This window comes from Equus quagga, chromosome 16, assembly GCF_021613505.1.
Source record: "Equus quagga isolate Etosha38 chromosome 16, UCLA_HA_Equagga_1.0, whole genome shotgun sequence".
Lineage (NCBI taxonomy): Eukaryota > Metazoa > Chordata > Mammalia > Perissodactyla > Equidae > Equus > Equus quagga.
The window spans coordinates 31,317,560-31,389,648 of record NC_060282.1 but is presented as its reverse complement, the minus strand read 5'-3'; the positions used below and the strand labels follow the sequence as shown (position 1 = coordinate 31,389,648).

Sequence of the window (72,089 nt, the reverse complement as noted above, 5' to 3'; positions counted from 1 at the left end):
AAAACCATAATGTTTTCACCTTTCTCAGAGTATCTAATGCCTGAACTCCTTCTAATGCCATCATATATGCTTGCAACTCTCCTCGTCACAGTCATCTTTGCTGCAACTCCTGACATCTGGAACCATCTCCTGCAACTCCTGGACACTCCATCAATCTTCCAGTTTCATAATAATAATAATAGAAAAATCTTGCCTGCCAATGACTGCAGAGCCCCTCCCTTCATATCTACAATGTTCTCTTATCTTACTATCAAAAATGATGTGTAATACAAAACGTCTATTCTATTGTTCAGTGATTTAATTTGTCAACTATCAAGTACTTAGGTCTGAATCCAGGCATTTTTCGATGAATTGTGTTTGAGATTTTTTTGAGGGGTAGGTCCAGTATGGACCTCTTCTTGAATGACTCGTGCTAGCATAGCAGTGTAAACTGATACCTACATATCTTTGCTGTTATTAAAGAAGAGGAATGAATGCATTACGAGTTTGGCGTTGACTATACTTGACATGGAGAATAATGGAGCACCCCTAAAGAAATGGGGAATTTTAATGTGCAAGTGGTGTTCTGCTGAACATATAAAATATGAGATCAGAGATCAAGTGCTTTATGAACAACAGCAGGTCTCAAGAGACTGTTTCCCCTATAGGCGTACATTAGTGGTTTAATGATAGCCCTTTTGACGTTTTAAACCTTATAAATGACTTCACACGATTTACCTCCCCGGAAAAATACTTTCCGAGACTAAAGATTGGATAAAGACATCTACTTAGTAGGAAAAGAACAAAATGTTGCAGTCACTTGTGATTTTTTATTAAACCTATTGGAGTAAAATTTATTTTATTTTGGCAAGGTCACTGAAAATACTTCAGTGGAAAATAATTGGAAAGAAGTTGTTGGGTTCTTTCCTCTAAACATTTTTATCTAAGATATTCCCTCTACGGTGTGGGAAAATATCCAGATTGTGATGAAGGATCTTTTAAAGGATTTACAAAACCTTAAAAGTTGACTCTCAAAGCCGCGGACATAATTACGGTGACCTGGAAACTGGCTCTATCCTTCATCTTAGCAGGAGTTTGTTGTTGATTTTAAGTACTTTGCTCCTTATATCCAACAATTTAATTTCCTTCTAACTCTATCTCTTTACACAATTCTTTAAATTACTGGCTTAGGTACTCCTATGAGAAATGTAAGAATGTTCTATCACGGTTTCTGTCCAGAAGTTCAATTATTTTATGCTATCCTTGTTTTGTCTATCAAATAGCTTGCACAAAAGTAATCATTTTTTTCCTTTAAATCCATTTTTCTCCAATTTAATTAATTAAATTAGTTAACAAAATAAAAAATTTAAAATAATTGCCGAAATGATACCCCTAATCATCTTTTCATTTTAAGTAAACAGCATATATAACAATCTGAGCTTATAAACTATTATTTCCACAACTAGTTAGTTGTCTAGTTTCATTTTAATACTGTGTTTATTTCAAGACATCCAATATATCCCTATTGTTTTTGTAACATAAAGGAAAATGCAAATGTTTTAAGTGAAAATTTACCCATTATTTCCATTAAGCCACAATGTAATTCATAGTATTTGAAAATTTACACTGGAATTATTCTTGGCTAAATCTTAAAATCATTTCAGGCAAACAGTTATTAATGCTGTCACCAAATATTTCTATTTCCCTGCCTTCTGGTTTATGGTAAGATTGTACTTCCTTTTCGACTTGTTTTTGGGCCATGTAACTAGTTCTGGCCAGCGAGCCGTGAGTGGGGAAGTAACCTGTGTCACTTCCAGGCTGAGCATTTAACTGCTCATGAGCTATTCTCCTGAGCTCTTCTGTCTTGGCTAGCTGACCCATACAGTTTGAGATGCTGGCCTCTCTGTCACTCCAGGCCCCTGAGTAGTCATGATGTGTTGAGCTCCCTGCTGACTCAAGATGGACGTGTAATGTGAGCCAGAAATAACTTTTATTATTTTAAATCACAGAGTTCTGGAGATAGATTTTTTCCTTTTACCACAGCATAACCTGTCCTGACTTAAAACAGATTCTGTAGGGTCTTTGAATTTAAGCTATTTATTCAGCTTCTGCACACATTTACTTAATCATGACACTTATCTTGATACACTTTAAGAAAAGTTAGTAATGATATAAGAAAAAAACATAGAGATACAGAGAGATCAATCAACTAGAAGGTCAGAAAAAATATTTTTAAATATAACAATACAAGAAAGCACAGAAATAGTAGATTTCAAATTTTCTTTTCTCAGTTACTTCTCCACCAATTTTTTTACATATGAAAGAGGCACTGCTCATTAAAGACATAAAATTATATATAGAAATGTAGAAAGAAAATGAACCAGTCACTCCCCAGACATGATTACATAATCATCTTAACATTTTGATGTTTCCTGCCAATCTTTTCCTATGCATATTCAGTGTGTGCATGCATTTGCAAATTTAATAATGCACTGTGTAAATTAAACAATTACAGTAATAAAACATAAGAACTAGAAAGAAATGCAGTTAAATATTCAACTGAGTTTATGGAAATGAAGGCTTTCTTAGCATAAATATAAAGTGGAAACCACTGACAAAATTAATTACATTAAACTTTAAACTCATGAATATCAAAAACATCCTAAAAAGGATATGACAAAATGTACTTGTGTAGTCTAAAGTTGAAACTTGTGTTCATAAAAAACATAAAAAGTACCATGCAAGGAAAAAATGGGTATTTTCAAATTTTGAAACTCATTTAGTGTTTTATATTTTGTTACGCTCAGAATACACACTTGATAAAAGTGTATCATTGAGACTTCCTAATCTAGTTTTCAAAAGAAAATTAATTCACATGAAAAAATTCACAGAAAGAGTCTAAGAGATCAATTGCATAAGTAAGGGCTGAATTTTGTAATATAGACTGAAAATTTTTCTTTCTTTTTGCTGAGGAAGATTGGCCCTAAGCTAATGGCTGTGCCAATCTTCCTCTGTTTTGTATGTAGGATGCCACCACAGCATGCGGTGTGTAGGTCTGTGCCCAGGATCCAACCTGCAAACCCCAGGCCACCGAAGTAGAGCATGTGAATTTAACCATTATGCCACTGGGCTGGCCCCTAGACTGAAAATACTTTGAGAGTTCAAAGAAAGGAAATATATATGAAGGAATAATCAAAGAATACCTCTTAGAAAAATAGGAACTGAGCTTAGCATTGATTTTTCATAATAAACTGAAAAGAATCTCTTATCTTTGTGTGGATCAAACGTGAGCTCAGTCTTGAAGTTTGTTGTAACAGAGCACACTATCAGAGCAAGAGCAGTAAGTGCACAGGGCAAAGCAGCTACAAAGGGCCTAGCTGGCTGTGGGGTTAGCCCTGAGGGGTGGGCTCAAGGTCTAAACCACAATGTCTAAATGGGCTGGCAAAGCTGGGTTCAACTCAGGCTGGTACTCAGACACAGGACATCTGCTCTTATGAGTAGCTAAGTGAAGTGGCTTAGTTAGTTTGAGCTGCTATAACAGAATACTGTAGACTGGGTGGCTTAAACAACATTTGTTTCTCACAGTTTTGGAGGCTAGAAGTCCTAGATCAGAGAGCCAGGATGGTCAGGTTCGTGGTGAAGACCCTCTTTCTGGTTTTGGATGGCCGTCTTCTTTTGTCGTAATCCTCACATGGTGGAGGAAAAAGAGAGCTAGTTCTCTTCCTCCAGTTTATAGCAGAGTCCAGCACTTGGTGAACATCCAATGATAGGATCCGACCCCCTGGTAGAGGGGCCGGCAAGCACTGAGTAGGGTGCCAGGAAATGCCCTAAAGCAAGTAGATTATTGTTTGGAGCAGGGTCAGATTTCTAACAATGACTTTGAATACAAAACAGGAAATAAGGCTGAAGCCAAGTAACAAAGAATGGGCCATCATTGCAAGGAACCCTAAGAAGAGATGCAGGTGCCCAAGGGGTTTTCCCTAAGCTCATTAGATAGAGAGCTGCAGTCAGCAAAGCTAACTCCAGATTCTGTCTACTGGTGTAGGCAGGGTTTCTAAAATGAGGGCTCCAGATTTAAGAGAGTGGAGCTGAGCGTGTAGATTAAAGTTCTTTTTTTTTTCTGTTTTTTTTTTTTTTTTTTTTTTTAAAGATTGGCACCTGAGCTAAGATCTGTTGCCAATCGTCTTCTTCTTTTCCTTTTTTCTTCTTCTCCTCGAAGCCCCCCAGTACATAGTTGTATATTCTAGTCGTAGGTCTTTCTGGCTCTGCTATGCTGGATGCCACCTCAGCATGGCTTGATGAGCGGTGCCATGTCCACGCCCAGGATCCAAACTGGCAAAACCCTGGGCCACCGAAGCAGAGCACACAAACTTAACCACTTGGCCATGGGCCCAGCCCCTGAAGATCTTTGATACCTACAACTGAGCAGAATTTGGAAAGTCAGAAGTTGACTTTCCCAATTTTGCAAATGTTTCCATAAGCATCATCTTATTTGATCCTCCCAAAGCCTATAGACCTTTAAAGTAGGAAAAACAGGCATCATTTTCCTCACTTTGGAAGGGGGACATGACATGCCCAGGTCCTGAGGTCAGTAAAAGAAACCTTCTGTCTCCCACTCAGTGTCCTTCCCTTTGAAGTTTAGGGAAACATAGGGCTTACTATAATGAGATAATGACTCAGAGAAAAGAGAAATTGTGATCACAATGAAAGTGATGGTTTTGATTTAGCCAGATGACTAAAACTCAAGTTATCTTTAGAGAAATAAGGCTGTAAAACCATGGGAGCTTCTACATTATGGATGTTATATTAGTTTACTAGGGCTGCTCTAACAAAATACCACAGACTAAGTAGCTTAAACAACAGAAATTTATTTTCTCACAGTTCTAGAGACTACAAGTCTGAGCTCAAGGTGTTGGCAGGATTGGTTTCTTCTGAGGCCTCTCTCCTTGCCTTGTAGATGGCTGTCTCCTCCCTTTGTCTTTACATGGTCTTCCCTCTGTGCATGTGTGTGTCCAAATTTCCTCTTCTTATAGGGACACAAGTCTTACTGGTTATGGCCCAACTGAATGACCTCATTTTAACTTAATTACCTCTTCAAAGACCCTGTCTCCAAATACAGTCACACTCTGAGGTACTGGGGATTAGGACATCACTATGAAATCTTGGCGGACACAATTCAGCCCATAACAGATGGTTTTATTTTATTTATTTATTTATTTTTTGAAAGATTTTATTTTTTCCTTTTTCTCCCCAAACCCCCCCAATACATAGTTGTGCATTTCTAGTTGTGGGTCCTTCTAGTTGTGGCATGTGGGGTGCCACCTCAGCATGGCCCGACCAGCGGTGCTATGTCCGCGCCCAGGATATGAAGCGGAGAAACGCTGGGTCACTGAAGCAGAGCACACAAACTTAACCACTCGGCCACGGGGCCGGCCCCAACAGACGTTGTTTTAAAATCACAGTTTTGGAGATAGGCATGACATAATAGGAAATAGGAAGCCATTGAAAGCTTGTGAAGTGAATGGCATTGTGAAAGCCATGTTTAAGAAACATTAGTTTGGCAGTAAAATGGATCTTAGAAAAAATTAAAAACAAGGAAACTGACTAGAATGCTGTTGAAATAGTCTAGAATGGGTATCATGAGAGTATAGTGACATTTCCAAATACATGCAATTTTCAAAGGATGGTGGAACTCTGTCCCATGTTTTTTAACTTTGAGTAGAAGTATGTCATGCAACACCTTTCTGTAAATGGTGCCACAAGCTTTCTGGTTAATGCTGTAATAGAGGGAAATAAGCACATTAAAGGACTTAAAAAACACTAACAAAGATGTGCTCTAGATGCTGCACGAATGTTATATAATATGATAATTGGTATGTAATATGCTACTATTATAGTAATTTTTCCCCATTCATTATGTGCATTTATTTCGCAAGCCTGTATTGGGCAGTGACTATGTGCTCTGTACAGAAAGTCAAAGATATAATCCTCCCCTAGAGGAGCCTGCTATTCTTTATGTTCCCTAAAAGTGGGTGTATTAAATTTTTTCAAACAATTTAAATTTTTCATCATCTTTGCCAAAAAATCTCCTCCTCTAGGGCTTAAGCTCCATGAGCAATCACAAATTTACCCATCCATAAACCACTGAGAAGCCATCAAGCTCCTTTGCCATTGAGAATCATGGCATTTTATTCATAAGGAGAGAGTCCTACTATAAACATGCCAGAGAACACACTCTCATTCCTGCAGCCTCCCCTAACTGCCTTCAATCACCCTAATTCCCATCAACTTCAAAGGGAGCTCAGAAAAGATATGGAGAAACGAGAAACGGGAAGTTGGCAGGAGTTGTACCAACACATCCTCAAACCACGGTGTGTTAAAAACATGAAGCTTTCATGAAGCTAAGTGCCAACAAATGATACTTAGCATTTTCAAAGAGCTTCCCAATGGCCTAATTAAATGTTATGAGGTCAATCAGTATTATTAGCCTCCTTGCGTAGATAAGAAATTGGAAACACAAAAAGGTTAAGTGATGTGCCCAGGCATTCACAATTCAACAGTGTTTACGTTAGTGTTTGAACTCAGAGATCCTGACAACCCAGGAATGCTTCAACTCATCTTCCGCTCCCTCTCCAAACTATTCCACCTCACTATAATTTATCAATTTCCATTTATGAACATTCTTAATAGTTATTAGAGGTTCGATTTAACTTCCAAAAGTGAGAGTACTAAATCCACATCAAAAATAACCAAAATTTCTCATCAAATAGCTCCAAATTCAAAGAAGTGTAGTAGAGACAGATAAATTTCTGTTGAATATGGAATTCTCTTGATAGAGAATTCTGTAAAATTGTCAGTAATTTATATATGCTCATATTTTTTTTCCTGTATATCTTAATGATAAATGTGAGGTGATAAATTTCACATTGTGATCAACTCAGTGAAAGTCTTTGAAGTTCTTATAAACTGTCATAAATTTTGTAGTACCCTATCACTGCAAAAGGCCATTAAGAATGCTTTTAAATCAGTCTGACACATTAAATGATGCAATCAAAGTTGTAGTCTTAGAATAAATTGTTAACTCCCATTACATTGAATGTTAAGTATTGGCTTAAATAGCATCCTCTTGATAGAGACGTGGATATAATAAGGTACAATTTATGCTATTCCCTTACCTACTACTAGTAACTTTATTGCAGGTTCATACAAGAACCTCCATTAATGTATTCAACTTGTGAATATACATGCTAAACTTTAAATCTCTGGCATATGCCTTTTCAAGTAGGTTTTTAGATTAACAGTTAATGTATTTTGCTTTTTCTAAAAAAACATCTAATTACTTTCTTTCATCCCTACTTAAGTCAGAATCCATGTTTATGTTTTCTCCCTCTCCAGTGTTGCATAACAAATTGTTTCATGTTTCTAATAATTTGAATAAGGCAATGTGTTGCTTAATGTGTTTTTAACAAATGTGAATAAAATTAGTCTTTCTCTCATTACTGACCTTATGTTTCAGTAATAATAGTAACAGCAAAATTAAGTATTTAATATACCCATATTCTGGGTTTTTTTGGGGGGAAATTTGATCTTGAAATGTGAAGTGATATTAAAATTAGAGGTTTGCACCCTACTCCCATTCAATGTGTCACAGGCACTCCTTTGATGTTGGCTTCAAAGAGATGCGCAATATAAGTTAATATGATAGATATATCTCCATTAGCCCAGAATCAGCTTTTCTTTTCTAAGGCAAATTATTCCTATCACTGTTTCTTCCTAGATCTTGGGGCATTTCTCTTTGACAGTTTCTCCAAGTTATCATTAAAGTAGACATGGAAGTGGTATAGAGCAGTGGATAAATTCTGGAGTTCATTCAGCTTAGGTTTAAATCCTGACTTAGCCACTATCCAAATGTGAAATCTTGGGCAATCCGCTCAACCTCTCTAAGCCTCAGTTTCCTCATACGTAAAACTGGAGTAATAGAACTATATACTTCATAGGCTTGTAGTATGAATTCAAGGAAATAGAACAGATAAAGCACTAAGTGTAGTGCCTAGAATCAAACAAGTTCTCAATAAAGGTCAGATATTATTGTTAGAATGAAAACAATAGAACTTTCAGATTGGTCAGTTTACTCTTACTGATTTATTTTCAAATATCCACTCACCAAGCTCTTTTGAGTGTCTACTCTGCATACAGACTAGGTATTCCACATAAAATTCTAGTTAGCGTACTGGATGAGAAAAAGAAAAGAAAAGGAAGATTTATTCCTATTTGAGGCATTGAAAGTCTAGTGGACAACACAAAAGCCTGCATGCAGATGTTTATAACAATTTTAGTCCTGGTTGCCAAAACTTAGAAGCAATTAAAATGTCCTTCAGCAGGTGAATGGATAAATCAACTGTGGTACAATCCAGACATGGAATATTATTCAGCACTAAAAAGAAATGAACTCTCGAGCCATGAAAAGACATGAAGAACTTTAAATGCTATCATTAAGTAAAAGAGGCCAATATGAGGAGGCCGTATACTATATGATTCCAACTATATGACATTCTTGAAAAGGCAAAACTTTGGAGACAATAAACAGATCAATGGTTGCCATGGGATGGGGTAGGAGAAACCGAATGAATAAGTGGAGCACAGAGGATTTTTAGGGTAGTGAAAATTCTCTGTATGGTACTCTAACAATATATACATGTTATTACACAGTTGTCCAAACCCATAGAATGTACACACCATTGAACTCTAATGGAAACTATGGACTTAGTGCTAAGTGAGCAGCATCCTCAGGGGAGTATATTGTGATGGGCAATTGTCATTTTAGTGAACAATCAGCATATTTTGAAGATCTGTCTTATAAAAGAGAAGACTGAATTAATTTTCCCATACTCCCTTGCACATTGAGAAGGTCATATGGCCTTGGTTCCACCCATTAGTTACCCATACAACAGTTCTGCTTAGGACCCACTTTCTGGCAAGGGTGTAGCAGAAGCACTTGTTTTGGGAAGGAAACAGTGATGGAGATGCTGGTCTCCAGAACCCACCATCAGCTGGGGCAGCTGTGGGTTTGCCTCCCATCCCTGTAGAGGTGATGGTGCAGTTCTCCATTTGAGCAGTCTCAAATGTCTGTGGTTTGTGCACTGTTCCTGTATTCAGAGCTTCCAAACTTGGCCCTGGTCTTCCCAGATCATCTGTGAGCTACCTAATGTTAACTAATAAAATGTTTGACCATTTAAACCATGTAGACTTTGCTTTGTTGTCTGAATCTCAAACTTTACAATGTCCTATACGACTTATCTCAAGACAAAAGTTTAAGAGGCAAGAAAAGCTTAAGGTACTGTGGCAGATATCACTACCATTCACTGATATTCTTTTTCCCTCTACAACAGGGACACAATAGTAAGACTGTGAACTTGCCTGCCCCCTTGAACTTAGGCACAGCTTGTGACGTGCTTTGGCCAATGAGTAAGCAGAAGTGATGTATGTCCTTTCCAGGTGAAGCCATTTAATTTCAAGTTCTCTACTCTCTGCCTCTCTCTTCCCTAGCTGAGGCTGTCATGGAAGTCTGTGCTATTGTGGAGGGAACAATATTGGGCTACCAAAGGGAGTACAGCTGCCCTGTAGAGTGACCAAGATCTTCAGAGGATTTTCGTGGTAAAGCAGTAAACTGTTGTTTAAGCCACTGAAATTTGGGGCTGTTCGTTACTGCAACATAACTTACGCTATCCTGACTAGAACAGGCACATTAGAGTTTGTAGAAGTGTTATATACACACATTATTTTGTAAATAAATGGAAATGACGACTTAAGCCAACAATTAGAGCTTTCATACAATCTGAACTGATTCTATAACAATATATTTGGAAATATTTAGATACCATGAGGTTTCTCTTTTCTTTCTAATGGTTATTATTTTACTGTTCTTATTATATTTTTAATTTATATACTATGGTTTATTTATATACTATGGTTTGGGGGTTATTGTGGACTTTTTGAGCTCCTCAATTGCATGATCTAACCCCTAGTAGGTAAAATTAACCCCAAGTAGGTTTTGTGGCAATAGAGAACTGTTTTATTGACAACCTACACATCTCTTACCTATTTTGCAGTTATTAAGGACATTTTCTGATAATAAAGTTGAAATGCTTGAAAAATGAAGTTGGCAAAAGGCAGAAAATCTAAATCCCTTATCAAAAATTACTAGTCAGTAAGTACATTGGTCTCTACGTTAGAATCTGAGTATACTTATACCTGAGATGATAAAGTAAATTTCATCTAGTATGCCCACTAGGATTGATCAGTAGTAACTGCTTGAAGGCTGTGTAGAGTAAGGAGTCTGAAGCCACATTCAGATTCACTCAGAAAGAGAGCCATAGTTGACTTATATATCTGTAGTGGGCACGGAAGTGACTGTAAACAGACATGTCACATATCCCTGCTGTATATGCTCTATGCTGTAATGCCTGCTTATATGTGTGATGTAAATTTGCCCTGGGTTTGAAATACTAAACACTTCCATTTGATCTTAAAGCAAACAGAAAAGAGGGCCCTAAATGGAAATGTGCTATTTTAGACAGTCTGTTGCACAATACCCCTGATCTTGCCAAAAAAAACTCTATAATAAGACTAAAATTTCTGGTTACTCCTGCTTCAACTAAGATGTTTGATGAGATTACTACTGGGTCATGTCTCAAACACATTTCACTAACATTACTTATGAAATTATATCGTAATTAGATTGGAGACCCTTCTCACCTGCCTTCCTCTACAAGATTGAGAAGTGTCTGAAAGTAAGGTGCACGGTTGATTCCCCTTTATATCGCCAGGAGCAGGTCAGACCTTGATGTATGATATGTCTTTAACAAATGATTGTTAAATGCAATCCCTGCAAGTGGAATCAACAGCATGACAAAGGCCTTGTTATTTATATGGCAAAGCTATGGGATCTTTCTCAATGCAGGAATTTTATATGTGTATGAGCTGGACATAGAGTTGACTGTATTCCTCGAGCACATGGTAAAGGTCTCCAATGGTATCTCTAAATCAAATCGGGAATTTTTAATAAACCTAGGATTGTAAAAATGCCTGGCAATCCAAGAGTAAAATTAGATAATTAAATGAGCTGTTATAATCAGTGGAACCAAACCACAGGGATAAGGCTTAGGCCATCAATAATGGCTGTGTGTCATCAGCTTATGTCTCAGATTTACCCCTAGACATTTTCATTCTTGTTACTTCTTTTATCCTGGCCCACTGCTGACTCTACCCATGTTTTTCCCAGAGGGCACCAGGCTGCTGGTTGAGATGCTGTGTTAGTCAATGGGAGATGGGAGGTATATGTGATGGAGGATCCGTCAAGGACTTGCTCTGGTCCATTGGTGCTCCTGCTGCTTCATATGCCACAGTGTCTCAGGGTGGGGCTGGCTCAGAGTAGCTTTTGAAGCAAGAAAGGATTATTTCATTGAAGATTAGCTTGTCTCCTGCCTATTTTGCTGCTACCCAACTCCATAATTTAGTGGAAAGGAATGCCACATACCAGCAGTTTTCTCACATAAAATACACTTGGATCGGAGGTCTTGTATACCAGCATCTCTGGAAATGTGAGGGAAAATATATTGCTCTAGCTAAAGTGGACTGTTCATTCTTCACAAAGGCTTAGCAGATTTTCTCTTTAGAAAATCTCTAAGCAGATTTTCATTGCAGTCTCCAATATATTTAGGAAAACAAAGTTGCCAGAAAACACCCTCTATTCTTTTAAACAGGCTCAAAGCCAGAGAAAATCTTATCACAAAACAATAACTCAGTTATATTTATAATCTTAAACACCATCCAGAAGAGCATTTCAAAAATTATATGCTAGGAAAGATAAGACTCTACCCCATAATTTCAGGAACAACTGTATGTCAGGCTGCCAGATAAATATTTACCACACATTCAAATTTAGCTGAACTTATATGACTTCAATCAGTGAAACCATTTCCAGACCCCAAGGTCACAAAAGCTGTTATCAGGTTTCTCGAGCCTGCTGCCACATTCGTGTCGGAAACCAAACGCCACACACTCTAGGCTTCCTCAAGTCCTGAAAAGCTGATATGACGATAGTCTACTCACTGCTTTTCCTGTACACGGAAAACACCTTTTCACTCCTTCTTTCCCCAGTAATCAAATCTTCATTCTGAACAGGTGAAAGGGCTGCCCACCCCTCTTAAGCAACCGTGTCTTTCTGCCCTGGAATGTAATTTGCGAAATGTTTAGGCTGGAATTTCAAGGGTGTGAACTGAGGTGACTATTGAGGACGGATGTAAAGACATCCCATAGTAGCAGGCTCCCAGCCAAATTTACGGTGTCAAGTTATCTGCCTAAAAAATGTTACAAGGGCCACGGAGGTGCCCAGAGTAGGAGCCTGCCAATTAGAAGGAGTGTGAATGAGACTTATGGGGCTGGCCAGGGTGACAGGGCCACAGTCATCATTTGGCAGGAGGCAGTTTAAAGATAGGTGGCTGACAGCATAGCCGGGGTTCTCGGGAGCATATGCACAGTTCTTGGAACTGCATTCTCTGTTATAAATTATTGTACTCAGACTAAAAGTGCCTGCTGCTCACTCCAGTTGCTGAATTGTAACTTTCCTTAAGTAACCAGCACTTGCAAAGCATAGTCAATGGTTTGGAGAGGTGTGGGATAGAGAAGCAAAGGGGAAAAAAAGCACCATACTTCCAGGCTTTTACCTACTTAACAGGAGGAAAAACTGATAATAGTTCAGAGAAAATCACAAAATAGGAACCAAAATCAACACTGTATTTAACTAATGGTAACATTATTGACATCATGAATTATATTTTATTAACTTAAGGATTTGCACAGTAATATAGAATCTTTCCAAACTATTTTAACAGGGTTAGGTTTCCCAGAAAGGATGGTGAGATTGGTAGAATAGGGTGAGAAACATATTACAAATGAAAAGAAGAGAAATTAGACTCTATCTAAAGCAGTTTTCTTTGCGTGTAATTATGAAATGGACACAAATGTTGAATTAGTCACCCCCAAGTGATGAATTTGCAAGGTGTGTTTCGACCACATATGCCTAAGTTGCAAACTGACAAAGGTTGGAGATAAAACTGTATAAAATATGCTATTTTCAGGGCCCTGGGCATATGTATCCTTCAAGGGAACATTGGCAATAGTTGGCATTAGGAGAGCTACAGGAAAATGTACAGACCACAGATCATCAACAAGGTAAAGGGGTAAAATAAAACAAATTCTGCGATCAGCTTTGATAGTATTAACTTCAATTTTTGCCTTTCTCAGCTATAAAATAACACGTTTAGTTAAAATTAAGAACTATCAGTTCAGTGCTTACTGTGTGCCGTTTTCAATATGTTCTAAGTGCTCTCTATGGGTTAACTCATTTACTCCTCAAAACCAACCCTGTGAGGTGGGTACTGTTATTATCCTCATTTTACAGATGAAGAAATCCAGGCAACAAAAGTTAGATAATTTGCCTAACCTTATATATCTAGTTTAAGTGCCTGAAGCCCGACGCAAATCAAATAGCCTGGCTCCAAAGCTGTGCCAAAGACGTTTCCGGGTATCACGGTCCAGAGACCAGCATTGTGATTGGTCGTACACACATGCAAAAGTTTGGATTTTCTCTGCTTGAGATGAGTCTGAGGCTTAGAAGAGGAAAGTTAGAAGGAATATGGGCAAACCCTTGAGCACCTTCTCTTCCATACTCCGTGCAGGAACAGAATTCAGAAACCAACTCCAATCAGGCTGTAGGTATGTCAAAAATGTTCTCCAACATTGGAAGAGAAATAAATGTGTTGTAATTATTTACTATTCGAAATTTTAATCATTTAGATTTTAATCTTTGTTTACTATTGCAAGACAGCTGCTGCAGTAGCACCTTCATGTTCCTTTTTTTCTTGTCGGTTCCCAGAAAGATAGCTGATAAAACAGGTCTGTTTTTATCACAGTCCCCCACAGACAAGAAGCGATTGGAAGGTCTTACTTCTGGGTGGCCCCAGCAATCCTGAGTGGTGTTAACAAAATGATAGCAGCTTCTTTAATACAACAGAAAGATAATCATTGTTCCTGGATCATTAGATGTATTTTTAACACACCGGTGGAGTATCTTGAAGCTCCTCCTTAGCATCTAGGCAACTGATTAGCTTACTAAGACATTTGCTTCTCGGATATCTTTCCAGCTTAGTTACTTGAGAGAATTTCCAAAAGCAAAGGTTCTGTTGCTCTTTGCATCCTTTTCCCTTTCTCCCACACGGATATTTGGTAATGTATAGACACAGCTGCAACTCTATTAATTCTCAATGATGTCTGGTGCTTTGATTAGAACCCTTGGCCCTAGTTATACAAGCTTAAAATTCTAGTTCAATTCAGAAATTCAGCAGAAGCTCACTGGGAGGAAGACAGCTTGCTGGGAATAAGAACTGGAAAATATAGGTACTCTCCTATATGTGCATACTTTAGGCATTACATTTCTTTAGATCAACCAAAATTTCACCCAATTCTCTATGTCTCCATTGAAAAAATTTGGAAGTTAACCGTTCTTCCCTTTTTCCTGACAAAAGAAATTAAAGAAACTCTTTAATTGCAGGATGGTCTCAATATATGTATGCCTGCCTTTCCTCCAAACCTGTGGAAGACCACCCTAGGCCTCTCCATTTGGTGCCTCAGATGGACTAATGCCAGCAAGCTGCTCCGAACTGCAAAAGGAGATTGAAACCAAAACATAAATCATTAAAGAAGGAGAATCTACTGCTGCCTTATCCCTCTGGATCCTAGGCTATTCCAAATGTCAGGAAACATCAGAAATGTAAAGTTCAAGGATGATGTATTAGTTCTGACTCTGTACTTAGGAAAACTGGCAGCTCTGAAGCAGGGAGAGCTGCACACAATCTGCTCTGGCAGCAGTTTCTCTCTCTCTCCACTTGGGAGGGGGAAGGTTGGGACGGCTCTGGGAATTTGGCTTTCTCCCTTGCTGTAGAGAAAAAGAGAAGTAAATAGCCAATGATGACTAGCTTTGGCTACGAATGTCCAGCAATTATTAACTGCACTCAGGCTTTCAGTAAATTAAGAGAGTTGGTGACCCACAGGGCTATGCAAACCATTTATGGTGCTGAAATACTTGAGAGTGAAGCTTGATTTTTCTACTAAGGTTTATGCCTTATGATTGAGAGCATGTGTAAGAATCGAGATAGGGATTCAGAACACGTATTTACTGGAGACCATGTCTCTGACTTATGGAAATTCCAGTCTTTATATAATGCTGATTAAATATTACACTCGATAAGGAGCAAGATTAACAGATTCCCCTCTGAAGGTAGCAAGCAGAACTATTGAGTCTTGCCTGCTCCAGGTGTTTCCTAGCACATCAGTCCCTGGGCTCAGAAATCCCGCAGCCTGAGCAGCCACTGAGTTCATTAAAGCACATGGCGTCTCCAAAGGGCCCAGTTAAGGTGCATCTGATGCTACCATTCGGAGGTTTCTGCACCTGAGAGAAACCTCGTTTAGGAAGCTATACTGACGTGAAAATGGTTCTGATTTGGATTCAATCTGATAGACTACACTTGGCTAGCTAGGGCAAAACAAAAACTCCCAAGTAAAACTATTACCCTCCATATATTACAAAATAGTAGGTTTTTCAACATGTATGCCCAAGTATCCAGAGCAGGTCATTGGCACCAGTTATTTATTTGTTTGGTCTCCAGTATTTGGTTCATTCCTTGTCTTTATTTACTTTCTTCCAACTAAGATGGGAGACCTGTCAGTTGGAATCCTCAAAAACCTGAATAACTTATTTTTAGCAAGTCAGGATTTGCTGGTAAGAGAGGACAGAGGCTGCTAGCCACTTCTCTGCCCAGTGGACTTTGGAAATGACTCTTTCAGAACCTTGCGTGGGCCCTTCTTAGTGATACATATGTAAGGTGAATAGTTCTATTTTGCTCTCTGAGGGCCCTTTAGGGAGATTTCCCAAAACCCTGGAGACAGGTGGGAAAATTTCTCTAAGGACCCAGGAGCACTAAGGTGATTTGAAAACAAAAACGAAGTATGTGAGGGCACTTGCAGCCCGTGCAGACATACAAACCAGCAAGTGCTGCAGGACAGCAAAGGACGAGAACAGGAATGGAGGCAACTCTTGTTATTTCAACTGCTGGAGTTTGTAGACCTTTTCTCTAGGATTCTGCCTCTGACATGATTCAGTATCCACTTTCCGGTCTCTGTCTTGCTTAATTGAATCCTTGAGAGAGAAAATTGTTTTGGTGCAACCAGGGCAGGTGTCCACATCTATGCCATTCAGCTATGGTCAGGAAGCTAAGCTAGCTTCCAGAAGGCTATGAGGATTAAGGCAGGGTGTACTCTATAGAAGCTGGAGAAACACCTCAATATGGGTCCACTATCCCAGCCAGCACTTCTCAACTTTACTGTGTATGCAAATACCCAGGGATCTTGTTAAAACGCAGATTGTGATCCAGAAGGTCTGGGGTGGAACCAGAGATTGTGTGTCTCTACCAAGCTGCTAGGTGATGTCAATACTGCTGGTCCATGGACCACACATTCATTAAGTAGCAAGGCACTTCACCACTGTATGCTACAAGTTTGTGGCTTAATGATAATAATAATAATAGCCTTTATAGAACATTTACCATGCACTAGGCATTACTTGAAGTGCATTACAAGTTTACTTCATTTAAGCCTTGTAATAATCATAAAAGTGGATGCTCTGATCCCCATTTTACTGATGAAGAAACTGAGACACAGAAATGTTAAGTAACCTGTCCAAGATTTGAGCTTTTTACGCAAATTCCATGAAGATATTTCTTGCTACTCTGACCAAATGATTGGATCAGCCTTTGTTGTTTCTCTCTGAACTCCAAGGACCTGTTCAGTGTTTGGATATGGCCCACTACATAAGAGCTATGTTTGGCAAAATAGCATCAAAACTTTTCCAGATGGAATCAGCTTGGTAACTGTACTTCAGAATTCTCAGAATCACACTATTTAAATATGTCAAGCTCAACAATACATAGGAGAATGCAAATGGTAAAATAGCAAGTTCACTTCTCTGGATAGTCTGCTCTGCTGCATCTAAGTATCATTCTTTCTTTTTCAACCAGATACTATCTCTCACCATAAAAATGAATACGTAGCAATTTGTTTTCAACAGTTGGTCTAAATCCAGATTATTTTATCTTGTCAGCACCTTACAGATGTTACAGTGAGCAAAGGTATAAAATACTCATGAAATGTTCCTCCTGTGTCAAAAGCTATGAGGTAGCAGTTCCAGCTAGTTAGGACCTAACTCTATTAAATGAATTCCTCCTTTGCTCTTAAAACTGTCTGTCTCCAGAGGACACAAATGTCTGATGGAGAAAACTCCAGATACAACTTTTGCATACTCAATCCTGTCAAATAGAGTAATTTTGTACAATCGCCATCTATTATTCGCTTGGATTTCTTCATTATTAAGGGTTTCTGTTATTTATTCTTCCTAAGAGTTTGTTAGGTTAAATTGTGGAAAACCTCTTAAATTAGAATACAAATCAGCAGTACAAATTTTGTACTATAATCATATAGTAAGTAACTTTTTATTATCTTGTTTTTTGGATGGTTCCATATGATTCAATGAGTTTTTTTCCTTCTATATCATAATTAGTGGCTAATGCAAATTGATTGTACCTACATAAGAAACTGCCATACTCTTTTACAGAATGGCTTTACTGTTTTATATTCTCATAACAATGCATGAGGATCTAGTTTCTCCACATCCTCACCAGCGTTTGGTGTTATCACTTTTTTTAATTTTAGCCATTCTGATGGGTGTGTTTTGATGTCCCATTTTAGTTTCAATTTGCATTTTCCTCGTGGCTAATGATGCTAAAAATCTTTTCATGTGTTATTATATTTATATAGACAAACTCCTCAAAATGCCCCTTTAAGAGGAATTTAAATCCTAGCCAGTGCTTTTCAAGTTGAAACTTAACTCTTGTTGTCTTAAAGACATGATCAATGAATTCTGTCCTGCTACATTATTGGTAAAATAGGGTTTGGGGTGCTTATCAATGTGTGTAACATGGGTCTATGGAAAATTTGATTTCCAAACAACCATCTCGTAAGTGAATACTTGGGAAAATCCCTAACTTTATTTACTAATTCATTCCGTTTTTTATTTTCTATCCCCTAATCATTCCTCAAAGAATTTCAGGTAGTTCAGTTTGTTTAGGAATTGCCTATAGGATATGTATATGTATATGTATTAGGAATTGCCTATAGGATATGTAATTTTTTGCTCATTTCCTAGGAGTTTTATTTATTTGTTTATTCAGTCATTCAATGAATATATGGTGAGTACCTGCTAATGTGCTGAGCACAAAGCTAGGACCTTGGGGATAAAAAGCCAAGGAAGGCAAACAAAATTTCCGCCCTCAAAGAGTTTACAGTTAGCAAAGGTTTTAAAATACACAAAGGTAATCATTTCATACTCTCTTCCTTAGGTGGTAGTTGCCTGCTCAGTTTCAAGTTTAATTTTAGGTTATTATTCACATTAAGTTTGTGACTAGCTGCAAAAATCAAATCGAGTGCTCACAGATTTCACGACACCTTTCCAGTTTTCCTTCTTCCTTTTCCCTCCTGCAGTGGACCACGGAGAAGAGGAGGTAAGGCCACAGAGTTCATCTCTTCTGCCTTCAGATTCGCCTTCCCCTCCTACTTCTGGCCAGCTACCACAGTACAATAAACAGGACAGGGCTCTTTCTCATCTATCCCCTTCAAAACATTCACGTAGGACTTTATCAAAGACTAAACCTCCTAAAACCTTCGCAATTAACAGGAGATGCTACTTCTAAAATAGAAATTTCTTAAAAAATAGAAATAGCCAGTTCATTTTATACATTGAGCTGCTAGGAAAAGCACTTTTCATCATAAAGTAATATTGCTTGCAATACAGTGCAATGTGAAGCGAGCTATAGAAAGGATTTAGTTCTCTTTTAATCGATTTAATGAACTTTTGTCCTATGTGCGTGCTCTTACTATGTTATGCATACTGTTCAAGGTGCTGGAGATATAAGGTCAATCATACACTATCCCTTTCCTCCACGAGCTCACCTTCTAGTGGAAAACAGAAATGTAGATGAAGAATGAGAGTCAAATGTCCTAGATGCTTCTGAGTTGTGATGGGGACAGAGAAAGAAGAAAATAACTGTAGCTGGTGACAGAGTGAGAGACTGATGAGGAGAAACTTCTATTATGCCAATTCCAAGCTATAAATATTTAGAATATGGATCAACCTGAAAGTATATTTATTTTTCTGATGCTCCCTTCCAAAGGTATTTTTGGGTGATTTTTTTTGTTTTGTTTTATTCTTTTAGGAAATTCTCTGCAATTTACCTCCATTTGTCTTGAATTCCAGTTTCTACTCTTACATACTAGGTTATTTTTCAAAAGGTTACATATCAGTTATTACAGCCCATGAGAGACACTTGAGGCACACGTTTACATACAGGCACTCCCCACTGTCTTTAACTGTTATCTGTGTCTTTTAGTCAGTTCTACATTTAAAGCAAATATTGCCTTAAATCCAATGGCAACCTGCTTTTGTTTTATTTTTACCAAGCTTTGGTGTGGAACCTTGTCAAAAGTCTTATAAAAGTCTAAGTAAATTAGGTACACTGATTTCTGTAGTCCAAATGCGTATTTACCTCCTCAAAGATCTTTGATTGGGAACTATTGGCAAGAGTCATGTTTCATTGCCTAGTATAGTCCATCGTTGGCCTGTCTCCTTTCAATTCTTAGATTGGAGGGGGAAAAAAGTCCCAAAGCTTTTCTTGGTCTATTTGTATCTTTCTTAATGGTGCATTATTTTAATGAGATAAAATCAAAAGCGTAAGTAATTTTAGCATCTCAATTTCTTACAGTGAAGCATGTAATAGAATTTTGATAATGGTCTGAAGTTACTATCTTCCTTCCAAAATATGTTAATCCACATATACAAAAACCTCAAATCTGAGAGCACAATTAAGTATGTGTGTGCAGGCTTTTACATTTGCAGATTAACGCATAGATGATCTGAAGGCATGCTGAGGTATTTAATTTAATACAATGTTAAGTCCTAGCTTTTAATCCAAAGTCATGAACATAGATAAGACATTTAAGATATATAATTTTAAATTTTAAAATACAATTAATTCAGATATGAAGTTATTTTATCATTCAAGTGTCAATGATGTTTCTTTTCATATTAAGATTGCCTGAGAATACATATATAAACAAGTTCCATTGTTGCTTATTTTAAAAAAAAATCACATTTGTGTGTATGGGTGATGATTTTTGTTGTACTATTTTTAATGCTGCATTTTTGTTATGGTAGGAAAAGGGCATGCCTTGTTTTTTTTGTGTGTGTGTGCAATGTCTTTGCTATTACTCATGAAGAGTTTTATGTCTTGCTCTTTGGCTACATTCTGCTTTCTGAGCATAAGTAAATTTATGAAAATATTACATGTTCAACCCCTTTTGTATTTCCTTTAACTAAACATTCTTTCCTATCTATGTTCCTCAGTGTTTATCTCAAGTCACATCCCATTATGTAAAAGAGGGAACTATTTGGCTTATTTTCACAGAATTGTTTGACACTTAAAGGATTAGAGAAAATTTGATTTATGATCTGTAACATGAACCAAAGTACAGAAATGAACAATTTTCTGAGATCTAAATTCAACTACTGATACCAGAATTCAGCTGGTTTCCTTTGGTGATTTGAAATTCCTCCTCATCAAAAACAATCTGAAATTATTCTTATTTGTGTGATTTATAGATTATGATGTCAATATTTAAAAAGTAAATAGTATGTGATATCTTCTGACAAATATGTACCTAATGCCTATTTTGTCCCTTTCCGTGATGTTTTAATTATTAGCTTAATGTTCTGATTATGAAAACAAAAGAGTAGTATTTCCAACATAAAGAAATTAATAACAAGTCAAAGACTTTAAACATACATTATTTGAAGAAAAAAAAGGATGGATGAAGTAGATTGAATATTTTCTTTAAAATAAATATAGAAATGTCTGATGCCAAAAAAGCTGATAGCAAAGATTATGTATCTTCTTAATGGATATGTTTATGATGATGGTATAATGATATTTGGGAACAATTCCAAGAGTAAATTATAAAATACTAGTTGATAGGAAACACTTAAATGATGGTATTATTAGGCTTTTCCCTAGGAATATGCTTTCTGATCCTCACTAAATCATGTTTGAACATGCAATGGAGCTTACAGTTTGCTCATTTGCCCTAGACAATATATTACTATGATTCTGTTAAAAAGAGGGCTAAGGGACAGTCAATGTAAAATTAAGATGACAAGATGGTGAATATTAAGCATCCATAGTCCCAACACGCAACCTCAGACATCCTTCCCATCTTTCTGTAATTGTCAAGAAAGAACTAATGAGTTTCTATTTTGTTACCTTTGGGTGATAGATAACTTACACCATCCAGAAAAAAAGTATAGCACATTTCTTTCTCCTAAAAATGTATTCATTTCTTCTTTAGTTGATAAAAAAAAATTAGTATAAATAAATAACTAGTACTTATTGTTTACTTTGTGGTAAATTTAAAGAAGTGAACTAACATCTCAAGATGTAATCTCGGGCTAAAATGAAACCCAAGCTGTCAGACTCCAGGGATAATATTCCAAATCTCATTATATTCGCTAGAAAGACAAAGATTAACAGATTAACAAGAAACTGTTTCTTCCTTGAGGGGTTCTCAGGGGATTAAGGGAGATAGACAGAAAAGTAAATAATTGCAGCAGCCTTGTAAATGGTAGAATAGAAGTGGTATAAGGCTCTAGACGAGTCAGGAAAAAGCATCTGGTGCCTGGAAAGATAACATCTGAACAAAGTCGGACGGATGGGAGTCCACCAAAGTCAGCACGATTTGGAGAGGAAGAACTATGGGAAAGAAGGTCATTCTAGGAAGAGATAAAAGCATAGCTAGAGCTAAAAACAAGGAAACATGAGTGACATATTCAGGGAACATGTTCTAGCTGGAGTAGATGTTACATTTGGGGTGAGTGCAGAGAGGGGTTTGGAGGGGCAGACGGGGGCCCTGTGAACCTTCTTAATAGGGCTGAACTTTGGAAATTGGAGCCACTGAAGAAGTTAAAGCAAAGAATGAAATGGCCAGACTTACATTTTAGGGGAAATTTTCTGACAGCCACTTATAGAGGATGGTTAGATGGATTGGAAATCACACTGAGGTTATTGTAGCAACAGAAGCAAAATAAAATAAAAGGCCTAACCAAAGCAAGGAAATGATAATAGGCAAGAGGAGAGATTTGAAAGAGATTATAGCGGCTGAGTCACCAAATTTATCACAGGAAGGGAGATGATGAAGGAAAAAGAATCAATAGGATAAGTTCCAGGCTTGAGTGAATAGATGGATGGTGGCATCAATTATAAAGACAGAAAACACAAGAGGAGGTACAAGTTTTGGGGAGTCATTAATGACTCAAAGTGAGGACATGTTGAGTTAAAAGTCTCTGTGAATATCCTAGTGTCAGTGAGAAAATGGATATTTAGGAAAGTGGCTTTAAGGAAATCAGCCCAGTTTATCCTAAGAAAATGTATGTGGAAAGTCAATTTATAAAGAAAAGGTTATTTGTAAGCATGAAATCAAGTAGATCTATTTACATGTATACATTGTTATGGGCTGGATTGTGCCCCCTACTAATTTATATGTTGAAGTCCTAACCCCCAGGACCTCAGAATATGACTGCATTTGGAGACAGGGCCTCTTAGAGGTGATTAAGTTAAAATGAGGCCATTGTGGTGGGCCCTAATCCAATCTGAATTTGTTCTTATAAGAAGAGGAGATTTAGACATACAGAGAGACACCAAGGATGCACATGCACAGAGGAAAGTCCATGTGAGGTCACGGTAAGAAGGTAGCCATCTTCAAGCCGAGGAGAGAGGCCTCAGCAGAAACCAAACCTACGGATACTTTGATCTTGGACTTCCAGCCTCCAGAAGTATGAGAAATAAATTTACGTTGTTTAAGCCCCTCAGTGTGTGATATTTTGCTATGGCAGCCTTAGCAAATGAGTACAGACGTTATTCTAGCCTTATGCACTGCTTCCATGACGTGGACATGTTTGCCAGCAAGACCAGCCCTTTTCCCTGGAGTATGCTGAAAACACGTCAACATCTTATTCTTTGAGTTTCATTTTTCTTAGCTCCATTCTGTCTACCCTATAATTTCTACAGAGAACCTCAATGAAAAATCAGCTTTCTTAGGCCCATTTACATTCTATACTTCTTCCTGAGGACTGCACACGAGATACTTTTACCTAACTTGAGGGTTCATAAAATGGCTGAGACTCTTGTTTTCTCTGAGGATGTATTATTCCTACACCGGACTAATCCCATGGCTATTTTGTAACTTCCTTGTCAAAAGGTAACCTTATCTTCACAGAATTCCATAATGCTGCCACCTCGCCACCAATGTTTACATCCGTATCCCTACAAGGAGCTGGAGCACTGATTTCCACTCAGAAAAAGCACATCATTGTTCAAGTCATTGGTGAGAAGAATTTCAGAGGCATAGTTTAAAGGACTGAAATAAATCTATCCAAAATTAATCACTCTTTAATTTCTGTAGACTTAAATTTCATAGCAGGTGATGTCATTTAAACATGAATATATGAATAAGCTTCAATAAAACTTTCTCCAAGGACCATATTTGTAATAGCCTATTGGCCACTTTGAATAAGATTCTATCCTTGTTTTGTGATTTATTATCACATATTACTAGATAAATCATTAACTTAGTCATTCAATAAATAAATATTTATTACTTACCTACTCTGTGTCTGGCACTGTGCTAGGTACTGGGGTTACAGACATAGACTCCATTCCTTGGGCCCTTACAGGCTAGCTGGAATGAAAGTAAAGGGAATTATTGAAAGGTTTTAAGGAGATACTCAGCCTTATTTACCTTAGTTCCATTTATTACCTTGGCAAAAATTATGTCTAATTGCAGTATCTTTAATCTACCTTCAAACACACCCAAGGCAGAAAAAGCAGCTGTTGGAAGGCAAAAGTGCTCTTGTAGCTTATAATGCTAGGAGCATGCTGGTGATTTAATTTGAAAAAGCTATTTTATATTGTAGCTTTTATAACTAGAGATTCAAAATGTCAGTATTGGGAAATAAACATCTCTGGTGTTATGGGCTGAACTGTGTCCCCCCAGTAGTCATAGTTTGAAACCTTAACCCCCAGTGTCCCAGAATGTGACTGTATCTAAAGATAAGGCTTTAAAGATGCAAGTAAATTAAAATGAGGCCATTACGGTGGGTGTCCTCATGAGAAGGACTGACTGGTGTCCTTATAAGTAGAGAAAGTTTGGACACACAGAGACACCATGCATTCACAGAGAGACAGCCATATGAACGGATGGCAAGAAGGCAGCCACCTACAGCCAAGGAGAGAGGCCTCAGAGGAAATCAATTCTGCCAGCACCTTGATCTTGGACTTCCAGCCTCCAGAACTGTGAGAAAATAAATTCTGTTGTTTAAGCCACCCAGTCTGTGTATTTTGTTATGGCAGCCAGAGCTGACTAAGTCAACACCTATCTAAAGGCGAGGCAAGATCCATGAAATGAAAATCAATTTGATATTCCAGCCATTATGTCATTAATTTGAGCATTGCCATATGTAAGATGTGCAGATAATTCAAACCAATGCTTGGATTTTTTTTCACACTGTTAAATACAAATGAGTACAGCACACTTTCTTATAATTATGTCCGGCTGTTTAAACAATAATAACTTGTAAAGAGTGTAAAAATATTTTCAGTAGATGCTCTTATCAGCGCAAAATCTGTAACACCGAATGTATCAGGTCTTGTCACTGTGGCCCTTCATTTCAATACTTAATAAAGGTTTATTCAGCAGTCTTCCCTTCGCTCTTCTCAATGAACCACAATCATCTCTGGCACATATGCACAACAGAGCAAACTTTCTTGAATTAATAAAATTAAGTCTGTCAGATTTAGGCCAGTTGGGTATTAAATTCAAACTAGACCAAATACTAGCTGAACATGGTTGCAGCTTGTATAGATCAGATTTGGCATAAAATTCAGTTTGTGAGGTAATGTAAATTATCAAAGTGATACTGCTTCATATTTCATATGGTTTATTTTAAAAGTGATATATATCACACAGAAAAATAAAGCTTAACTTGATGTGAAAACAACTACTTTGGAGAACAATAGACTGGGAATGTAAGAGGAGCATTCGTTAAGAACTGGCATATGGTTCTGCATAATAATCCAGGACTTCATTGTCTCCATTTGGATTGAACAGAAAAAAGAGAAAAGACCCAGTCAAATGCTACCTTCATTTTACTTTTATGTGAAAATTAAAAAAAAATTTTTCTTTTCACTTTAGGAATAGGTACCTTTTACTCTCGCAGGTAAGTGTAAAATTCCCATTGCATTATTTCTAACAGGGAAAAAAAAAACCTGGCATGCCTGTCACAAGAGTGACTATGTCAAAATAAGCACAATTAGTTTAACATTGTTAAAATGTATATGCCTTTCTGTGACAAATTCAATATTAGAGGTTTAAACATCAAATCCATGTCATAGCCACCATTTCAATGAATTAAGATTCTTCTCAAGCTACCCTTTTGCCAAAACCAAAAGCAAAATTCCAAATGTACTATAGGATGATTTAAAGATACATACTGTAAAGGGACAACTGAAAGGGTAAAGTATTTTTGGTCCTAAACCTCTAAACTAGAAAGTGTATAGAAAACACGAACTAAAAATTCAACACAAATAGCTGTTTTTCTAATTGCATCAGAAAGCTAGCTATTCACATTTTTACCACTTTTAATTAAAATGCAATTTCCAAGTACATTTATTTTCATAAAATTTCTTTAAGCATGACATCAGACAATAAAAATCACTAATTTTGAGAGTTAAAGTGATAAAAATGTTTATGTAGTCAAATATATTCAACTCCTTAAAATTACCATACTATTCGTTCATTCATTCATTCATTCAGTCAACAAATGATTTCAGCATGACTATTACCTGCCGGTTACAGTAGTTCACAAACAGGCATAGTCACTACCCACATAGAGCTTATAGTATAAAGAGAAAGATAAAGAATCCATAATTAAACACATATATAAAATAGATAAAAACTTGATGTGCCAGAGCAACATGCAAAGTATTTAAATATATTCTCTGTTCAATCTTCATAACACCCATGAGGTCTTTACTATTTTGGCCACATTTTACTCATGAAGAAATGGAGGCACAAAAAAGTGAAGTAACAGCACGAAGTCATACAGCCTATAAGTGGTAGAGCTGGACTTTGAACCCACATACTCTGGCTCCGGAGATTGTATTCCTAACTACTGTAATGCCACTTTTCAAATATAACATTGTAAGTTGTGACGAATGACAGTAAGGAAAATAGCATCTACAATGTACGTAGAAAATGTATCCACAAAGCCAAATTTAACCTGAGGCTGTCAAGGGAAGCCTCTCAAGAGCATTGAGTTTGAAGCTGAGACTTGAAGGACGGCTTAAGATGCGGGGAAGAGAGTGTGTGTGTTGGAGGGGAGAGGGGCACGGTTTAGCAGAATAAATAGCATGTCCCAAGGCCCTGGTAGTAAAAAAAAAAAAAAAAGGAGGTTACTTGATTGAACATTTTTCCCCAATCTTTGTGTTATGAGAGCCAAGATGCATTTATTTTCTACTTTATATTTCATTCAAAAAAATGGGTTCAAAATTTTTAAGCTGAGAAAAAAAAAGCTGAAAAAATTTTAAAAAGAACAATCAAAAATGCTTAAAAACACAGTAAGTTGCAAAATTGCTTTGCAGGATACTAAGATTTCTGATACATGAAAAACCAGTGGCAAAAATGATCACTTTCAAATGCATTTCCACCAAAAAGGCATCTTGAACCAAATTCTATCCCACCAAATTGTATGTTTTCAATTCTGTCTTTGCAATCAGGAAATGTTGCCAGGCATAAGGATCAGGGCAGGCAAAAAATAAAGGAGTAAACAGCTTAGCTTGTTCTCACAGCTACAAAGAACTCAGATTTGGCTGAGGTGTGTAGAGAGGTGTGGGGAAGAGATACTCTCAGGGAGGAAGACAAGGTTGGACAAGGAAGTAAGAACCAGACTGCAGAGGAAATTATAAGTCATACTAACAGCTTTATCCTTTAGGTAATGGAAAACTATCAAAGAGTTTCAAGTGGAGATTTGCATTTTAGGAAGCTCTTTGTAAGAAAACTGGAAGCAGAGAGAAACATGAAAACCAGAAAAAGTAAAACCAGACAGTCACACATGCTAGCATTTAAAATTCTCTGTTAATTGATAAAACATAAATTCATAATGTTACTAAGGGCAAAATGAAGCATGAGGAGACAAAGATGAAAACATGTGTATTGCAGTCTTGATATCAAGTATATTTTATTTATTACTATTTTTTAAAGGTAATCAACACAGACTCTAGACAGTCACATCAAGGAACCTGATGAGCTAACATATGTAAAAAGACCCAGCACACGCCTGAAAGATAATAGATGCTCAACAAATGTTGTATCATTTCATTTAAGTTCCATTACCAACCATGTTTCACACTGTAGTATTATTTACACTCTCTGTTTAGAAACACCCACCATTACAAGAGGTCAAAGCAATAAATTCCAGCGGAAAACATTTTAATTTATATCGTAATTTGAAATTCACAAGCATTCATGGCACTGATTAATTATGTGTTTAGTGACAAATAGGGCAAGAGTCACCATTTAAAGCCATCTCTTAACCATTTTTTCTCTTCACTTATCACCAATTCATCCATATTCTGTTCTAGATCTCAAAACAATTGCTCAATGTCATTTTTGGGAAAAGATTCCAAAATGACATTCTCTGAACTGAACTCCTGTGTCTAAAAAGTTAACTGCAAGATCCAAGTAAAGGAAGTTGGAGTGGGAGGTAAAGAAAACACATGTTATGTGTCAAGCACTCTAACACCTATTAATGTCCCTCACCTCACTCCAGCAACGTCCCTGTAAGTTATCCCTGTTTATGTCGATGGAGAAACTAACACTCAAAGAGATTGTGTGATGCACTTCCCTCTGGAAGCGGGTGGAGTGAAAGGGCTTAGACTTTGGGATCAGATGGGTTTCATCTAGCCATTGCTGCTTCTATCTATACCATGTTTCTAGGGAGAAGACCTTATCTTAATCATCCGTTTATCTCTAACAGCTAGCAGATGAAATGATTCAGAAAAAGTTAATCAATATTGAAGAAAAGAAAGAGGGAAGAAAATTCCATAACGTAGCAACACTGAGCTCCTTTTTAGAAAAGAGTTCAGTACATAATCACTTATGAATTCCACACATAATTAGAAATTCATTTATAGATGTCTCCTGGAGATAGCTTTAAGGAGGAATGATTGTTGAATAAAATGATCCAGGAAAAAATGAAATAAATCAAATGAACAATGAAAATTGACCTTATACTTCCAAAGTTATCAAAAAATAAAAAGAGTGAAATAATTTTTTACAAAGATATTGTGACAGCAACTGCTAGTTTCCCCCCCCAATATCTGTTTTCCTACTCCTCTATTATAATACAAGTTTCAAATTTTAGCTCACCATATGGCTACCTGGAATAGCAATCACAATTCCCTGTTTTCCTCTTATCTAGGTATAGCCGCACAATTAAGTTCAGGCCAAGAATTCGAGGGAAAGTGATGAGTGCAACTTCTAGGATATGTCCTTAAAGGGAAGGAGTACTGCCTTTATCTCACTCTCTCCGTCCTGCTTCCTGGAATGTAGATATGATGGAGCACCATTTTGGACCGTGAAGATGAGAGCAACCTATGCAACAGACAATAGAGCAACAAGACAGAAGGAGCCTTAGTCTGGTTCTGGAGCTAAGCAGCCATGCCAGTTCTATACCTTCATGCCATCAGGTGAGAGAAACATAAGCTTCTCTCTTGCATAAGCTACTATTATTCAGGGTCCCTGTTACGTGCCGCTGAACCCAAAAGCTCATTAACATTGATGGAACCCAGGATGGCAGGATTCTTGTGGACTAGCTCATTCTCTCTTCCAATCTCAGGATTTCCTTCCTCCTGATAAGATGGACGTCAGGAAGGCATTCACTGGGATCAGAAATCAGCTTATGTCTTTCAATGGGCAAGATGACTGTTAGAAGTAATTATAAGTTCACTGAAACATTTCTCTTCAAAAACTTGAATGTAATTTTAGCCAAATGGTTTTTTATCTTCTCAGTGTGACAAAAAGAAAATATGCCATCACATCAGGCTCTCCTTATTTTGAAAAGAATGAGATCAAAGGGCATATCAACATCTATAAGCCTTTCTTTGTATCTTTCTCTTATTTTAAATCTATGGAAGACTCATGACTTTGTGAACTATTTGGCTATGTCAAAACAAAGTTTAAGCCAGGAAAAACGTTTTAAACAGGACCCTTTCAAATCAGTAGGGAATAGGACACCCAATGTCCCAGATCATGTAGGATTCTCTTTACATATTCTTTGAATTCTCCTCTAGCTTCTGCTCAAGGCCTTGTGTATATTAAACTTTTTAGGACGAAAAAAACTCAGTTGTATACTGAAATTTCTAATTTTTGAGCATTTTGCTTGCTATTTCAAAGGGCACGGATTTTGAAAATTTCAATAAAATAACTCCCAGTCATGTCTCTTTATTGCAATATTGGGGCAGCCTATGCACTGCAATCTACAAGCTGTGTGACCTTGAGCAATTCACTTAACCTCACTAAACCTTGTTTTTTTTTTCCACCTATAGAGTGGGGATAGTTACTGTATGAGACTCAGATTGTGACACGAGACACTGACCAAGCACTTAGCAGAGTGCCTAGCACATTAGAGAAGCTAGGTAAATATCAGCTGTTATTCAAATTATCCTTGCGATTATTATTTGCCACAGACATTTACAGTTTCTGTGCTATAAAAGTTGATCTCCTTCCTATAGGAAGATGGCATTCCTTGATCATTATCTGGACACTATCTGCTCTAGTTATTTAGTACAAATGAGTTTATGCTGAGCGATCTATATATTTGCAAAATGGCTGAACAGGGTGGAGAACTAGCCTGCATCCATGAAATAGAATGAACTAATGGTACAAAGTAAACTCTTCAATTAGCTCTTTAATTTTATCTACTTGAAATTCACACCAAATCCATTTGGGTCTTTTTGTCTAATAATAGTCAAGTCAATACTCGCTTGATTACTTATCAGTTTTGTTCATTAATAAAGTACTTTTATTAATAAAATATATTTACTACTCTTTTTACTTTGCATGATTCTAAAAGACCATACAGGGAATATTTTGCATAATGGCAATATTTACTGGAACTGTATTTTTTAAAGGCATGTGTCAAAAGAGAATGAGAAAATTGTGTAAGGCAGAAATACACATTTGTGAAACAGACGTTGGTACATAAAACATTTAATAGTTGTACACTCTTAAATCAACTCTAGTGTCAAAGAAGATCCCAAGTGTAAATTTAAGGGTTAGACATTGTTTCCAACTAGATGATAATGATCCCTTCATCTTCATCTTGTGTTTATAAAAAGTTGTATAGTATTTACTCTGCAGAGTATCCACATCCATTTAATACTCTCCAATTCCTCTGCCCCAATGCTTACACCTCTCTCCACCCCCATCCAAGGCAAACAAAGAAAAAAATAAATTCCCTTAATTGAAAAAATTAAAATAAAACAATCATATGTCCTGATTGTTTCTTTTAGAGTACTGAACTACAGCTATTTTGCTTAATTTCTTTTCAAATCATTTGTACTCCTGTGGCTAACACATGATACCTACAATAGAAAAAGACGTAAAATACCAGATTTTAATAATCCTTAGGTGGCTCTATGTAAAGCAGATGTTCTATTATACTTTCCAGATGCTAGCTATAAGCACAATTAATTAAAGGCAGTGCTTACATATCATTTTAGTACATTTCAGTGCATAGTTAAAACTATGTTAGAGAAAAGGGAGAAGGAGCAAAAGCCAGCACAACTTAACTGCAAAGAGAACGGCCAAGAAAGATTAAGCTCACGTATGTTATGCCAACAACAGGCAGAATTAAAGAGCAACTGTCACCAAACTTAGAAGCGCTTGCTTGGTGCACTGTGACAACACTAAGATTTATAAAATGCCAACTTTGTTCACAGCTTTGCACCCCACATGCCTTTGATGAGGTTTCACCCCAGTTACTACTCATTCCAGAAATCTTCAGACAACCTAAGATGCCAACCTACACTTTTGGAATACAACAACCTGATAAAACTCAGATTGAATAGTTTTTCTCCAATGCTAGAGAAGACAATTTTTACATTTCAAACAATACTAATTTTTTTCTACGTTCACTTTACTTTTTCAGAGTGTTGTATGCTCATCAGTCTCTTCGAGTGCTGCCTTGTCTTTTGTGTGCTCTACAAATTATTGCTAATATTTAGTTCAACTCATTGCACACTGAGTACCCAATATGTTCAAAGGCCTGTACTGGGGGAGTCAAGGACAAACTAGTCCGGGTTCTCTACTCAGAGGGCGAGTCTTCATTCAAAGACTCTCAAAGCGTCATCATCAAATTTAGCTCCCAACTTGCCAACAACCCTGGTTACATGACCTAAGCAAACTGTAGGTTGAATCCATTGTGCTAGGTTTACCTTAGTTGTCACAACTCTTATCACACTCGGTACCCAGTAGCATTTTCCCAAAGCAAAGAACACAGATAGTAGTTAATGCATAAATAAAAAAGAATGCCTCCTTCAGATCAGCCAAGGGATATATATGAATCACTCGCTGTTTGTAAAGCATAGTACTAACTTCCTGCATACAAAACTGAGCTATAAGAAATGGAAAATCAAATATGTGAAATGACTCACTAACCACCTATTCTCTGGATTTCACCCTTGGAATTCCCTAGGAACATGGTATACTTACTTTCTAACTGCACTAGAGGGAGAAACCTATTCATTTTTACTCTAAACACAACTTAGAGAGATTTCAATTTATTTTTTCTGTACTTGGTCTATTTCAAATGTGTCTGTCTACATAAAAACTGAATAAAATTGCAAACTTACCTTGGATTGTCTGATTAATGTTGAATTTTATAAAATTGTTAGTATCGAACAGCTTTTGACCTACAAAATGACAATTTCGTGTAGTTCAACCTATAAAACTCTGCTTTGTAACTTCAGCATACTGTTTCATAAAATCAGTAACGTAAAAACTTTTACATTTAATTCAGTGGGATTTGAATATTCATGTAATTGAATCAATGGCTTTAAAATGACATTTCATTAAAAAAATAGCAAGGGACGGAAAGATGGAAAATAACACCTAACAAGTAAGGAGGTATCCTCTCCTCTAAGTGAAAGTAAGCCTATGTGATGCATTCAAGAAAGCATCCTCTTTCTAAGATATAAGCTGATATTACTAAAGACTTGTTTTTGCTTTTGTGTGTGTGAGGAGGATTTCCCCTGAGCTAACATCTGTGCCAATCTTCCTCTATTTTGTATGTGGGATGCTGCCACAGCATGGCTTGATGAGCAGTGTGTAGGTCCACACCTGGGATCCCAACCCGGGAACCCCGGGCCACTGAAGCAGAGCCCATGAACTTAACCATTATGCCACTGGGGCAGCCCCAAGATTTATTTTGTTTTTTATTTTCTTCTTCTCCCCAAAGCCTACCAGTACACAGTTGTATGTTGTAGTTGTAGGTCCTTCTGGTTCTGCTATGTGGGACGCCACCTCAGCATGGTTTGATGAGCCATGCTGGGTCCGTGCCCAGGATCCAAACCAGTGAAATCCTGCGCCAATGTAGCGGAGCACACAAACTTAACTACTTGGCCACAGAGCCGGCCCCAAGATTTGTTTTTCAGTAGCTGACTTTCAGAAGAGTTTCCTTTTGTCCCTGGTGCAAGGGGTGGGGGGAGGGGGATACAACAGATTATAAAGTGTTGTGTGCTGACCTCTCATCTCTTAGGGACCAAATTTTCATTGAGTCCACAGATACATTCCCTCTTGACTCACAGAAAAATCACTACACAAAAACACATAACAAAACAGTCACTTGAAGTTATGGAAGCCTCAGAAATACTTGGGCACAAAAATGAATGCACCCTTGGAGTTTACAAGACATCGCCCCCCACCCCCCACCCCGGGGTCCCAAAGTGCATCTGTTGAAAAGTCTCACATTACGCCCGCCTGGCTGTACCTGCGGTTTGAAGATAAACCAATAAACAGATGATTAATCAGTGAGAAGAACCATAAAAATTTTCTCCAGAAAAGATGAGGGGGAATAATGAGCATATTTTTCCCGGCAAGAACATGGAGATGGTTCTTATTGATCAGGCTTCCTCACCTGACTCGGTTTTGTTTGGAGGTGGTAGCGACTGCTCCCAGGACCTGTTGAAGGAGAGAGCTGCAGAGTTCAGCATCTAAGTCTATTAATAACTTAACAGAATCAAGTCATTCTATTAGCGCACACACCTTGAGGGGCTTTCTGCCCTGAAAGCACGTTGTGAAAATTGATTGTTATTGTTATATAGTTCTCTCATTATAAAGAACTTACTCTATTTAAGATTCTCTACAGCAATACAGCTGACATTTTTGCAGCAAAATCGATAGTTTACAAGTGTCGGAGATGTCTTCTAGGATCAGCAAAATGAGCCCCGAGGATTGGTTTCATCCCATTCTAAACCAAATCCTTTCAGCTAACCCATTAGCACTCATCTCTACCAGGCTTTCTCCTGTTCATTTGTTTATTTTACTTGTTTATTGTCTTTCTCTCTCCTCTTCTCCTAAAAGGTAAACTCCGTGATGGCCCTGGTCTGTCCCATTCATGGCTGGCTCTATCTCTAGTGCCTAAGTAATATCAGACACTTAGGAGAGCCTATAGTAAATATGGCTGAATTAATTAAGTAATGGAAATTATAGTACTAACACTAGTAATACCATCTATCTACATGAAAACACTAAAATAAAAATTTCTTCTTTATACTTATTATTGTTCCTTCTCAATACCTTTTCCACAAACTACAAATTTTGCAGATATTTGTCCCAACTTCATAACTGCTGGGTTATGAGTTAAAAGAAAACATTTATAAAGAATTTTGAATTTCTGCCATAAAGCATTATATGTAAATAAAGGAGGACCTGTTTGATTGGAAAAATACGCACTTTGTATTCATTCATTTATAAATCAAACATTTACTGGGTCCCCATGGGGTAATGCACACTTTCACACACATTGTTATTATTAATCCTCATTAGATCTGTAGTGGACAGCATGCTTCTAGGGTTACAGGTTAGGGACAATGCTCACATTGGTTGAACCTGTGAAGTGGCTAGAATTTGAACCTACTCTAATCTAGCATTTGTTATAATCATGTTTTCTTGTTATTTTTTCCATTCTAGCAGACACTTCAGTGTTGTGTTATTTTCCTGTCTGCACAAGGAATGAGACTTGGCAATGGGAAGGCTCCTTCATATAGAGATCTACTCAGTGAAGACAGCAAAGTACAAAGGTTAAGCACCCAGGCTCTGGATATAGACTATTCCCAGCTGGGTTTGTCACTTACAGGCAGAGTGACCTTGGGCTTAAAGTCTCCATTCCTCAGTTTCCTCACCTGTAAAACAAGGATAATGAACGACAAGTGTTAACCATTTTTAACACAGAGTAGACCCTTGTGGTTGCTAGTAATGCACTATGCAAATTCTCCAGTTCTTTCTTTTCTTTTATTGTTCTGCAAAAATCTTTGTTTCCATCTGGTGCACTGCTTGGGAGAGGGCTCCAGAGTGGTTAAAAAGCTGTCTAGTGGCTTCAGGGAGAGGCTCAGGCAGAAGCCCTTACACCTCGGGGATGACAGAGGGGCCCCTCCAAGGCTGCTGGGCTCCGGAAGCTCCCAGTGGTGCTTGAGGGTGAGCCTTTTGAAGAGACACTTGCCCAGCCCGACCTGAGGGCCGGCCCGCCAGGGAGGTTAGTCAGGTGATCACCCATCTTCTTGATGAGTTTCACCTCCTCATCTGGAAAGTGGCTCTCCTAGAAGTCACAAAGATGGAGTATGTGCTGGCAGAACCCAGGGCATGAAGATCTCAAAGGGCCTGATTCAGGTTCTTCTCCAGCCCAATGGCAGCTTCCATGGAGTTCTGGGTTTTACCACACTCATCTTGGGAGAGTTTCTGTACATACTGGAAGAGGTCACGGCCCCAGCGCTGGTTTTGCATCTGCAAGAGACACTCAGTGCCCTCGTGCTTCTCCTTGGCCAACTGGTGGAAGAGGTGGCCCACACCCTCCAGAGCCACATCTTTGAGGTGGAGATGAGATGAGCCCAGAGAGAGGGCGGTGGAGGAGGCTCACAGATGCAGATTGACCAGGCAGTTGACCACGGCCTCCACCTCGGTGGAATAATTGTGTAGTAATCTAGGAGCTCACGGTTGCTCAGCAATAAGAAGCTAACAACAAAAAACAGTGTTGGCTGGTCCCGGAGGCAGGCGAGGCCAAGATGACCCCAGAGAATGCCGCTGGAAAGGAGGTTGGAGGGTGATGGGAGGCTGGAAGAAGGGGAGTTCCGGGTCTGTTCCATCCAAACTCTGTTGAATCAAGAGTCAAATGTGCCGGACAGCTGGGGGCGCTGCCTCCACTTCTTTAGCAGGTTTTAAAACATGTCACCAAGCCTCCCATCTAAAGCGATAAATCAATTTTTGAAGAACTCCCTTTCCTGGATGTGAAAATAGTTTGGAACTTAGAAATAAAATCTTCCCAGAAATTGAGCAAGATTTAGCACACTTCATATACATCTGGAAAAAGGGAAATCAAGGAGAAAAAGATTATGAGTTTTTCATAAAGATTTTCATGACTTCAAGCTTCCCTTTATATTCTATGTTATAGGTCATGGAGACAAATCTACTGGTACCTGAGTCAAAATACTGAAATTTCTTGCATCTATATCATTCTAGTCTTTATCATATGAGATTGTTTTTAATAACAGCTTTGTTGAGATATATTTCACACACCCTATAACTCACTCATGTAAAGTGTACAATTCAGTCATTTTTAGTAGATTCACACAATTGTGCAACTACCACCACAATCAATTTTAGAACATTTTCATCACCCCCAAAAGAAACTTGTATCATCAGCCATCACTCTCCATTTTACCAACTCCCCCAGCCCTCGGCTATCACCAATTTACTTTGTTTCCATGAGACTTCCTTAAAATGACAGATTCTAAAGTTAAATCAATGAATCAATTAAAAGTACACAACTAAATTATATAAAAGTTTTATAAGTAAAATTTGAGTCATTTCTTGAATACTCAGAAATAAAGTGTTAAAGATGCATAAGAAATGAACGTTATATTCAACATACATGTATGTATCTTCTACTACAGTGCTGAGAATATGAAGGAGAGTAATATGCTGCCTATTCATAATAAATCTGAGAAAACAGGACATGGCTAACGAAGGAGCACAGGACGGGGGAAGTGTCAGGCAAGAAGACCAGGCCGTGAGTTCTACGGGCTTCAGAGAAGGAAAGGGTCCCTGGTGAGTAAGACAGGCAAGGAAAAGAAATTCACACCAGGCGGTAAGGAATGGGCAGGACTGAGACTAGCAAAGAGAAGCGGGGCAGGAATTTTAATTTTCAACCACAGGTAAAGCCTGTCCTTCTTATAATGCAAAGATTACAAAAGAAGTCACCCAAAACACTCTGAGTCATCAATTTCCAATATATTTAAACGAGCGTTAAATGGATCCATCCTTCAAGTTTTCTTAAAATATTCCACAAGATACACTTTTTAAAGTAAGAAGTTGTGTGAGCAGCTTGTTTTTTCTCATTATAAAATGTCTAATTTTGCTATAAGGATCAGGTTGCTATTTCTGAGACCAAAAAAAGTTAATATGGGGGCTGGCCGGTGGTGCACTGCTTAAGTTCTCAGGTTACGCTTTGGTGGCCTGGGGTTCAGAGGCCCGGATCCCGGGTGCAGACATGGCACTGCTTGGCAAGCCATGCTGTGGCAGGCGTCTCACATATAAAGTAGAGGAAGATGGGCACAGATGTTAGCTCAGGGCCAGTCTTCCTCAGCAAAAAGTGGAGGATTGGTAGCAGATGTTAGCTCAGGGCTAATCTTCCTCAAAAATAAAAGTTAATAATGGAAAAAATGCTGAAAGAAACAAAAAAAGACAACTTTTTATATTGCAAAGAGATGAGTTCTTTAGAGATAGTAATTATATTAAGACTGTGAGATTTACACTGTTTTAAACTTAAACTTCGTTTAAATCTATCTCCTCAGCTAGATCACCTACTTCATTAGGGTCTTCAAGGGGGTCCGCTAAACGTAATCCCTCTTCCCTGCCGGGAATCTGAAAAGGCAGGGAATAGGGTTGATAAAATCCCTAACATCAGCTTTATAAGTAAGAGGCTAGCTTAGGAAGGTGCGGCATGTATCTGCAGGCAGAAGCAATACGAATTCTAGAATCAAAATCCCCAGGTGGGCAGGGAGAGCCCGTGTCAGAGAAGGAGATGAGAAGTCCTGCTCCCTGCCTGCAGCTCACTCGCAGGAGGAAGGGAGCAGCTGAGTGAAGCACGCCCCATTCTTTCTTCCAATGTTTCAGGTAGATTAATCTACCTGTGCCGGGGCAGTGATTGAGTGTGAAACTTGATCGCCCAGCAGAATCAGCTGGAGAACTTGTTAAAACAGTTCGCTGGGCTCCACGTACAGCATCATTGATTTGCACTTCTGACAAGTGCCCAGATGATGCTGATGCTGCTAGCTTGAGGGGAGGGGGAGCATGCCACACTTTGAGAACCACTGGCGTAGAAAGTGATCAAGAGCACCCCATCCCATCAGGGTGCATCCCCTGCAAGAAGTGTCCCCCACAACGACTTCCACAATGGTGGTTGCTTATTCTGGTCATATTCTGTTCCCTTCTTCCATCAGTGATGGGCACAGGGGCTGGCACACAGTGGCTATAAGTTGTTTGCTGGATTGAATTGAATCTGTGTTGCGTGATTTCTGTTGCAACTAGCATATGAAAACAATTTTTTTTTAAAAAAATTAAAATGTCAGTCTTGAATGTTCACCCATTTTTAAAACTAAAGTTCATGTCATCTTCATTGGAAGTTCTTGATTCTGATACTTAACTGATTCACAATTCCCAGGGGCAGACTGGATGTGACTTACGAGTGAGTGACTCAAGTGCCGCAAACATGCCTATTTCTGTACAATTTTCTTCTGAAAGTACTAGAAATTCTCCCCAGAGGGCATTTCCATCCCACTGTTTCTCAGGGGGATTTGGTAGTTTGAGTAACTAGGAAATTAAAACCAAGAGTTTGACTTTTCTGATTTGACTCTAAATATTAGAAGTTTTACTTATCTTTCCTTATCTGCCAACTCCACCTATTTATGCTCGCTCACACTAGATAAATCCTTCATTCAACATTTCTGAATTATATTCAGATTTTTCACAGATACAGAGAAAATTTTCATTCTCTGTTTTGTAGTGAGTTTTTTAAAAAACGTTTAGGTCACATTAAATTAAAGATGGTCTAGTTAACAATACTTCACAAATTTGAGATCCTGAATAATTTAAAGGAAATCAACACTTTGTAAGGAGAAAATTGTTATAACTGTAACATGAATCCAGAACCCAGAAATGATACAATAAATGCATAGGACTTTCTAGAGTTACAGAAGCTTACTAGAAGGAATTCTTCAAGAACTGTGGAAAGAGCCTGCGTGAGTTGAATTCTATGAGCCACTCTTTGACTGCCCCCTACTGGCTAAATTTCAGAGTGCTGATCTAACTATAGTCCTTGTCTTAAGGTTTTACCAAAAACGTTTGCCATGGGATTTTTATAGGTTTTCAGATTTTATATAAGGTTTGTGTGGTCCTTATTTTCTATATCTCTATACAACCAAAAGTGATTTCCTTCATTTAACTTTAATCCTTGCTGATACGTATCTTGATTTTTCATTTGTACTAGTTACCTGGTCTAACGGGTTTTCAATAATGATAATAAAAGGACCATACTCAGAGATGACCACAAACAAGGAATTCAGCGGGTTGCATCTTCAGTGACAGTCTTCTCTTCTTATGATTTAGTGAAATGCGTGGTTTGCTGAATGCAGGGGCTGTCACAAGGGCTGTAGAGTGGAGTTTTGTAATTAATGCTTTGTATATCATTTTATCATTTTATGCTTCAGCTTCTCTACACTTACTGATAGCAACCAAATACAGAATTATGGAAATTTTTTATTGGAAACTGATGAGTTGCTTTTTTAAGATTTCAAGGGATATCACTGAGATGACGAGTCTTAAAAATTTGGGGGAGGGGGAATTGTGTGAGTTAAGTTTAGATAGTTAATATAGGTTTAAATTTTAAAGCTCTTGGGTGGAAAACTGTAATCCTTATATCCTGAGTTTCTTGGCCCGTCAACTGAGATTGTGGGTGAGGACAGGTTAGGTATAAACAATATCTTGTAAGCCAGGAAAATTTGTCTCCCCTGTTCACTAGTGACAAGAATTAAAATAGAAGGACTAATGGCCCCAAGGGCACTCAATGGCTGGTAGGGCTACCTATTATGTAGTGGCCGCTCCAGGGAAGCGAGCTCATGTTGTATGAAGGGGGGAATGAAAAATATCTCTATTTTTCCTCGAAAGAGGAAGTTGCTAGGACAAAGTGCACCCTACCCATTATGGGACAAAGTGTTTCTGTAGAATAAAAGTCCAAGATTGTGCAAAGGATAGAACTACAAACTTGAGGGTATAAAATAATGTCACTTAACTTTATTTTCTCTGAATCTAGATAAATCTGAGCCTGAGCCCACATCACACTGAGTTATCAAGACATTCAGTTTCAGTCATTATCATTCTGAGGCTTCCCCTATGCTAGGTTCGGGTGAAGATCTCAGCAAACTTGTGCAGAACAAAATATTGGAAATGGCATCTCCAGTTACCCATCCTCCTTAATTGCCTTGACACCTGTCCAACACCCAAGTCCACATGTTCTGCCTTCACCCAGCCACACTATGGGGAGGAGACTGCAGGTCCCTACCACTCCCAGAACCTGCAGCCCTCCTCCCACCCAGTCCTGGGGAATCACCACTCTCTAACCTTCTAATCACCTTTCTCCTACCCCTTCTGGGTCACCCACCATAATAACATTAATGAGTTTGGGCTTTCATTACCACCAGGATGGATTGTCTTAAAACAACTTCTGCTGGAAGGCTTGCCAAGGGACCTCCTAGAGGCAGAGAAACACCAAGGCAGGAAAAACAATGCAAAGAATAAATAAAACTTGGTTTCCATCCTTTCTGATTTTTCCTCAGCGGTCAAATTAAAACTCGTATTGCTACATCAATAAATTATTTTGTCATATTTGCAAAATCAGGGAGAACGGAGTGCAAAGAGAAAAATATGAGTTTGGGAAACTAGCAGAAGATTTAGATAAAGGGCATCATTTCTCTGGATCGTCCCAAGTTGATGTTTAACTTCTTTATTTCTGCTGCCACCTGCTGGTGGGAAGGGATTCATAGTGTGCTGAGCTGGAGGGACAAAACTCATGCTTTAACTCATTGCAGCCTGTACAGATCTGTAGGGTTCAAGGATAAGCCCTTTCAGGAATCACAAAAACGTAATAATAGAATACTGACAATGCTTTAAACGCAAATCAAATTTTACTATACTGGGGGAGAGGTCTATAGAAAAAGAAAAGAGGTGATGAAGTAGATATTATACAATACCAGAAGTCAATAGGTTGTAGCTAGAATGCTGCTAACTGCAGGGAGATTTTATAATATTGTGATGCAGCGCTTCAATGTTTGTAATAGAGTCTTCTGGGCTTCCGTAGTTATTCATGCAGTGACAGAAGATAAAGTAATCCCAGAGTATATTTCAACTGCTAAATACTGAATACTGAAGGCTTGCTCATCTCTTGCCCGTTTTACTGTTTATCTAAAACAGTATCATCCAGAGTTAATGTAATCTGTTTTTTTTTTTTTTAAGTTGGACAACAGTAAGCAGTGTAAAGCCATTCTTAAATGCCACCAGGGAACAAATTAATACATTCTACAGTCTGAAAATTCAGGAGACTCCTTGCTGCACGTAATCACCTTAATGCTCAAGGATTGACTTGATATCAATCAGTTCATAGTCTGGAATTAATATGCTAGGAGGTTTTCATTTAAATAAAAACAAAGAAACAAAGGATCCTGCCCAGAAGCATGTTGTATATTTTCTTGACCATTTATGGAGTCAAAATCTTGGCTGTAAAAAGATTTCTCGTGATACTAGATTCAGTGAAGGCTAAAATATTTACTGACAGGATGGCATTCTAGAAGACCAATTGACCATGAGCACCAGCAGTCATTCTTGAGAGACTTCAATTCTGCAGGAGGAATCAGCTGCTCCTGAAGACTCTCATGCTTGTGTTGCAAGTTTAGGCAACTGTCTCAACATCACAAATTGAGAAATATCTAAAATCATGATGGAGGCATGGATGTAGTCTTCATGATAAACTCATTCCACATTGCTACTTGAGTGAACTAAATGTGGTATTTAGAGAATATAGCCAATGGACTAAGGATTAGTCAACACTTTTATTCACAAATGACTCCCAACTTGAACTAGCATAGACAAAATGGGAATTTGATGGTTAACGGAATTCAAATGAAGTGCATATAGCCAAATCACAGAAAGAGCAGGGATCTGGCTGGGCCTTAAAAATAGCTAAAATAAAGGTTTGGGGTGCATCCAGTGTTCTTCAGCTGTGCTTCTCATTCATAACAGCCTCATCTCTAGTGTAGATAGTCTTCCTTCACAAGAAAGCATTATGCCCCCTCACAGCTTCCTTGTTTCCCATCCCCACCACTCCTTCCATTTAAAATTCTTAGGGAAGATTATTGATTGGCTTGAGTCAGGGGGCCTCACCTGGACCAACCCACTGAGGCCAGAAGTAATGTGAAGTAACAGTTTACAGCAGGAACTCTGAATCCTCACTGCCCTGGTACCATCCTGATACTTATTAGCTGCATGACCCTGGACAATCTACTCAACCTCTCAGTGTGTGAGTTTCTTCATCTGTCAAGTAGGGATACAATTGTGCCTAGTTCAGAAGTTTATTGTGGAAATTAAAAGGGACACTACATGTAGAGTGCTTCAAACCATGCCTGACACAGAATAAGCAGCATTTAAGTAGTTTTTATTCCACTAGAACAGCGGCTCTCAATCTTTATCATATATTACAATTGTTCAGGAAACTTTAAAAAATATTTGATGCCTTGGTTTCATCCCCAGATAGCTGGTTTGGGAGTATAGCCCAGGATCAGGGTTTCTAATGTCCTTCTCAAAAATTTTATGTGCATGCAGGATTGAGAACTACTGCACTAGAGCACTATTCAATCTTCAGTGCTTAAACCCATGCCTGGCACACAAAGGGTGCTCAAAAATATTAGTTGAATTAGATAATGATGCAGCTATAGGAGCTGCTATATCTAGTTGAATCAGGGCAGATATGTGCGCGTGTGTGTGTGTGTGCGTGTACACAGTCTGGCCCATAACATTTCGGGACCAGGGTGAGAGTACAAATGAAGCTCCCCATAGCATATTTGTAAATATTTATTATAAACCAAGCTAATAAATGACTAAATAAAATATTTTGTACCCACCTACCATGAAACATAAATCTCTGTAACTACTTAGAGGTCCAGATATAAATTTAGAATTTTAGGGCTCCTCCAGTTTCCTCTATAGAATACATCAGGCTGAGGAGAGCCATTCGCTGGCTTCTGGCCCCAGCCTATGACCACTCCCTTTGCTTCCCAAGGTCAGCTGTCTCTCACTGCAGGGGCCCTTGAGCATTATACATACAGATCTCACATGAAACCTTTCTCCACACCGCCCATGATACCCCTCAGGCCTGGGGTGCACACACCATCAGCACTGCCAGCACCTAGGTGGATAGATGAAAGGAAGAGGAAGTGGGCTTGGGTCCATTTTGGAAATCTAGGTGCTGTAGGTCGAGGTAGATGGGCAATTGCATGGGCTTCATGTGGGTACACCCGGTTTGTCTGACACACTGGACAAAGTCTATAATGAGGGGAACAGCTGGAGTAGGTCCAGGGTGGGGACCTCTAAAGCATAGGGCCTGTGGTAGGGTCCCCTATTTAGTCCAGGTTTAAGGGTAGGCAGCACTCTGTGTGTGCACACGTGAACATGCAAACATGCACTACAGTTAGAAAGAACACTGGATCCACCACAAATTGCAATACTCTACGTAACAGAACTTTAAGGAGTGGCTCCAAATCTAAATGTTGTTCAAAACATGTAGGCAGATATCTCTTGCTTCATGTCATCAAAATGGGCACAAACATGCACATGCATGCTATATAGCATGTCTTCTGCTTTAAACCTTTCAGTGACTTCCTATTGCATTTGAGGAAAAGAGAAGTTATAGGCAATTTTCATCAGTCACAGTAGTTATGTTCTATGAAGTCACCAGGAACAATGAATTAGTGAGTACCAAACCATTCCTCCTAGGTGATGTGTAGAGTCAGGTTCCTTTGAGCCTCTGGTCACATTTTCAGCAACCTATCAATACACAACCTAGCTGTATGTGTGATTCTGTTTAAAAACATCTTATTTAATATATATATTCATATATAGTTGATTCGTTAACATTGAACACATGGTCAGCACCACTGCAACTGATGGCAGAATATAGCTTACTTAACACTATCTAACACGTATTGTCTCCATAACGCACATCACAGCTTTCCTGCCTGTAGGAACACTAGATAGCACTTCAGCCCTACTCTTGGGGCCATTTTAGACAAATAGTACAAAAATGTGAAAAACATGGTATAAATCTCCATGAGAAAGACCCTAGTTTACAGTATGAAAGCTGAAACAAAGGCAAAGAGTATTGCCTGGTTCAGCCTCAGCTGGGAACATGCGCATCAGGTGACTCAAATTCTTCCCCCCTCTGTGCGTGTCCCATTATGACTGTGAAAGCACTGTGAGTATTGATTTTGGGGTTACAAATAAATTTTAGCTAGGAGGCAATTCTCAAAAGCAAAATCCATGAATAATAAGGATCAACTGTATTTAACATGATAAAATCTAATCCTTAACCTGGTATTCAAATATCTCTATGAGCTGGCTACGTTTTGTTTTTCCAGGCTTAATCCCAGTCCTCCCCAGTTCCCCACTCCTGGCTGCCTCTCCACTCCCCTGTCAGGCTGAAACAACCTTTTCTCGCTACCCCGCACAGACACACATTCTTCTCTACCCTGTTTCCATTGACTTAAGCCATGAAATACCAGAAACACAAATGTCTCAGAAACTGCATGGAGCAGGAGAGAAAAGCTCTTCTCAATTTAAATATATATTGAGATATTTTACACTCCCAAATCTTTTTATATTAATTACCTGCATTAAAAGCACCTTACTCTGATGAATTCAGTGACAAAGTAAGCAAACTAAAAGGGTCTTGTGGGTGGAAAGAGTAGAGAGAATATTACATGACAGACTGGTTAAAGAGCATCAAATGCTGTGACCAGGCCAAATTTGACAGGAATAAATTTACCATGGCTTTGGAAAGTTCAAGGTCAAATATTTCTCCACTTCCCATGAGATAAGCTCATGGTTGAGAATAACAATGTTGAATTATTCCTTTTCTCTATGAAATAAACTATAGGCTAGAGTTACATAGAAGTTGCATGATAAAATTCAATTCTGAGGATTGATTTCCAACTTTCTGAAAAAGCAAAACATGCAGAGGAGTCTACTTTAAATGACAGCATTCTTGCTCTGATGACTTGGTCATGCTTCATATAACTTGGCCATATATATTCAAGAAATATATAATATTATATATATATGAGATATATATGTATAAGTGTGTGTATGTAAATATAAGCATATATACAAATATGTGTGCATATATATATATAAATAAATATATTTTATAGTTTTTAAAGCTGGCTATATTTCCCCATAGTGTGAGTCATTTACAAATTGAAGAAAACCAAAATTAAAACAAAGGATTTGTGTTCTATATGTGTGGTCTTTACAGTTTTTAGACGAAATGAAAACAATGAGTTTGGCTTTTACTGTCTTCAGTAAGCTATTTGGATATAAAAATGTGTGTTTTACTCATTAAGTCCTTATTGTCCTTATCTTCTATTTTGGAATCTGCTGCCAGAAAATAGATTTCTAATTATCTTTGTGACCAATAAAGAAAGATTTAGAAAACCAGATGTTAAGCTAGGAATTAATTTTAGCACAAAGAACACAAAGAGAAAGATAGATTTTCCAACTTTTTTACCCAGTCCATATTCAAATAAAATCATTCAAGTTTTTTCTTTAATAAATGTGCACTTCATGTGCTTTGGGTGGTGAGAAAAGCACTGCATTAATCATTCCTACTCTGAGATGACATAGCAGGCTGCCATATTCTAAATGTCCTTGACCATCTCCAAATAAATACTTCATAGTCTGCTTTTACCCTGTGTCCTTCTTAATTTAGTTCTCAACACTAGGAAACAAAATGGGAGATCATGCCATCAGAGAGTGTCTACCAACATGTTCTTCTGGTATCTCAGTTAGTCCACTCTCCTATTCTAGGTTTCAAAAACAGCCTAAGGTCAAGAGCTTATAAAAGGTGGGAGCTTGATCTCACTCCTTTTCAGAGGATTGAACAAAAGAGATACCAACACAGAAGGCGGGAGGGATGTGGAAGAGGCTGGAATGCACCTCTGCTCTTGTGCTTGATGTAGATCTTCGGCCACCCAACTTCACAGGTACCTGAGGAACAAATTTATCCTTAAATCCTCACTAGACTAACAGCCAAGTACTTTGGTCCAGTAGTTGGGTTCATTGTTTAGTGCAGTAGTCTAAAAGCAATGAATTAGAAAGCTCTTCACTGGCAAAAAGAGTTCACTGAGAGGGCAGATCAGGAGATACATCCCAACTAGTATCTAACCAAGTGCCTTCTGTTGACATTTCATCCATGCATTCAGGTGTGCTTTGTCTATCCCAGGTGGTTAATGGAGAGTCAGCAGGAGACCCAGAATTATGTGCCATGGTGAGTGAAAGTCCTGGAGTGAGGTCAATGCTGATGACATCAAAATAAAACTGAGCAACAGAATATTGAAATTTAAAAAATTAGAAAACATAGACATGACTCCTGAGCAATAAAACCAGAAGTTAGTTTCCTGAAAAAAGTAATAAATAGATAGTGGATTGGCAAGTGTAGTCAAGAAGAAAAAGAAGGAGAGAGAAAAAATCCAAGCACAAAAGGACATTAGGAACAATAAAGGAAACATAGTTACAGAATGAATGAGACATTTAGACATCATAGTTCAGTCATGAACAAATGCTTCTTGAACAGCTGCTTTATGCCAAGACCTATTCTGTCCACTAGGGACAGAGCAGGAAACATGACCGAGCCCCTGCACTCAGGGATCCTACATTCAAGAGAGAAGAGTCAGAAAAATACAAAAGAAATAGTCAATTAACTTTAGCTAATGGCAAGTACATGCAGATGATAAAATAGGCTAGGGTAAGAGAGAGGTTCCTCATGGCTGCTTTAGTTAGGATGGCAGTGAAGGCCTTTCCGAGGAGTGACATTTGAATTGAGGTCTGGATAAGAAATGAAGAGTCACACAGACAGGTACCTGTGGGAAGAGCCTTCCAAGAAGAAGAAAAAGCAAGGACAAATTTCCTAAGCTTGGAGCAGGACTCATGCGTTTAAGGGACAAAGGAGGCCAACGTGTCTAGAGCATGTGAACAAGAGGGGGAGTGGAGCAAGCTAAGGAAGCAGTGGCCACATCAGGTAGGGCTGTCTAGACCACAGTAAAGAGTCTGAATGTCACTATAGACCAAGTGGAAAGCCACCGAAATTAGGTGATTTGACTTACTCTTTAGAGAGCCTCTGGGTTGTTCTCTGGAGGTCAGCCTGAGGAGGCACAAGAGAGAAAGCAAGATTATCTCTTAAGACTGTGGAGCAGCAGCCCTTGCAAGAGAAGGTGGCAGCTACTCCAGGGCTGAACTAGTGGCCATGGAGAGAGTCATAGGTACAGCCCCAGAGCAATTGGAGAACTAGATAAGTTTGGACAGTTTCCAAAAGAAGAAGAAGGAGAAGGAGGAAGAGAAGAAAAAAGCTACATATGTTAAGCACTAATTCTGTGCTCAGAACTGTATTAAGTTCTGGGAAAGACACACACACACAAAAAAAATTAAGACAAGTTCTGCCCTCCAAATGCTTTCAGACTGGGTGGGGTACAAACAAACTAATGCCTGTGGAACTAAGGTGATACGTTATGGTGAGGCCATCTTTCCTCCTCTCCGGGAATCAGCAACCAGAGCTACAACCCTGGAAAGAGAGAGAGAGAGAGAAGGGAGAAAAGAAGAGAGGGAGGGAAAGGAGGGAAGGAAGGAAAGAGAGAAAGAGAAAGAAACAAACACCATGCTGTCCCTATGGAAACCTGAGCCTAACATTTACAAGGAGGGAACTGTCTCTGAAATCTCCTCCTCCCCTTCCACTGCTTCCCAGTCCATATAAAAGTGGGTTGAGGGAGGTCACCAGCTGGATTCTCTGGAAGCAGATGCTCAGATGGGATTTGGGGAACAAGATGTTTCTTAGAAAAAAACCTGTGAAAGGCAGGAGGAGGAAGCAGGCTCAGGCAGAGGGAGAAGTTGAACTGTGATGCGGGATAGGCAAAGCCTCAACCAACCTGACAGGGCACCCTAGAGGGAGCAGTGCTCGCTCCAGAGTGCCCCACATGGGGCAGAAATGACCAGGTCTTGTTCTTCTATCCTTTAGTCGGCAGAGTAGACACAAGTTGTCCCAAGAAGGATGTGATCCTGAAAAGGGCAGCTCTCCAGCTGAGGCAGTCCCTGAAGGAGCTGACTGCTGAAGCAGAAAGTGCTGGATCTGGACCATGCATCTCATGACTCCGTGTCTATTCAGGGGATTGTAGGGGGAGGTGGATAAGAAGTTCTGTTCTAAGAAACCATTGTGGGTGAAGCAATCTTCCCTTCTCCTCCATTTCCTCTCCTCAATCTGTTCTCCTCCTATAAGAAGGGGAGTACCTACAGGCATCTTCTTTCCACCAAGTTAGAAACAGGTTTCTTCTCTGAAATTTGCTGAGCTCTGAAGTGCCCTGATGCTAAAGTAAAAAGAGGTGTCAGACCTAAGAAAGGCAGTGTGCCAGGGGTCACTCAGTTTCCACTATTTGGCTTTCCCAAATGGATCAAGAAGAGTTCTTCGTGGGTCAAGAAGTAGAGACTTGGAATGGTGCCTGAATCCTAAGCATTCTTATTGGACCATAGAGGGCTACCTGCTTGCTGAAGGGTCCTGATAACAGGAGTGTGAGATGGCCCACCTTTGGTCATTGCTGAGGTGAGGAGGAAGCCTCAGCTGGACTTTCTGCACCGCGAAATTTTATAGGGCCTGTAGGGCCCTCCAAAGAACTGACAAAAGTGCCCACATGGGTAAACCAGTGTCTGGGTGACTTCCACAATGAAGATGTCACATTCTAGGAGTGCAGTGATTGTGGTGCTGATGAGTTCAAGAAAAGACATTGAAGGAAGGTGAACTGTCCTATGTTTACACTGTAAAATTTTGAAGGATAAATTTGACATAGCCAGAAAACAAATTGTTGTTCACATTTTCCTGCTTACGCTGGATAAGACTTACCTATGTTATCATCAACAAAGCAAAGTAACAACCTTGAGAGACTCCTGGAAGCCACTGCTCACAGAATAATGCAGCCTCATGAGTAATGCCACAAGCAGCATTAAGTATATGGTATTAGGGAATTGTGAATAATAACAGCCTCGGTACCTTTATCTCACAGGGGGAGATATGAAGTTAGCTGGGAACAGCACATTTGACAATAAAGAGCACAAAGAGATGGTTCCTGGACCTCAACAGAAAGAGATGGGGTGTGGGCTCTATGAAGAGAGTCTACTTGCACTGACTCGACACTAAACAAATGTGTAAATACCTCTTCTCTACCCACTATATTAAATTTCCATTGATAAATCACTATACCTTATATGAGTCCATGAATTTTATAGTATATTTTTAAACAAATTATTTGTTAGACAGGGGCCACACACAAAATATATTTGTCCAGGATCCTGCACACCTTAGGGACAACCCTTAATGTGATTTTTTTTTTGCCAACAAATGAAGGGGACTCCACTGTTCCTCAAGCAGTCACCTAAGGGAATATCATTTGTCCTCCACTTCATCCCCAGTGCAGCACTAGAAGAGTAAGCACTCAGAAAGAAAAGGAGAAGGGAGAGAGGAAGGTAAGAGACCAGACCCTCTTCCATACCTTTTAAGCCCTGGATCTACAGATCCAACCTAAGACAATGGGACTGAGAAGTTATGAAATTTGACTAGGATGAAGTTAAAGGAGATTATCACCATGGGGGAGAAAATGCTAGCAATTATGGGAAAATTAGATCACATAATTATATCTCAATTCTAGCATCTGCAATTTCAGAGGAGATTCCTTGAAATTGCAGATTCTTTTCATTTTTTTCCCACAATCTAATTTGGTGAATAGCGAACATCAGTTTGGGTGATTTATCCATATTAAGCGTAGAGTTTGTTTTGGACCTCCAAAGATAATTCACTTTTGGCCCCCACAACAAATATTAAATAAAACAGATATGTATCTAGAGGGACACGTGACAGCTAAAAACACCTGTTTGGCCAAGTAAAATTCTAAAGAACAAATGAAATCTTAAGGGAGTTATGAAATATACTATTATTGTAATCCTTTCTATGATTTATCTTTGTATTTCTCACTTATACTTGACGTAATTAAGGAAATGCTGAAGACTGTTGCACACGATGGCTTATAAACATGAATATTTAAAAGAATTTGATACCAATATTCCTCATAACTTATTGCATCATTCTTTTAATGTGTAGAGTGCTGGTGATTCAGAATAAAATGTCAATTATAATAGACCTAAGTATTTCAGGTCTAGAAAGATTTCTTCCATTCCATTGTGTCTATAAGTGCACTTACAAGAAGTAATTCAAAAAAGCCACTAAAGTAAAAATAGTTTTCTTATGTAGAAAAGTGTCAAGATTTTGATTAATTGTGACATGTATACCAACCCAGACCTAAAATATGATGATTTAAGTATTCAAATCCGAGCCTGAGAAGAAGTAAGTCTAACTAAAACCAGACTATAAATGCTGAATATCTATTTGTCTATCTATCATCTATGTATCTCCATTAAATATTCAGCTATTCTCAAATGTAATGTATTATATGCTCTCTACATCCTCTAAGAAATCTGTAAACTCTCTGATAGCTAACACACTTTTTAACTCTTCTTTCCTGTCAATCAGTGTGTGCTAAGGAAATTAGCTAATTAATTTCTTCTTTCATTTGACACAAATTAAGATGAGCAAAGCCCTGTGCTAGGTGTGGTGGATAAGAGAGTACCATAGAGCTTACATAAGAGAGAAACAGACGTCAAACAAGTATTTACAAAAGGCACTGTAAGTCTGGAAGCTAGAATACACACTTAGAAACCCCATTGCCAGGATCAGATCCTGGCACTCTACAAGCAACAAGCTGTGTAATAAAAAATGTGCATAATAACAGAACCTCCTAGAGTTGTTGCAGAGATTAAGTGAATTGTACTTACAAGAGAGCCTGCTACATGGTAAGATTCATTATATGTTGGCTGTTATTAACAAGCATGATAACTGCCATGAGAGGAGAAATACAGGGTGCAATATAATTTTAATATCAATCCATATAGAGCATAAAAAAACAAAACTTAAAAAATAATATTCTATATAACATTGAGTCTATATAACAGTCTATAAAAGTCAAAATTGAGTATGTCTGTACTACTTTTATTGATGTAAGCCACTGCTCATACTTCATTCATTCATTCACTCATTTAGTAAGTATTTATTGAGGTTCTGCCATGTGACCAGCCTGTGCCAGTCAGAGTGTGCAGGTAAGAACAGCCCCTGCATTCATAGAGCTTATAGTCTATCTTGGGGAATAAGCAGAGTTGACTCATGGCCCCAAAGACCCAGTGGACCCTTGACCATAAGAGGTAAAGCTGAGGAGAACTCAGAAACTTTATGAGTAAATAAAACTTATTTCTTCAGGATGTATGACTCTCCCTCAAATTCACATGGCACTTGGAACTAGTCAGATTGCTTACTTCAAAACGCAGTCTCTCACCTCACTTCTCCCACTCTCTTGCTACTTATGAACTCACTATTAAACTTTTATAAGATTTTAAATCTTGAAAGCTAGGTACCATGGAAGTACCATTAAAAATTTATAAGTCTTACACAAAATGTGTCATGATTAGACAGCTTACTTACCATCTTACAGAGTGAACACCATTTTAGGGTGGCCAAGTTCCCACTTCTTGTTCCATAAGGGATGTTAGTATATGAAATATGGAATAAAGATAGAGGTAATGTAGTATAGTTGCAAAAAGTCTGGTCTCAGATTTTGAAGGCTTTGTTTGTTTCACTCATTTAAGCAAATATTTATGAAATATTTCTGTGGTGGATCTCTCTGCTACTTCAGCCTGTCCAGTATCTTGCTGCCTTCCTAGGAACATCACCCTCAGTTTTCCCTTAGGAAATGGAGATCAACTGACCCCATCACCAGCTTCAATGTAGGCTGTAACTCAGGTCAGCCATATGAGCATACCCCATCTCAGTGGTCACGGTGATTGGTTCAAGGACATGGTGCAAAACAGTTCCATGAGAGTTAGCCCTGGTGCTTTGAGGGAGCTGTTGGCAAAGAGGTTCTTTCTTTTCCCTTGAGTTTCTAGTTGGTTACATGTATGTCTGAGGCTTCCTGCAGCCACCACCCACCCAGAGCCTGCCTGATAATATAGCGAAACAAGAGGAAACCACAAGCCAGAGGTGGAGCGTGACTGTAAGAAAGAGAGGAAGAGAGCCTCCGTGGCCAAGTGGTCAAGTTCATTCGCTTTGCTTGGGCGGCCCAGGGTTTTGCCAGTTCAGATCCTGGGTGTGGACCTAGCACTGTTCATCAGGCCATACTGAGGCAGCATCCCACATAGCAGAACTAGAAGGACCTACAACTAGAATATACAACTGTGTCCTGGGGAACTTTGGGGAGAAGAAGAAGAAAAAAAGAGAAGATTGGCAACAGATGTTAGCTCAGGTGCAAATCTTCAAAAAAAAAGATAAAAGGGTGAAAGAAAGTCTGAGTTCTGACAATTCTTCTCTGTGGAGTGGGTACAAACTCAGAAGGGGCAAAAATGTACTCTACTTCTCATAAGTAAATGTAATTCCTATCTTAATGTCTCATTTCACCTGGTGGCAATACAGTGAATGTGAAACAACTCAGTGTATCAGTCAGCTGAGGGCCTGTTCTCTCCCCTTCCCCTGAGGTTGGTTCAAAGTCCACAGCATCAAGTGTGAGGGTCTACCAGCTGCCAAATCTCTCCCTGGCTGGTGCCTTCTGAGACGTCCATAACTCTACTGGGTCCCTGCTCTCTGTCTACTCAGATCTCTCTCTGTCCTCTTTGTCTCCACCATGTAGTCCCTCCAGATCATCCAGCTCTCTCAACAACCCCTAAGCCCTCCAGATAAATTCTGTATGTTTCTGACCCAACACATCAAACAACCTTTCCGTTATTTACACACCATGGTGTCACAGAGTGCCTCCTGGGGTTTAGATGGACACAATGTCACAGGTATCCTTTCTTCTTCAGCCCCCACACCCATAAATGTGGAGTTTTCCAACATCTCTCCACCCAAGGACTCACCCAAGGCCAGGATGCAGCCACCACTCTTGGATTCCATGGGCATTTACACTTGCTCGTCTCCTCTCTAACTGCCTCTCTTTTTTGAAACCTGGGATGGGAAAACTGACTTTTACATTGTGATCTATTCCTTTACATAAACTTCGTCTTTTGAAACTAAAAATTCTTGCCTCTAGTGAGAGTTTCTAAAGACCACTTTGAAGTTTGAAATCTAATAACCTACTCTATCAGTCTCCGAATGCTTCATTTCCCGAGGCAGTGAGTCTGGGTTACCTCAACTCATGCCTGAAATCAAGGGAAAAAAAGGAAATTGCTGATAAAGGAAAACACAATAGGTTGTTAGAGATTTGCTTTAAATTAATCCAGCAAAGGGTACTGGGGTGGGAGGAATGGGAAAGTATAGGTGAAAAGAGATAAGCCATAATTGTCGAAGCTAGGTGAGAGCCCATGAGGGTACATCACACTATTCTCTCCACTATCTTACTGCTATTTTCGGAAGTTCAGAAGTGGAATCAGAATTGAGGAGGGAGATATTTGACTCAAGCTTTGCTATGAAATTTTTGAGGAGTCTTAGGAGAGTCAACTAATTCTGTGTTTAGTTTTTGTGCAGGTGAAATTGTGCAAATAAGATAAAGTAATTTGAAATATTTTAAACTATAAGGCATTATTAAACATAATTATTGTTTTCTAAAAATGTTTAATGTGTAATATGACCCCAGTAAATAAGCAATGGTGAAACAAAGAATATTTAACAGTCTTGATCTCTAACCCTTGTTCTTGAAAAGTCCTCAAATCAGTTTAAAAAGATCAATTTTCAAGATGGCGGAGTGAGAGGTCTTCTTTGTCTCTCCCCCGTCGAATCTACAACTAATTGGACATTCACCGATTAACAAAGGATATCCAGATAGCATCTCAAGACTCCTAAAAGTCTCGTGCTACTACACATTGGAAGGCGGACGGACTTTCCCCCGGGAGGAGGTGGAAATAGGTGAAAACTCTCCGACCCCCGACCCCCGGACAGCCTAGTTCCTGAGGGGGCTCTCTTCCAGCGGACTTCCCCATAGCATCGCCACACACCAAGGGTAGGAGTGTGCACTCACCAGCGGAGCGAAGGTGGAAGCAGGTGACAACACCCCTACCCAAGCTCCCTGTGATCACACCTAAGCCCAGGGGGGAATCCCTAGGGTCCCGCACCCACCGGCAGGGAAGGCCTCCACTCGCCATTAGCAGGGAGGCCCCTCCCAGAAGCCAGAACAAACAGAAGCTCCTGGCAGGCCCGGCACGGCACCAGATCGCAAGCTGCCACTGAGCTCATGGTCTCCAGCACACAGCTCGGTGCAGGGGGCACTCGGACTTCCCGTAGACGTGCTTGGGGACATGGTTGGAGCTCCAGCGCCTGGCTCTGTGGTGCTGGGGAAGGCTCCGGGTTCCCACATCTCCCTGGCAGGGAAAGCCTCTGCTCACCATTAGCAGGGAGGTCACGCCCAGAATCCAGGACAAAGGGAAGCTCCCAGGGGGAGGATCCCCTGGGGCGGCTCCAGGCCGCAAGCTGCCACTGGGCTCATGGTCTCCTGCACACGGGTCGGTGCAGGGAGTGCCCGGACTTCCCGTGGACGCGCTTGGGGACTGGGTGGAGCTCCAACACCCGGCTCTGCAGCCCAGGGGGTCGCTCCAGGGTCCTACACCCCCCCAGCAGGGAGGGCCTCTGCTCGCCATTGGCAGGGAGGCCCCGCCCAGCATTTGGAACACCAGGAAGCTCCCTGGAGCAGAATTCCCCACAAGGCAGCAGCTTACAAGCCACCGCCAGGCCCACGGACTCTGGCCGTGTCCCAGATGAGGCAAGAGGCTCCCAGAGATCCCGTGAGAGTGAAGTGGGGCAGAGTAGAGCTCCGGTGAAATGGCTACGTAGCCCAGGGGAGATCTCCAGGTTCTTACAGCAGCCTCAGTGAAAGCCTCTGCACAGCACTAGTGGAGAGTTCCCAACTGGCAATCACAAGGCAGGAAGGCCCTGGGGCTAAAGCAGCACAGGTGAGCTAACGACAGACTGCAGAAGATACCCATCGCTCTGCTGGGACCTATAGTGGACAAGTGTGATCTAGTGGGCTCTTTTAGGGACAAATCGGAGATTATAGGTGATCCTGCTCCTGGCTGATGGGAAAGCCCACAACACTGCTGCAGACCACAAGGAGGGAGCACGTCTAGGTGGACTGCGGCAGTAGGCACCAGCAGCCTGAGGCCCCCTTGCGATTGCCCCCACAACCAATGAGGGACCCCACAGGACCACTGTGACTACGAGGAGGGGTCCAGGCCCAGTCAGTAACAGCTGACAGGGTTCCTGGTTGGGGAAGTCTAAACAGCTGCTCCCCCACACACACCAGACGCAACAAGTGGAAGCAGCAACTAAACTCTATCTCTATGAGGAGGCACAAATCCATGCCATCAAGCAGTATGAAAAAATATATTAAATCTCCAGAACAGAAGGAAAATGATAAGCACCTAGAAAACAATCCCAAAGACAATGAAATGTATAACCTAAATGACGATGATTTCAAAACTGCCATTATGAAAAAACTCAACGACCTAAAAGAGAATTCAGATAGACAACTCAATGAGTTCAGGAGCTATGTCACAAAAGAGCTTGACACTATAAAGAAGAACCAATTAGAAATACTGGAGATGAAGAACACAATGGAGGAGATTAAGAAAAATCTGGACTCTCTGAACAGTAGGGTCGATAATATGGAGGACAGAATTAGCAATTTGGAGGATAGGAATATAGAAATGCTGCAGGCAGAGGAGGAGAGAGAATTAAGACTAAAAAGAAATGAAGAAACTCTCCGAGAATTATCTGACTCAATTAGGAGATGCAACATAAGGATTATAGGTATACCAGAGGGAGAAGAGAAGGAAAAGAGGGCAGAAGGCCTGTTCAAAGAAATAATAGCTGAGAACTTTCCAAACTTGGGAAGAGAGATGGAACTTCACGTCACAGAAGCCAGTAGATCTCCAAACTTTATTAATGCAAGAAGAGCAGCCCCGAGACATATAATAGTGAAACTAGCAAAAGTCAATGACAAAGAGAAAATACTAAGGGCAACCAGGCAGAAGAAAATAACTTACAAAGGAAACCGCATAAGGCTACAAGCAGATTTCTCAGGAGAGACCTTACAGGCTAGAAGAGATTGGAACGAAATATTCAAAACTCTGAAGGACAAAAACCTGCAGCCAAGAATACTCTACCTAGCGAAAACATCCTTCAAATACGATGGAGAAATAAAAACTTTCCCAGATAAACAAAAGTTAAGGGAGTTCATCACCACAAAACCTCCTCTTCAAGAATTTCTCAGGAAGAAGCTCATTCCTGAAAAATCAAAAAAAGGAAAGGGGTTACAAAATCCAGAACAAAGGAGATAAGCAGAAGGACAATAACACAAAGTAACAGCTCTCCATCAGGACAAAATGAAAAGAACCGGAAAACAAGTGATAAAATTGCAACAGTAGGCCCCCACATTTCAATAATCACACTAAACATGAATGGATTGAACTCTCCAATCGAAAGGCACAGAGTGGCAGGATGGATCAAAGAACAAGATCCAACAATATGCTGCCTCCAGGAAACACACCTCAGCCCCAAAGACAAACAGAGACTCAGAGTGAAGGGATGGAAGACAGTACTCCAAGCCAATAATGAACAAAAGAAAACAGGTGTTGCCATACTTATATCAGACAAAGTAGACTTCAAAGCAAAACAGATAAAGAAAGACAAAGAGGGGCAGTATATAATGATAAAAGGGACGCTCCACCAAGATGACATAACAGTTATAAATATATACTCACCTAACACAGGAGCACCAAAATTCGTAAAGAAACTATTAACAAAACTAAAAGAAGACATCAGCAGCAATACAATAATGGTAGGGGACCTCAACACCCCATTAACACCAATGGACAGATCATACAGACAGAAATTCGACAAGGAAATTATAGAATTAAATGAAAAATTAGATCAGATGGACCTAATAGATATATATAGGACACTTCATCCAAAAACAGCAGGTTACACATTCTTCTCAAGCGTGCATGGAACATTCTCAAGGATAGACCATATCTTGGGAAACAAAGCAAGCATCAATAAGTTCAAGAGGGTTGAAATAATATCAAGCATCTTTTCTGATCACAATGTTATGAAACTAGAAATCAACTACAAGAATAAAGCTGGGAAAGGGCCAAAAATGTGGAGACTAAACAACATGCTACTGAACAAACAATGGATTATTGAAGAAATTAAAGAAATCAAATATTATCGGGAGACAAATGAAAATGAAAACACATTGTACCAAATTATTTGAGATGCAGCAAAGGCAGTCCTAAGAGCGAAATTCATTGCAATACAGGCTCACCTCAATAAGCAAGAAAAATCTTACATAAACAACCTCAAACGACACCTAACGGAATTAGAAAAAGAAGAACAAACAAAGCCCAAAGTCGGTAGAAGGAGGGAAATAATAAGAATTAGAGCAGAAATGAATGATATTGAAACAAAAAAGACAGTAGAAAGGATCAATGAAACAAAGAGTTGGTTCTTCGAAAAAATTAACAAAATCGACAAACCCTTAGCCAGACTCACAAAAAAAAAGAGAGCAGTCTCAAATAAATAAAATTAGAAACAAGAGAGGAGAAATCACAACAGATACCGAAGAAATACAAAGGATCATAAGAGAATACTATGAAAAACTATATGCCAACAAATTGAACAACCTAGAAGAAATGGGTAAATTCCTAGCCTCATACAACCTACCCAAACTGAATCAGGAAGAAATAGAGAATCTGAATAGACCAATCACAAGTAAAGAAATGGAAACAGTAATCAAAAACCTCCCCAAAAACAAGAGTCCAGGACCAGAGAGCTTCTCTGGAGAATTCTACCAAACATTCAAAGAAAATTTAATACCTATCCTTCTCAAACTGTTCCAGAAAATAGAGGAAGATGGAGCACTTCCTAATACATTCTATGAAGCCAACATCACCCTGATCCCCAAACCTGACAAGGACAACACAAAGAAGGAAAAACTACAGGTCAATATCACTGATGAACATAGATGCAAAAATCCTCAACAAAATTTTGGCAAACCGAATACAGCAATATATCAAAAAGATTATACACCATGATCAAGTGGGATTTATACCAGGGACACAGGGATGGTTCAACATCCTCAACTCAATCAACGTGATTCACTACATTAACAATATGAGAAACAAAAACCACATGATCATCTCAATAGATGCAGAGAAAGCATTCGACAAGATCCAACATCCATTTATGATAAAAACCCTCAATAAAATAGGTATAGAAGGAAAGTACCTCAACATAATAAAGGCCATATATGACAAACCCACAGCCAACATCATACTCAACGGACAAAAACTGAAACCCATCCCTCTCAGAACAGGAACAAGACAAGGATGCCCACTTTCACCACTCTTATTCAACATAGTACTGGAGGTGTTGGCCAGAGCTATTCGGCAGGAAAAAGAAATAAAAGGAAGCCAAATAGGCAACGAAGAAGTAAAACTCTCGCTGTTTGCAGACGTCATGATCTTATATATAGAAAACCCCAAAGAATCCATAGAAAAACTATTAGAAACAATCAACAACTACAGCAAAGTTGCAGGGTATAAAATCAACATACATAAATCAGTAGCATTTCTATATGCTAACAATGAACTAACAGAAAAAGATCTCAAGAACTCAATCCCATTCACGATCACAACAAAAAGAATAAAATACCTTGGGACAAATTTAACCAAGGAAGTGAAAGATCTATACAAGGAAAACAACAAGACCTTCTTGAAAGAAATCAACGACGACATACAGAGATGGAAAGACATTCCATGCACATGGATTGGAAGAATAAACATAGTTAAAATGTCCATACTACCTAAAGCAATGTACAGATTCAACACTATCCCAATCAGAATTCCAATGTCATTCTTTACAGAAATTGAACAAAGAATCCAAAAATTCATATGGGGCAATGAAAGACCCCAAATTGCTAAAGCAATCCTGAGAAAGAAGAACAAAGCTGGAGGCATCACAATCCCTGACTTCAAAACATACTACAAAGCTACAGTGATCAAAACAGCATGGTACTGGTACAAAAACAGATGCACAGATCAATGGAACAGAATTGAAAGGCCAGAAATAAAACCACACATCTATGGACAGCTAATCTTTGACAAAGGAGCTGAGGGCCTACAATGGAGGAAAGAAAGTCTCTTCAACAAATGGTGCTGGGAAAACTGGACAGCCACATGCAAAAGAATGAAAATCAACCATTCTTTTTCGCCATTTACTAAAATAAACTCAAAATGGATCAAAGACCTAAAGATTAGGCCTGAAACAATAAGTCTTCTAGAAGAGAATATTGGCAGCACACTCTTTGACATCAGCTTCAAAAGAATCTTTTCAGACACCATAACCCCTCACATGAGGGAAACAATAGGAAGAATAAACAAATGGGACTTCATCAGGCTAAAGAGCTTCTTCAAGGCAAGGGAAAACAGGATTGAAACAAAAAAACAGCCCACTAATTGGGAAAAAATATTCACAAGTTATTTATCCGACAAAGGGTTAATCTCCATAATATACAAAGAACTCAGATGACTCAACAATAAAAAATCAAATAACCCAATTACAAAATGGGCAGGGGACATGAACAGACATTTCTCCAAAGAAGATATACGGATGGCCAATAGACACATGAAAAGATGCTCATCATCACTAATCATCAGGGAAATGCAAATCAAAACTACACTAAGATATCACCTTACACCTGTTAGAATGGCAAAAATATCCAAAACCAAAAGTGACAAATGTTGGAGAGGCTGTGGAGAAAAGGGAACCCTCATACACTGTTGGTGGGAATGCAAACTGGTGCAGCCACTATGGAAAACAGTATGGAGATTCCTCAAAAAGTTAAGAATAGAAATACCTTATGACCCAGCCATCCCACTACTGGGTATATATCCTAAGAACCTGAGATCAGCAATTCCAGAAGTTCCATGCACCCCTATCTTCATTGCAGCGTTATTTACAATAGCTAAGTCATGGAACCAACCTAAGTGCCCAGCAACTGATGATTGGATAAAGAAGTTGTGGTATATATATACAACGGAATACTACTTGGCCATAGAAAAGGACAAAGTCGTCCCATTCACAACAACATGGATAGACCTTGAGAGTATTATGTTGAGTGAGATAAGCCAAACAGAGAAAGACGAACTCTGTATGACTCCACTCATAGGTGGTAGTTAACATATGGACAAAGAGAACTGATCGGTGGTTGCCAGGGGAAAGGGGGGTGGGGGGAGGGCACTAGGGGTGAAGTGGTGTACCTACAACATGACTAATAATAATGTACAACTGTAATTTCACAAGGATGTTAACTTTTATAACCTTAATTAAAAAAATGAGAATTAAAAAAAAAATCAATTTTCAGGGGCTGGCCCCGTGGCTGAGTGGTTAAGTTCACGAGCTCCGCTGCAGGCGGCCCAGTGTTTCGTTTGTTCGAATCCTGGTCACGGACATGGCACTGCTCGTCAAACCATGCTGAGGCAGCGTCCCACATGCCACAACTAGAAGGACCCACAACGAAGAATATACAACTATGTACCAGGGGGCTTTGGGGAGAAAAAGGAAAAAAGTAAAATCTTTAAAAAAAAAATCAATTTTCAGGAGAAAAACTAATTTTCCCTTACATCAATAAATTCAAGAGAGATAAGATATGTACAAATGTAGAAGATAGCAAGACACTTGACAATGAACATTTAGAGAGAAAACAATTCAAAATGCAATCAGTAGAAACTCTTTGACTTAACTTATCAAAGAAAGTGTATAGATTTAGTGTATAGATTTGTTTTAGTAATGTGTCAAGTTCAAACAGTGAGGAAGAAACAAGACGAGTACTGAAATTTGAATGAACACAGGGCTGTTGATTTCAACACAATAAAAGAGAAAATGAAAAGCATTCCCTCAAGATACACAGTATTTATGCAGATACCAACAAAGGAAACAGTCACCCATCTCCTTTCGTAGGAAAAGGTGGAAACTAAGAAAATAATTTCCAGCCAGGAAGCATTTAGTGCATAATATTGAAAGCTGACTTGAACATCTGCATTTTTTCTTCTTTAATTTGTGCTTCAGGGTTAAATCTTAAAATCATTCCATTTCCTTCTGATAATCCTTTTAGATATCGATCCTTAAAGCTTTTCTTAAGACAAGAGTCCTGTGGCCCAACTTGCACAAGTTTCATCATAAGAACTCTTTTTGTCTACCCTTTAAGAAAGTCATGGCTGTTTTTCATAAGGAAACATTGATAATTTATTCTGAGAATTACAAAGCATTTTCTGGCACTGCAAAGAAGGGAGACTCATTTTGTTATACTCCTATGTGCTTATGTTGATTTAGATTCTCGGCATTCTGCTTAAGTTTGACCTGTGTCCGACGCAGCCTTTATTTCTCTCATCTAAGGGATTCCTGCAGGGGTCTGGAATGCCACTACTGAGAGAGCGTGTCAGCAGCATTTCTTAGCAAAACACTGCCAGAAATACAGAAAATAAACATGTTTGAAAAATAGCTGAGTTGAAGTGCTTCCAGATTCAACTCTGAATAGCTCAAATCCCTTAAAGCCTGTTAAATATTATAAAAATCAGGTCATTAACTGAGGTTCAGCTTGCAAATTGCAACGTGACTTAGAACCACTGAGAAATAAAAGGCAAGTTTTATAGCAGCGCTATTGGTCCTCAGACGGGACAATCTCCTACTGACTTTGGGGGTGGGGAAGAGGGAAGAGGCTGAGAACTCACGACTGAGGAGCTCCCAGGGGGATATAATGTCTAATTTGCGTTGCCGAGGACTGATAAAGAGCTCAACACCTAATTAAAGCTGCTTCGCAAACAACTCCCAAAGTAGAATCAGTCTCTAGTTGGAATCAGTGATCACTCTCTGGGGAGTCATCATCAGCCAAAAATGATAACTTGGCCTTTTGGAAAATCCTCATCCTAAAAGATGGTAACTCAAAGAGTGATGAAAATCACAAGTTCTGTATTGAAGTCCTGGAACAAGATCACATTTGTCTTCTCTGTACAAGAATATCTTGCTCAACTATCAGGCTAGGAATAAATAAAGCCTGGAAAATGCTCAAGCTCTAGGGAGAAAGTAATCAGCCTTTCGCACAGTGGATAAGAGCAGTTCATCCGTGAAAACGCATGTCCTAAGCAATAACAATGTTCCATCAATACAGGCCTCTCTGAAGGTGCTTCTAAGGCCCTCAGTGCCGAAAGAGAGAGCATTCTATGCCTCTCTACAGACCAGTGAGTGTGAATTTTTAACCACCACTTGGGAGTATAAGGAATATCTCGTTACTACCTTTAAATTATATTCAGACATTCAGCTCTAAGATTCCATACAGCCTGAATGGCAGGGAATTAATTCTCCACCTTTATTTACTCTCTCATTAATTTACCTGCCTCCAAGTGATGGAAAAGTCCTCAGTTTCTTTTGCAGCGCAGAGAATTCAGAGAGGGCCACACTGGTTACAGCTGATATGCCCAGCTGTATCTTGACAGTCAGCCATTTCTGCTACTGCGGGGCCACCCCGGGCACACAACACTCTGCAGAGTTTCTGTGAGGACCTGGGTGAACACGCCTCCCAGGGGCACACAGAGCACCTCCCCAGACGGCTTCCTCTCAGTGTGAGCACTCAGATCCCATACTTTTCCGTGCCTGGGGCATCCCCTGCTCTCTGCTCCCTGTCTTTCCTCAGAAACATTCAGAGTCAATGCTAAACAAACTGAGGCTTCCAGGAAAGATTGAAAGAGAAGTCATCTTTTAGAAGCTCCCTGTTTGGGCTCCCTAAGGAAAGGAAACACAATGTCCCCCATTACCTTTCCTGGCAAGAAAGGAGATCTCTCTGTCTCTCTCCCTCTTTCCCTCTCTCTCTCTCTCACTTCCTCTCTCATTCTCTCTGTGTCTCTTTCATGTTCATATTACATATGAACATATACACACTTCAGTTAAAAAAAAAAGGTTAAGCAGGGCCTGCCCAGTGGCATAAGGGTTAAGTTTGCGTGCTCCACTTCGGCAGCCTGGGGTTCGCAGGTTCCAGGCATGGATCTACGCACTGCTCATCAAATCATGCTGTGGCAGCATCCCATATACAAAGTAGAGGAAGATTGGCACGGATGTTAGCTCAGGGACCATCTTCCTCAAGCAAAAAGAGGAATTGGCAACAGATGTTAGCTCAGGACCAATCTCCCTCACACACACACACACACACACACACACAAAAGTTCACGTTAATGTTGTTATTTCATTTAACGAATGAAGAAATTGAGGCTCAGAAACGTTTAGTCACTTCCCCAGGTGACAATGGTGTATGACTCATGAAGGAAGCATCTGGACCCCAGTCTGTCTGAATCCAAAGCTCGTGCTTGTAAAACTTCTTTGTTAGAAGCAGGAAAAAGTCAGTCTTTCAGAGGGTGACTTGTAGGAAGATCTCTATCTCTATCTCTCTCCTGAGACTAGCCCAAAACTTACCTCTTGAAGAGGGCTTTCTAAGGGCTTCGTGCCAAGAGGTAGTTGGTGGTGGGGTTCAGGAGGGGTCAGCCATTCACAGCTTTACCATTTGCAGCTAAACTATGAATTCTGGTTTAGATTCAGCTGGAATGCCTTCTGGCAAAGAAACACTTAATGTGAAAAGGAGTTATTGGAGCCAGCCCCCTGGCCAAGTGGTTAAAGTTCTGTGCGCTCCGCTTTGGCGGCCCAGGTTTGCAGGTTCGGATTGTGGGCATGGACCTACTCCACTCCTTGGCCATGCTGTGGAGGCATCCCACATACAAAAAATAAAGGAGGAGTGGCATGAATGTTAGCTCAGGGTGAGATTTCCTGACACAAAAAAATGGAGCTATCTTGAGAAGGGTAAGATATCAAAATGCTATTTTCCATTTAACACAGGGAATAACTGGTAGAGAGCAACTCCTTACACACTGGGACTTGAGATGGGCTTTATAGGAATAGGGCATCCATGAACCCAGTCCATAAACCCATAAGTCAGGAGCAGTGTTCAAAGAAGGCATTGACAGATTGGGCCTCAAACTGGGAGGTTCTGGGCTGCAAAGGAGTAAGGTGAGGACTTGGGGCACTTGATTCTAATTATTTCTGGAATTGTGAGGAAGATGAATCATCAGGAAGATGACAGTGTTCTCTTGGTAGCCCACACAGCGGTGCCTCCAGAGCCAGGCTCTGCAGCTGGGTCACGTCCCCCAACTCTTACTCGTTCTGGTCTCAGATCAGGTCCAACTTTCCTCTCCCCTTCCCTAACACCTGTCTGCATCTGCCATGAACAGGTTATTTTGCCTTCATCTCAAGCCACCAGAGATGACAGAATCTTCCTGGGAGAGGGACCAGAGCAGGTGAACACAAAGGAATGACTTCCACTCATTGAATGCAGAGCCAGACACATTCTCAGAAGTCACGCAATTCAAATTTTGGCCAGTTATGGAAACCTTGAACACTATTTGCAACAGGAATCTCCTGTTTTTGTCTTTTCAGCATCCCTTTCTCTTGTCTTTTGTTAACTACTCCCTTATTTTATTTTGGGGAATCGTGCCTCCCACAAGTTCATTTCATGCTGTTCCAGAGAGGCTGGTTCTCCCTCTGCCTTCAGTGATATAGGTGTGATTTATCACCAGTCCCAGAAGTAGCAATTGAAAGTATTGTATCTCATCTCCACGCCTCAGCGGTTGGCTGAGGGTGGACACGTGGCCCAAGCCAAACCAAGCATAGTTGATCCTGGGACTACGGCTGGAATTTTTAGGAAATAGCAACTCTCTTTCTTTTAGGGTTGCTAATCAGGCAGAGTATATTCCTGAAACTTCTGGAGTCCACATTGCTTCCTCTTGGAGACAGCCTGCGGTAGAATGAGGCCAAGACAGAGAGAAGCAGAGGTTGTAGTTGGAACAAATAATGTTCCTACAGACATTATTTAATTACTTGGATTCAGCCATGATGGAATTTTTCAGTTAAATAAACCAGGATATTTCCCTTTGGGCCTAAGGCAATTTATGATGAGTTTCTGTCCCACACAACCCAAAGCAAACAATTCACTTTCTACAGCTTCACAGGTGGGAAGTTATTGGCCCTCACTTTAATCACTCCAGATGGACAAACGTCCATTTTCTGCTAGAGCTTTGGATTTTGGGCTCTGATCCTCAGTTCTTTCTTGTATTGAGCAAAATCTGCTGTCTTTAACCTAGTCTCACTACTAATGTTTCATGTATTTGTTCATTTAGTTCCTTGTTCAACTGGGGAACAGCAAGTGTAAGAGTACCGCAGTGGGTTTGAATATTGTGTGTTGAAGGAACAGCAAAACCCAATGTGTCTGGACCCCAGTGAGTGAGGGGCATAGTGGTACACATCTGTCAGATGGGGTGAAGGCGGGAAAGTTGGATTTCACTGTAAGAACAATGAGAAGCCTGGGAGTGTTCTTAACACATGGGAATAGTGTGATTTGAGTTACAAAGATCCTAAAGATTTCTACCCATGAAAGCACTGGAGGAAGTCAAATCTTTATGCCACCTGTCAGTCCTTCAGAAAGTTGAAGTTACTGGCATTCCCCATAGTTTTCCTATTTTCTAGCTTCTTCAACCATGTTTCATGTAATAGGGTTCCTAAGCTCTGCAACAACATGGTGTCTTCCTCTGGACTCATGCTAGTTTGTCAATGTGCCTCCTCAAATACTGTTCTCAGGCTGACCACAGAAACTCTAGATATTGCCCAAGCAGTGAGTCCTAGTATGGGATCATTATCTTCTCTATCCCATCCCTCCACTCATCTTGGTGCAGTGAAAATGCGCTGTCCCATTTTAGGCTACTGTGTCTCCCTATTAACTCTTTTATTTATTTATATTCGCATATAACATTGTATTAAAGTGTACAACATAATTATTTTATTTTATACATGTATATATAATAAAATGATTGCTACAATAAGTTCAGTTAACACCCATCACCTCACATAGTGACAAATTTTTTTGCATAATGAAAATTTTTAAGATCTACTCTAACAACTGTCAAATATGCAATACAGTATTGTTAACTATAGTCACCATGCTGTACATTACATCCCCAAAACTTATTTATTTTACTACTAGAAGTTTACACCTTTTGACCACTTTCGCGCATTTTGCCCTTCCCACTCCCACTTCCTGCCTCCGGCAACCACCAATCTGTGCTCTGTTTCTATGAGTTCAGTTTTTTTAGATATACAGGAGATCCTACAGTACAGGCCCACCTCGGAGATATTGCGGGTTCAGTTCCAGACAACCGCAAAAAGCGAATATCACAATAAAATGAGTCACACAAATTTTTTCATTTTCCAATGCATATAAAAGTTACGTTTGCACTATACTGTAGTCTTTTAAGCATGTGATAGCATTATGTATAAAAAAACAATGTGCACCTCAATTAAAAAATACTTTATTGCTAAAAAACGCAAACTATCATCTGGCCTTCAGCGAGTCATAATCTTTTTGCTGGTGGAGGGTCTTGCTTCGATGTTGATGGCTGCTGACTGATCAGGGTGGTGGTTGCTGAAGGCTGGGGTGGCTGTGGCAATTTCTTAAAATAAGACAACAATGAACTTTGCTGCATCGATTGACTCTTTCTTTCATGAACGATTTCTCTATAGCATGCGATGCTGTTTGATAGCATTTTACCCAAAGTAGAACTTCTTTCAAAGTGGGAGTCAATCTTCTTAAACCCTGTTGCTGCTTTACCAACTAAGTTTATGTCATATTCTAAATCTTTTTGTTTTCATTTCAACAGTATTCATAGCATCTTCACTAGGAGAAGAGTCCATCTCAATAAGCCACTTTCTTTGCTCATCCATACGAAGCAACTCCTCATCCGTTAAAGTTTTATCATGAGATTGGAGCAATTCAGTCACATCTTCAGGCTCCACTTCTAATTCTAGTTCTTGTGCTATTTCCGCCACATCGGCAATTACTTCCTCCACTGAAGTCTTGAACCCCTCAAAGTCATCCATAATGGTTAGAATCAACTTCTTCCAAATTCCTGTTAATGTTGATATTTGGACCTCTTCCCATGAATCACAAATGTTCTTAATGGCATCTAGAATGGGAAATCCTTTCCAGAAGGTTTTCAATTGACTTTGCCCAGATCCATCAGAGGAATCACTATCTGTGGCAGCTATAACCTGAAAAAATGTGTCTCTTCAATGATAATGCTTGAAAGTCGAAATTACTCCTTGATCCATGAGGTGCAGAATGGATGTTGTGTCAGCAGGCATGAAAACAACATTAATCTGATTGCACATCATCAGAGCTCTTGGATGACCAGCTACATTGTCAGTGAGCAGTAATATTTTGAAAGGAATCTTTTTCTCTGGACAGTAGGTCTTAACAGTGGGCTTAAAATATTCAGTAAACCATGTTGTAAACAGATGTGCTGTGACCCAGGCTTTGTTGTTCCACTTATAGAGCACAGGCAGAGTAGATTTAGCATAATTCTGAAGGGGCCTAGGATTTTTGGAGTGGTAAGTGAGCATTGGCTTCAACTTAAAGTCACCAGCTGCATTAGCCCCTAACAAGAGAGTCAGCCTGTCCTTTGAAGTTGTGAAGCCAGGCATTGACTTCTCCTTGCTAGCTATAAAGGTCTTAGATAGCATCTTCTTCCAATATAAGACTATTTCATCTACAATGAAATTCAGTTGTTTAGCGTAGCCACCTTTGTTAACTATCTTAGCTAGCTCTTCTGGGTGACTTGGTTCAGCTTCTACATCAGCACTTGCTGCTTCACCTTGCACTTTTATGTTATGGAGATGGCTTCCTTCCCTTCACCTCATGAACCAACCTCTGCTAGCTTCAGACTTTTCTTCTGCAGCTTTCTCACCTTTCTCAGCCTTCATAGAATTGAAGAGAGTTAGGGCCTTGCTCTGGATTAGGCTTTGGGTTAAGGGAATGTTGTGGCTGCTTTGATCTTCTATCCAGATCACTAAAACTTTCTCCATATCAGCAATAAGGCTGTTTCACTTTCTTATCACACATGTGTTCACTGAAGCAGCACTGTTTTTATTTTTTTTTTTTTGGTGAGGAAGATCAGCCCTGAGCTAACATCTGTTGCCAATCTTCCTCTTTTTGTTGAGGAAGGTTGTCGCTGAGCTAATATCCATGCCAATCTTCCTCCATTTTATATGTGGGACACTGCCACAGCATGGTTTGATGAGTGGTGCATAGGCGTGTGCCCAGGATCCAAACCAGTGAACCCCAGGCTGCCAAAGTGGAGTGCGTGAACTTAATCACTAAGCTACTGGGCGAGTCCCTGAAGTAGTACTTCTAATTTTCTTCAGGAACTTTTCCTTTGCATTTATAACTTGGCTAACCAGTGCAAGAGGCCTAGCTTTCAGCCTGTCTCAGCTTTCAACATGCCTTCCTCACCAAGCTTAATCATTTCTAGCTTTAGTTTTAAAGTGAGAGATGTACAACTCTTCCTTTCTCTTAAATATGTAGAGACCATTGTAGGGTTATTAATTGCCCTAATTTCAATATTGTTGTGTCTCAGGGAATAGGGAGGTCCGAGGAAAGGGAGAGAGAGAGGGTAATAGCCAGTTGGTAGAGCATTCAAACCACACACATTCACTGATTAAGTTCACCCTCTTATATGGGTGGGGTTCATGGTACCTCAAAACAATTACAACAGTAACATCAAAGATAACCGAGCAAAGATCACCATAACAGATGTAATAATAATGAAAAAGTTTGAAATATTGCTAGAATTACCAAAATGGTTCAGAGAGACACAAAATGAGCAAACACTGTTGGAAAAATGACACCAATAGACTTGCTTGATGCAGGGTTGCCACAAACCTTCAATTTTTAAAAAAAGGCAACATCCGTGAAGTGCAGCAGAGTGAAGTATAATAGAATGAGGTACGTCTGTATGGGCTATTGCAAACAATGCTGCAGTGAACGTGGGGTGCAAACGTCTCTTCATGACAGTGATTTCATTTCCTGTGGAAGTATTCCCAAAATTCCAGAAGTGGGACTGCTGGATCATATGGTAACTCTATTTGTAATTTTTTGAGGAATCTATGTACTGTTTTCCATAGTGGCTGCACCAATTTACATTCCCACCAACCGTGCACAAGGGTTCCCTTTTCTCTCTAGCCTTACAAACAGTTACCTCTTGTCTTTTTGAGAACAGCCATTCAAACAGGGGTGAAGTGATGTCTCATTGTGGTTTTGATTTGCATTTCCCTGATAATTAGTGATGTTGAGCATCTTTTCATGTACCTGTTGGCCATTTGTATGCCTTCTTTGGAAAAATGTCTATTCAGTTCTTCTGCCCATTTTTTAATTGGATCACCCTAATAACTCTTAATTAATTAATTTAATCAACCAATACTCTTTGAGCATATATTATTTTTAATTAAGTCAATTTCTAATTAAATGTTATTTTGTGAGAGAAATATGCAAACGCTTTTTTCTGAGTGAATTAGACTCCTGCAAGATTTTTACACGACACGCAAAGAGGTACATAAAGATTGATCTCGTCCAACTTTTGTATAAACAAAGTGAGGTAATAAAAAAACGGGATTTAGCTTGAACAAATGACCAGATTTTATCTGGAATCATCAGCCCTATAGGTGTCAGTCATTGTGTGGCCTCTATGAAGAAAAGCCTTTAAGTAATACGTATTTAAAGCCACCTGAGACCACTTTAACAAGATAAGGAATATTTGATTTTTTAAAACTCCTGAATTTAAAAAATCAGAATGAGGTTTAAGTGGCACATTACTCATAGTTGGGCGGAAAAACATGATCAATTTCAGCAGATCAATAGCAGTTAAAGATTTCTTTGGAAAGTTACCAAGTTGTCCCTGGATGTTTGTTTCCAATAAAAATGAGATCATTAAAACTATCTACTTCAATCTTGAGTGTTTATGCTCAACTGTTTCAGTAAAGGGCATGTGAATATTTTTAGAATTATCAGTAAGTGGAAAGTTATGCTGATGTCTCCTATGGAAGCCTAGCTGCTCCGTGGACCAAGATACCACAGCCCACCTGAGAAAAGGCGCCCTGGCTGCAGACAAAGCTCCTAGTGAGAAGCTGTTGCACAATAGCCTTGCGAACCTCAGTTTTATAATGTAACGTTAAATTCCATCCCCGGTTGCTGAAAATAAAAAGACGTTTTTGTAAAAGCAGTAATTAGTTATTCTGACTAAATTTTCAGAGGTTTCACTTCAGGGGAAATTGTTCCCTGTTTCAGCAGCTACAGTCAGGGCTACTGCTAGCTCCAATGCAAGTTAGAAAAAAGACATCCTTTCCTTTTACAGACAGAAATCCACACTAGGCTTTCTGGCTTGATAAGAGCCCACTTTTTACTCTTTGTTAATCTATTGCCAGAATAATACTGTGTAACAAACCACGCTAAAACTTAGTGGCTTAAAATAATAGCCATTTATTATTTCTTGTGAATCCATGAGTTCCTTGGGCCAGTCTTGCCTTATTTCAACTGGGTTTACCAGTCATCTGCAGTCAGCACCAGATTGGCTGAGGGCTGGCTGGTCTAGAATAACCTTGACTGGATCAACTTATCTCTGCTCCATATGGTCTCTCAGTCTCCAGGAGACCAGCCTAGGCTTGTTCTCATGGCAGAAGCAGGTGTCCGATAGAGAGAGCAGAAGCTGCAAGACCTCTTGAGGTCTCTATTTGAAAATGGCACACCATCATTTCTGCCACATTCTGTTAGCCAAAGCAAGTTATACAGCCAGCCTAGACTCAAGGGGTCAGGAATAGACTCCAACTCTTGATGGGAGAAGCACCAAAGTCACATTGCAATGGACATGGATGTGAGGTGCAGAATTGAGGCCTCTCTTGTAATCGATCTGCCACATACTCCTTCAGTGAGGCACCTGTCCAACTGGCTACAGTCCACAAAACTTTACTTTGCTAGACAGTTATCTAGGTAAAATAATAGCTGGCAATTTTGTTGTTGCTTTTGCTGGATTGACTTCTTTTTTCTCCCTGCCCCCACAGTTTTATTGAGAAATAATTGCCATACATCACCAGATAAGTTTAAGGCGTACAACATGATTGTTTGGTTTACATATATTGTGAAATGATTACCACAATAGGTTTAGTCAACACCTGTCATCTCATACGGATACAATAAAAGGAAAAGAAAAAATAGTGGCAGGCCCCATGGCTGAGTGATTAAGTTCGTACTCTCCGCTACGGCAGCCCAGGGTTTCGCTGGTTCAGATCCTGGGCGTGGACATGGCACCACTCATCAGGCCACGTTGAGGTGAGGTGCCACATGCCACAACTAGAAGCACCCACAACTAAAATATACAGCTATGTACTCCGGGGGGGGGGGGGCGCGTTGGGGAGAATAAGCAGAAAGAAAAGAAAAGAAAAAATAATTTCTCCTTGTGATGAGAGCTTTGAATTTACTCTCAACTTTCCTATATATCTTATAGCAGTCTTAACTGTAGTCATCATGTTGTACATCACATCCCTAGTACTTATGTATCTTATAACTGAAAGCTTGTGCTTTTGACCACCTTCCTTCAATTCCCCCACCCCACCCCTTGCCTCTGATAACCACAAATCTGATCTCTTTTTCTATGAGTTTGGTGGGGTATTTTGTTTGTTTGTTTGTTTTTTAGATTCCACATAGAAGTGAAATCATACAGTATTTGTCTTTCTCTGTTTGACTTATTTCACTTAGCATAATACCTTTAAGGTCTATCGATGTTGTTACAAATGGTAGGATTTCCTTGTTTTTTAATGGCTGAATAATATTCCATTGTGTATATGTATCACAGTTTCTTTATCCATTCATCCATCGATGGACTCTTAGGTTGTTTCATGTCTTGGCTATTATAAATAATGTTTCTATGAACACGGAGATGCAGATAAGGCCAATACTTTGTTTGCCTTAATTGATTCAACAAATATTCTTGGAACGATTATAATGTGCTCTGGCATTACAATGGTGAGTGAAAATAGACAGGATTCCAGTTTTCAGAGAGCCTACATTTAAAGCCTTTCTGTTTTCCCATTACCATTTCAGTAGTATACAAGCAAATAGGTTATTTTCACTTCAGGTTTCGAAAGG

General features: G+C 39.4%; 1 pseudogene; it reads right to left on the bottom strand.

Annotated features, from left to right (window-relative positions):
- Nucleotides 1-34,790: 34,790 nt before the first annotated feature.
- LOC124228186 (ferritin light chain-like) lies at nt 34,791-48,040 on the bottom strand (annotated as a pseudogene).
- Nucleotides 48,041-72,089: the final 24,049 nt, after the last annotated feature.